The sequence below is a fragment of the Puma concolor genome, chromosome B2 (genome assembly GCF_028749965.1).
Source record: "Puma concolor isolate L17-30 chromosome B2, mPumCon1.1.hap2, whole genome shotgun sequence".
Classification (NCBI taxonomy): Eukaryota; Metazoa; Chordata; class Mammalia; order Carnivora; family Felidae; genus Puma; species Puma concolor.
The window spans coordinates 123,672,232-123,734,846 of NC_141671.1; the positions used below are offsets into that span (position 1 = coordinate 123,672,232).

Consider the following 62,615-nt stretch of genomic DNA (forward strand, 5'->3'; position numbering starts at 1 on the left):
GTTAATGCTTCCCCTCCATGCCTAGAGATCCCAAAGGGAAAGAAAGAGAGGTGGGGGGAAGGGAGAGAGGGGAGAAGGGAAGAAAGTGAGGAAGAAAGAAAGAAAAAGAGAGAGGGAGGAAGGAAGGAAAGATAGAGAGGAGGAGGGGGGAGAGGAGCTTTTTCTTCCTGAGTTTAATTATATCTTTACAGAAAATTACATGCCTATCTCATTTCTATGTGTTCTCTTTAAAGACTGGTACTAATTAGCCTTTGAGCAAACATTTGGGAAACAATCTCATGCAAATTGCTAAGTGCCCTTGATCTGGCCTGTCATAGGCCTTCAGATTCTCTTCTTACCAGTGCCGGCACCATTTCCTTTTGCTTGGTGTGGCAATTGCCAAACACCGTGGCAAATTCTCTGGCACTCCTACTGAGAGGTGTGGTCCACACCCCTCTCCTTGATTCTGGGCAGGCCCATGACTGCTGCAGCCAACCCAGTATGGGGGAAATGTTGCTATATGATTTCTGAGGCAAGACCAGAAAAGGCCATGAAGCTGCTTCTTGGTTCTCAGGATTTGGTTTTTTGTTTGTTTGGTTGGTTGGTATTTTTTGGGGGGGGGTGGGGGTGGGGGTAGACAACCATTAGGTAAGAAGTTCGACTGCTCTCAGACCACCACACTTAGGTGCTCTGGTCAACAGCCCAGCCGAGCTCCTAGCTGACAGCCAGCCTCAACTGCCAGCATGTGAGTGAGCCATCTTAGACATTCAGCCCTGACTAGCTATTATGGGGTAAATAATAGACCCCAAAAAAGATTTGTTTAAGTCCTCCTGTCTGGAACCCATGAGCGTGACCTTTTTGGGAAATACGGACTTCGCAGGTATAACCAAGTTGAGATGAAGTCATACAATGTTTGTGTGGTCCCTAATCTAATGACCAGCGTCCTTGCAAGAAGAGGGAAATTTGGACACCGTGACATACACAAAGAGAAGACGACCCTGCAAAGAGACGGAGAGAGCGCCATGTGACAACTAGGCAGAGATGGATGGGCTCCATCTACAAGCCAAGGATTGCCGGCATCCAACAGAAGCTGGGAAGAGGCAAGAAATAACCCTACCCTGGACTCTTCAGAGAAAGCACGGTCTTGCCTACACCTTGATGTTGGACTTCTAGCCCCCGAGATCTGTGAGAAGATATGTGTCTGTTGTTTCAAACCACAGAGTTTGTGCTACTTCATGATGGCAGCCCTCATAAGGCACTACGCTAGTCCTCGAATTTTTGCAGCCTGGTCAGCATCTAGCTGCAAACAGGAGAGACTCCAAGAACTGCCCATCAACCCTCCGATTTCCTGCCCCCCCCCCCAACTGTGAGCAAAAGGAATTGGTTATTTTGAGACTCCAAGGTTTGAGATAATTTGTTCCATAGCAGCAGTAACTGGGGCACCTGGATACTCCCATTCACCCTTCGGGTTTCCATTTAGCCATCGTCCTAGGACGCCTTCTCTGACCCACTCAAACCCCCCTCTGAACTCCCACAGTGTCTCTTTTTACTTGCTCTGCTTTTCACTCTGCGTTGTATGAACCCATACTGTCCCCCAAAACAAGCCTTTCCTTTCACCATATTCCGGCGATGATGCATGTTCACCTCAAGACATTAGCCCACCCGCTTTGCCTCAAAGAATTCTGGTGCATTGTTGATTTTACTAAAGCTTCTGTGCAGGAGATAAAAGAGAAAGATGGCAATATACACTCACAGAGCAGATAACTAACACACTCGCCCATAGATTTTTTTTTTTTTTTTTTTAATTTAGCCTGAAGTCCTCCAGGGGCATCTTTACCACATACATTCTTAGGACCCTTCGATGACCTATTAGGAAGAAGAGGTTCTGAGGGTTTCCCAAACTTACAAAATGGCTGAAGTCTTTTTTATGGAGTAGTTTCAATGGCTTGGGATTTTCCTGAATTTGATTTAACTACCAAAACTCATCATCATTATAAATCCCGTTTTTTAATTAAAATTTTTAATGTTTATTTATTTTTGAGAGACACAGAGACAGAGCATGAGTGGGGGCAGGGCAAAGAGAGAGGGAGACACAGAATCTGAAGAAGGCTCCAGGCTCTGAGCTGTCAGCACAGAGCCCAATGCGGGGGCTTGAACTCATGAACTGAGTGACCTGAGCCAAAGTCTGGCGCTTAACCAACTGAGCCACCCAGGCGCCCCTAAATCCATTCTAAGGTACTGCAATCTTTCCCCCAAAGCTTTGGACTCTCTGAAAAAAAGAGCAGGACCCTGGGCATTTCACCCTGGCTTCTTTATCATCATTAATAAGTCCTAGAGAGAGTTTCCAGACAGAGCCTTGAAGAGTCTTTACCCCTATGACTCATGTTGATGTTCCTCATCCCAAGCACATCACAGAACGACTGAAAAGTTCCCGCAAACTTTCCGACTGCCCAAAGCCAAATACAACACCATTTGGAGCGCACCAAATACTCAATGTTTCTTTTTTTTTTATTTTTTTTTTAACATTTATTTATTTTTGAGACAGAGAGAGACAGAGCATGAACGGGGGAGGGGCAGAGAGAGAGGGAGACACAGAATCGGAAGCAGGCTCCAGGCTCTGAGCCATCAGCCCAGAGCCTGACACGGGGCTCAAACTCACGGACCGCGAGATCGTGACCTGAGCCGAAGTCGGACGCTCAACCGACTGAGCCACCCAGGCGTCCCAATACTCAATGTTTCTGCTCACTAATTTCATTTCTTAGTTTCAGGCATAGTACTTGTAGACTATTAAAAAGTTGACGACTCCTGTACGTGTGGCACAGAGAAGGTGTAATGGAGCCAGAAGGAAGCCCCGATGGAGCCTCAGACGCCTTCACGCACAGTTCTGTCTACCTCCCAAACGACTACCAGACCTGAGCAACTGCCAGGAATGCCATACGGTCTGCCAACGCGTTTTGTTTGTAGATGATAAAGCAAGTGAGGGTCATTCTCTAGCCCCTGGGAAGTGTGAGGGAACCACTGGTGCAGGACACGAACCCATTTAGGAGCCCTGCTCCAGTGCTGGGCGAAGCCCACCGCAGAGGAGGGCTCCCTCAGTTCTCCATCGCGTTTCCTGTTCCTGTGCGTTGGGGCTCTGTGTGTGCTCAGCTGACCTGTGGTCCTTACCGGTACGGTCCTCCTTACCCATAGAGCTTCACTTGCAAGGACTGCAGATTTAACCTCCTCTAGGGTGAAGAGAAAATCAAGCATGGTCTTTTAATAATTGAAATATTATAACTATGATACAGATTGTGATGTTGCACTGTAATCCTGGTTGGTAACAGTGAGGTCTCTCGATGCTTGTATTTCTTTAGGCTCAAAGTCATTCATCCCTAAGCTGAAAATATACCATCCTCACTTGCCAGCACACTCACATTTTCTTGTACACACACACACACACACACACACACACACACACCTCGTGTAACTCTGACTCCCCTTAGGACTACACTCCCTAGCACCCTTTATTCTACCTGCCTGGTTTCCAAAATAAAACAGGAAGTCACCTTGGATTCATTCCTCCCCCTCTCCATCAGCACTGGGCAGTTACCATGAGCTCCAGTCTACCCCTTTCCAACCCTGAACTCCATCCACTTCTCTCCCTACCTGCCGCACCCAGCACTATGCAGTTTAATCACCAAAATCCTTGGCTGTCTTTTCCTTAAAGGTACAGACCTACCTTCACATAATCTTTGTGCCTTAGGCCCTGACAACATAGTGCCTGGCACCTAGCAGCTCTTCAATCATGTTTGCTAAATGGATGATTTTCTCATACAACCTCTTCATGCATTTGCTAGAACATATGGCCGCCCAGGTGGTAGGACTGGCAGGCAACCAAATGGAGTCCAGGAGCGGTTTGAACCTACCTCCCTCCCAACATGATATAATGCCAGAAATCTCCCCTGGCAGAATAGACATAACTCCTGATCTGATGCATTATGTTTCCAGGAGGCCTGTGTTTAAAAATCAAACATGGCTCCCCTAAGACAAGAATTATCAAGTCATATCAACGTATTTGGTCAATCGGCAAGGTTCTGGATGGGACATGAGACAAATGAGTTTTGACAGCCGATTAGGTCAAGTGAGATCCATGGCATAAGATGTTACCCCTTGGAAGGACAGGATCTGAAAGAAAAATCACAGAAATAAAACCCAGCATTTAGGCGTTGCCTCTAGAATTAGATGGATCAAAAGAGAGAAAAGCCGATCATTCATGTTTGAGTCAGAGATGGGAAAGCTGTACTTCCTGTCTCGGTTCATCGCCTAGATGCTCTGGTTCCACTTACAACGGTAATTCTCTCTCTAGACATGAATCTAATAAGGCCATGTGTCTGGATTTCCCGGAATTTTTCTGACTCTGAATATGGACTTGTTCCCAAAAACGTCCATGTCCCATCTGCCCTCATGAGTGGGTCATTTCCATGATGTCAGCCGAGGGAAGGCAGGGAGATGCCTGAAGCCTGCTCACTGCTGCCACATTTGACAACAATGGCGGATGGAGACTTATCCTCACCAAGAGAAGTGAAGGCTGAATTCACCTTTTAATGTACTGCCTGAGTCAACAAAGCATGAAATGAGAGCTAATAAAATAACCCAGTTGGCTTGGAAGTGTTATCTAATTTCTAAGAGTTCTCTAAACCAGGTTGAATCATCTCAAGATCTACCAGATGTCACTGGTCATTAGAGTTCCTGCGAGTTCACTGGGCTTCTACCCCCTTCACTCTCCTCCCTCTCCTTCCCCTTTCCTTCCCTTTTCTTCTCCCTCCCTCTGCTCCTCCTCCTCCCTCAGCTCTTCCCCCTTGTCCCACTTCCTCACTCCCTCCACACCTCCTCCCTCTCTCCCTCCATCTCTACCTCCTTCTCTCTCTTCCTCCTTCCCTGTCCTCCTCCCTTTCTGTTTTCTTTCTCTTCCTCCCTTCCCTTCCTTTCCTCCTTTCCTCCCTTCCTTGCTTCTGTTCCTCCTTCCCTCTCTTCCTTCTTACTTTCTTTGCTTTCTTCATTTCCTCCCATCCCTCGTTTATTCAACAAATACTTGTTGAGGGCTTACCTCAGGTCAGATGCTACAAAAAAGAATGAGATAATTGCACAAAATCCCTGTTACACACACTCACACACTCACTCACACTCAGTAGCACACTCCTATTTGGGGACTGCCCTTGGCAGTTTCTCCGATGGAAACCGGTGTTGACAGTTGGTGGCCCTGCATGCCCGATGCTAAGAGGCAAGGCGTGCTAAAGATCAGGGCAGGATGGGGAGGCCAGGATGACTGGAGAACACTTGGGTTTGCCTCGTGACTCTGCCTGCAACTTCATGAATGACCTTGACCAGGGATCTGGGCTCTGAGATCCTCACTGAAGAAAGGAGGTGCCTGCTCAAGTTCTCTCAGTTTCAACTGGCTATAAGAACTGACAGATCAGCTCAGTGTGGGAAGGGCTCAAAGATAATGAGGAACCAAGTCTTCCAAGGTCAGAAATGGGAAAATGGAAGCCATGAGAAAAATAAGTAAATAAAGACCTGGTTCTCTGAAACTCTTGTCTATCAAGGAATATATGACAGATGTAAGCAAGTCTTATTTCCCCTAGCATAAAATATTCAAGTCGCTTTTCTGGGTCAGGCCTTTGCAGGAGCCACTTGAATGAGAGAGAGGCTAGAGTGGATCATGAAAAATTTCTGCAGAGAAGCAGCGCCACCTGCTGCTGTTCAGTGGTGCTGCACTTGATAAATATAAATCAGGACCAACCTCCAGTCGGGTGTTCCTGAGTATGGAATCAGGAGCGTCAGTCTCAATCAAAAGCTGAGGTTTTCAATTTTGACAAGACCATCAGACTGTGGAAAGATTTCTCCACAGGTTAATTTTAGCCATGTTTTAGATTTACCTTTGCCTCAAACTGTTCAGCCATGCGACTACATATCTTTCTTTATAAATCAGCTTCAATGGTATGTGCTATTAAAAGCCACTTAGTCAAAATCTGACATTCTAAGTAGGTGGCTAGGTTCAAAGGTCTCAAGTGTCCTTCAGTTCAGACTCCATTAATCAATCAACCAACCAGTCAGATCTCCAAATCTCCCTCCATCTCTAAAATTCAGCCTCCTGGAGAAAATAGTGTTTCTGTTGAGTTCTATTGAACATGGGGCATTTTGTATACTGAGGGGTAGAGGCATAGGATGCATTCCTGACCTGTCACTGTAGAGAACTGTTATGAAAATATACAAACATAAGTAGCAATTATAAAAAGTAAATAAGGATTCTGATCAACCCCCGTCCCAGGGTAGGATGGACCATAACTACTTTGAGAACAAATGCTTCAGGCAGACAGCCAGTGGGGCTTTTATAGAGGAAGAGTTTCCTGATCCACAGATGCAGAATTACTAGGATTTGGATAACATTCAGGGATGATGGAAAAAATGGAGCCAAGCACAAAACAGGGAGGCAGAAAACATGTTTCGAAGTTTGGGGCTAAAAATAAATAAATAAAATAAAATAAAATAAAATAAAATAAAATAAAATGTGCTTGAGAAATACCAGAAAGATTAACTGAACCTGAGTAAGACTTTTTAGAATAGTATGAGATAAGACAGGAAAGGGAAATTGAGACATGATGAGATATTTCGTAAATGAAAGGATACGGAGTTTGAGCTTGTTCCTGTAAGCAATCGAAAAGCACTGGAGATTTCCGGGAAAGAAAATGAAATGATCAGGAGTATGTGTTAAGACTCACCTGGCAATCAGACACGGAATGAAATGATTTTCAGATGTGAAAAGATGCCCTGAAAGTGTAAAAAAAAAAAAAACCCACAGAGGTGAAAAAGGAAATTTTTCAAGGCCACAAGTGTGAACCTAAACGCAGAAAAGAAATCTGGCTTTGTGATATTTTTCTGTCTCAAAGAATAACTTAAAATTATTCTGAATATCAAACCCAGTGGGTGCCCAGTATGCAATAAGGAAGAAGAAAAGGAGGGACACACACACACACACACACACGCACACACACAAGCCAGAAAGGAACTACTATAGAAGGAAAAGGATCCTGACCCACAGCTTGAGAGAAGCAGTTACGATGTTAAGGCCGCAGAAACATCTAGAAGGCTAAGAACTGGAAAAGCATTGGTTAGACATGGTTACACATTGTAGATAATGCATAAATAATGAATGAATTACCTGATCGGTTAACTGTTTAATATTTTTTCATTAGACAGGTTTGGGCAAGAAGGAAACTTGGAAATTATCTGCCTCTCGACAGCAGTAACAATTTGTGGTACATCCTCCCAAACAGCTTTCCAGTATCCGTGTTGTGTCCGGTGACGTGCGCATCCTCCCGCACTAGGTGGGTCAGCCGGAGACTTCTGCCAACACTCAAAGGCAGGCATCAGATCTTACTCCCACACCTCCCAACACCTGTTCTTTTCCCTAGATCACCGCGATCAGTCTGGACTATTTTGCCAATGTCTTTCTGGAGCACTGAGCACACTGGTGTAGAAATGCCCTAGAAATCAGAGCGCTGAACGGGACAGCGGCATCACCCAGAGCCTGCGGTACACTCAGTTTGGGTCTGAGCTGGACTCATGGCTAGGATTGTTCATTAGCTACTCCTGGTGAGCAAGCTCACTTCAGTCCTGTACGTGAGCACTTGATTGTGCTAAACCTATGGCATACATCATGTCATTTCGTATAAAGTTGTTTTCTTTAAAAAAATTTTTTTTAATGTTTATTTATTTTTGAGAGAGAGAGAGAGAGGGATGGAGGGAGGGGCAGAGAGAGGGGAGACCAGGCTCCAGGCTCTGAGTTGTCAGCACAGAGCCCAATGCAGGGCTCGAACCCACAAACTGTGAGATCATGACCTGAGCTGATGGACGCTCAACCGACTGAGCCACCCGAGGGACCCCTTTATTTTCATTTTTTTAATGAAGTTTTTTTTTTTTCCTTTTAGACAATATTTCAGCTCAGTTCTAGCACTAGAATTGGTACCTGGTAAGTATTTAATAAATATTTAATGTTCCAATTTAGAATTTTAAGTTTGGCTGGGTTGCTACTCCACCAACAGCAAAACTTTTTCATTTCTTCCCCTTAGGTTCTAGCTCTATCTCCCCATAAAAATCTGAGTATGTTCGGGGCAATGATTATGTCTTATTATGCCCATTTCACCAAAACCTGGCGTAGCAATTGGCATGAGCTAATGAATTAATTTGAAAAGTGTTAGTGCACATTATAGATGGATTAGATAATGTATTATAAAATGAATGTTCTATTCCCGTTGGAAATAGTACCTCAGAAAGATATTCGTACAGTGCTACTAAAATTTCAGCAGGTAGATTTTCTTCTTGTTTGTATCATTTATTGAAACTATACGTGTGCTGAAGAGACAATCTGCTGGTACATCCACACAATGGAATATAATTCAGCAGTTCAAGAAAAAAGAAAAACAAACTACAGATATGTGCTGTGTCATGAATGAACTCCAAAAATACTGTGCTCACTAAAAAGCCAGACAAAAGAGACCACGTATTATGTGATTCCTGTATATACAAAATATCCACAAAAGGCAAAAAGTAGATTCATCGTGGCTGGGGAGGTTGGGGGGGGTGGGATGCTGGACAATGAAGATGAGCAGTAAATGTACATATTGGGGGTGATGAAAATGTGCTAAAACAGATTGATGTTGAGGGCTGCACAACTTGGTAAATTTACTAAAAAAAACACATACACACAAAACTTGAAGGGGGTGAATATTTGATATGCAAAATATGCCTTGATAATTTTTTTTAAGCCAGTTTAGGTCTCTGAAAGTTTTTCAACATTCTTAAGAAGGCTGCGTCAAGTTCCAAGCACACGGGAAATTCTTTCACGGGCAAGGTAGTTTGCCCTTGAAACCATCAGTGGACCCTCCATTATACCTAGACTGAAATTTCCAACCAGCATCTGTAAAACTATAGACACATTGTCTCCACAAGACCCACATAAAATGTGCTCTGGGTTTCTGCGTGCCCCCCAACACCCACCCCCTGCCCCGCAGACCTTCATGTGAGCACATCAGACGGATTCCCGTGTCAGATTTGCTAGTTAATGCGGTGGGTCCTGAGGAATGAGAGACAGCGTTCTAATTTTGATGAAAGGTAAGTGCAACATTTACCAAAAAAAACCCTAAAAACAGATCTTTCCCTCTGCCCAATGTCACTATTTCTTAGCATAATTCTTATTTGTTCCCCCTTAGCATGCTTGAAAGACTCCCTCTTCCCGCTTTGAGCTCCATTAGGAGGACTCCCTTCTATTATGCGTTGTTATGTGTCCTGCCTATCCGGGGAGACAGACATGCTTCAGGAAGGGAAAACTGGGGAGGAAAACCCCAAATCATCGTGGCACTGGTGAAGAAAACTTACGGTGTTCGCAGTGCTTTGTTGCTTTTTTCTTTTTTTCTCATCACATCACAAACATCTTTCCTTGGATGAAGACTCATGTTTTGTGTTGCCGGTAGCTCTCCCGTCTGGAACTCACATCATGTTGCTATTCTGGCTGGAGAGGGGTGTGAGGTGCTTGGAGCCCCCCACCCTCAGCCTGCCGAGATCAAAGCCTGAGACCCCTGGGCTCTGAGGAACACGGTTGAAAGGGTGATCGTCACAACATCCACATTCGTGGCTAAGCAGCATTCTGTTTATGGATGAACCGTGCCTTTTCAAACATATTTCCTCTGTGGGACCTAGAGTTCATGTCCAGTTTTCCTTATTTAAAAAATTTTTTTAACGTTTATTTAGTTTTGAGAGACAGAGAGACAGAACCCGAGTGGGGGTGGGGGGAGGGTGGGGGCAGAGAGAGAGGGGGACACAGAATCTGAAGCAGGCTCCAGGCTCTGTGCTGTCAGCTCAGAGCCCAACGCGGGGCTCGAACTCACAAACTGTGAGATCATGACCTGAGCCCAAGTTGGATGTTCAACCGACTGAGCCACCCAGGCGCCTCCAGTTTTCCTTATTTTAAATAAGACTGTAGTATGGGGCACCTGGGTGGCTCAGTCGGTTAAGCGTCCAACTTCAGCTCAGGTCACGATCTCGCGGTCCGTGGGTTCGAGCCCCGCGTCGGTCTCTGTGCTGACAGCTCGGCGCCTGGAGCCTGTTTCAGATTCTGTGTCTCCCTCTTTCTCTGACCCTCCCCTGTTCATGCTCTCTCTCTGTCTCAAAAATAAATAAATGTTAAATAAATAAATAAATAAGACTGTCGTAGGCAGCGTGTAACTAAACCATTATGCTCATTTAGGATATTTTCTGAAATAAACTCCTAAAAGTGTTCCTGGTGGCTCACATAGATGCACTTATGTATACAGACGGAAAAAACACACTCTTAAAAATTTTGTTCTGATGAACTCTTAGCAGAAGAATATGAGAGTGTTTGCTTCCTTAGTCATTGGATCATGCCCTTTTTAAAATTTTTGTGAAAAAATAAAATAAACATACAATAAAATCCCTGTCAATTTGAAAGGTGGAGAATTATATTCATTGTTCAAACTTACAGTTATTTGAATACTCATGGGGCTGGATAATTTTTCCATATTGACTGGCCACGTGTGTTGTTATGTTGCTCCGTCTTTAACTCTTGGGTTTTTTTGTTTTGTTTTGTTTTTTTCTCAAAATCTTTGAGAAGAAAGCTTTAGCTCGCTTTCTGCTCTTGGAGTTCAGGCTCAAAGTAGAGTTCGGAACCCAAGGACCAGCGAGGAAAGCAAACTGGAGGGTTGTGTTTCAGGTCAGAGGCAGTTCTGGATCATTCTCCCTCACTTTCAAGCACTCGACCAGCTCTTGAAGCACAGTCAAATTTCTTGGGTACAGATAGCCCTTGGACACATAATTTAATAGAAAACTTCAAATAGTTCTCTGTGTCATTTCTGAGGAGAAAGACCAGCTCGGAGGTCTTGGAGGCCATAATCAGACAAGTACCTCTCTACTGAACGAAACATCAGGCTTGCAATAGAATCTTTGCAAGATAAATTTAAGCCACGAAGAAGTCTTGTGTAGCCTTAAAGAGGAGTCTTGAGAATGCGACAGGGTGGCTCACCTCTGAACAGTCCTCAGGACTCTTTTATCATTGATTAGTCAATTTCCTTCCCTCCTTCCTTCCTTGCTTCCTCGCTTCCTTCCTTCCTTTCTTCGTTCCCTCTTTACCTCTCCCCCACCCCTTCCCTCCCTTTCCTCTTCCTTTCTGCCTTCAGCCTCCTATTTAGGAATACTTATACAAGGTATTGTGGGATTTCAAAACAAGAAATAGAACAAGCTGTGTTCCCAAGGGGTGCACAGGACATGCATTCAGAAAATAATTTTAAAAGTAGACCTTTTCTGGGGCGCCTGGGTGGCCCAGTGGGTTAAGCGTCCGACTGACTCAGGTCATGATCTCACCGTCTGTGAGTCTGAGCCCCGCGTTGGGCTCTGGGAGCCTGGAACTGCTTTGGATTCTGTGTCTCCCTCTCTCTCTGCCCCTCACCTGTTCATGCTCTGTCTCTCGCTCTCTCTCAAAAATAAATATTTTTTTTAAAAGCTTAAACAAGTAGACCTTTCTTCTTGAAAGAAAAATCTTTCAATGTTTTCATACCTGTACTTTCTACAACCTAGTAAAAAGATACCCGACGGTGAATTATTAATGTTTAAGTTTTTGTATACACAAAAGTAACAAACATTTGCTTTAAAAACTTAAGCAATATGGGACGCCTGGGTGGCTCAGTCGGTTAAGCATCCGACTTCGGCTCAGGTCACGATCTCACAGTCCATGAGTTCAGGCCCCACGTCAGGCTCTGTGCCGACAGCTCAGAGCCTGGAGCCTGTTTCAGATTCTGTCTCCCTCTCTCTCTGGCCCTCCCCTGCTCACGCTCTGTCTTTCTGTTTCTGAAAAAATGAATAAAGCTTAAAAAAAAAGTAAAAAAAAAAAAAAACTTAAGCAATATAAAACCATATTAAGCAGAGTAAAGGTGGCCCCATGCATGGACAGTAACATGGAAAAAAAAGTCACAGGTGTTCCATTCCCCCCAGAGTAACAGCATGAGTGTGCCCTTGCAGACGTGTTTCCGTGCACACACACAACGGTAACATATCCGTCACAAAATGCTGCATGAGTCTTCTCCTTTAGTCTTGAAATCTTGGCTAAAGCTACACAGCTAAGGCTCGTCATCTCAACAAAGCCACGCCTCGTAAATAGGAGCTTCCCCAATTCCCTTCAGCCTCATAGAGTTAACCAGACTGGTGCTTCTACCCTCATCCCACCACTCCACCCATCCTCCAGAAGCACAAGGTCAGGCTCAGGGAAGGGAAAAGGGAATCACCCAGAAAGTGAGCTGCAAGCCTGGGGAAAGGTGCTTTGGCAGGATCGGGGATGCTGGGCTCCAGTCCCCAACCCAATCCATATAGGGAGGGTTCGGTGAGCACCTGTCATAAGGAAAGAGAGTGCCAACCTGCATGTTTACTCAGCCACAGGACCGCATGAAAGAGCCTGCTCTGTGTCCCTCAGCCTACGAGCACACAAAGATGTGAATCTGCTTTTCACTGCTCACCTACTGCTGCTCAGGGCCCACGGAGGCTGAGCAAGGAGAGAGGGCTGTGCCAGGGAACGGGCCCACCCACCGTCAGCACAGCAGCAGTATGTGAGCTGAGTCGCCAGCGATTAGGAAAATACGGCCGCAAATACTGAGACACCGTCATCGGATGGGTTGGCAAAACAATTTTGTAATTCAGAAAATCTTGTGTCGACAAGAGTAGGTTGGAAAAGGGCACTCGCAGATGTTATATCTAGAGCCGCAAGCGTAAATATCTTCCTTAGAGAAAAATTAGTAGGACCTATCAAAACGGGAGACATAATGCTTTTTTACCTAGTAATCCCACATTTAGCACTGCATCTTATAAAACAATGACAAAATTATCCTTCCAAGGTTGTCGGGAGACTTTGAATCCATCCAGATGAGGACTTGGAACAAAGCATGGTGGTGGGAATGAAGGGGAGGAGAAGGACGTGAGAGACAGTTAATAGGATTTAGAGGCTGCCGCAGAGTGAATTTTTTTTTCATGTTGATTTATTTATTTTGAGAGAGAAGCAGGGGAGGGGCAGAGAGAGAGGGAGAGAGAATCCCAAGCAGGTTCCACACTGTCAGTAGTACAGAGCCCCACACAGGCCTTCATCTCGCGAACCATGAGATCATTGACCTGAGCCGAACTCAAGAGTCAAATGCTTAACAGACTGAGTCACCCAGGCGCCCAGGAATTTTGTCCCTCAAAAAGATATATGAAATTCCCCCAGTACCCAGGAAAGTGACCTTATTTGGAAATAGTCTTATGGTAGATACAGTCAAGTTTAGGTAAGGTCACACTAATTTCGGTGAGTCCCAGATCCGGTATGACTGGTGTCCTCATAAGAAGAGAAGAGACACAGAAGCAGAGGAGAACATCATGTGATGCCAGAGACAGAGATTGGAGCATTTTATCTACAAACCAAGAAATGTCAAGATTATCAGAAACTCAGAGAAAGGCATGGAACAGATCCTTCCCTAGAGCCTTCAGACAGAGCATGCCTCTGATGACCTCTTGATTCTGGACTTCTTCAGATCTGTAAGAGAATAAATCCTGTTAGTTTAAGGCACAAGTCTGTGGCGATTTAAGACAGCCCTAGGAAGCTAATACAGAGACCAATCAGTGTAGACATCAAGAAGAGGAAGAAATCAAATAATATGATTGGAGAAGATAGGATTCAGTAGGCAGAGAGGGAAAGATTAGGGCCTGAGGTCCTTGGGTGGGTAGAACACCTATTTGAGAACAATGCTGGGAGTGTCTGAGCACAGCAAACCCCCTCAGGCATGAGGTTCCTCTCAAGAATGTAACAGACCCCACCTTTGCCCCCTCAGGTTTCTATTCAGGAATTTGACAAAAGACCTAAGTACAGCCATAGACCCCCCTCGTGCAATGGAAAAGAGCCCATCAGGAATGGACAACCCAGCACCCAGAGCTATCAAGCCAATAAGGGCAGACCCTGAGAAGAAACTGGGGGAAGGGATGGGGGAGGGCTCGCCAGAACCTTATAAAACAAGGACCCTTATGTATAGCCCTCAGGCGTTCACTTTCCAATGTCCCCTGTCTGTAAGGAGAGCTTTCCTACTGTTCTTCCTTTCTAATCTTATATTCTAATAAACTTTGGCCTGCTGCTCATTTTGTGTCCAGCTCTGCATTCTTCAAAGCAGCAAGGCAACGAATCCAGAGTATTGTGGTAAAAAATCCTGCAACATTGACCTAGATGTATCTGGCTTGGGGCACTAGGTAGATGTTAGTGCCATGGACCGTGGGAATGGATATAGAAAACATGCAAAGAGAAGCAGCTGGGGCAGGGTATGGCTTGAGTCATGAGGTCAGTGTCAGTCAAGGCAAGTCATGGCCCCAAGGCCTACCTACTTGGATGCGCCCAGTGTGCATTTATAAAGAGAAGCTGAGGAGATCAAAAATAGCCTGAAGGTATAGGCGAGCGAATCTTGAGAAATATCCATTTGTTTGATAAACATCTGTATTCAGACTGAAAAGGCTTCATTCCCTCTAATGTGACTGGAGCTTTACACTATGGAGCAGATAGTAGGCTCTTGGAAGAAATACAGCCAGAACCAACATGGGGAGTTCTGGAAAACAGGCCCATTTCCCACCCAGCCTTGAGTTGACTTTCTAGAGCTGATGTGGGCCCGCTCTGGCTCTCTGGGCCTGCCTGGAAGCCAGACGGCAGGCACCCCAGAGGGTGCGGAACATCCTGCAGGAAGAGCAGGTGGGGGGATGGGTGTGAGTCTGCCCCTCATTAGGGGACAGCCCCCCCCCCCCCCCCCCCCCCCCCCCCCCGCCCAGGGTGTTTACAACTCAGAACCTCCATTTCTCACCGTGAGCAGCAGCGGGATGGTACACAAAAGAATGTGAGAACCAAGCTGACCTCAGTCAGTTCAAGCAGTTTATTTTATAGAGAAGAAAAAGTGGACACAGAGAAGTTAAGTGATTTATTCAAGGTCACGAACAAATGGGTCTCAGAGCTAGAACTGGAAAGTGCTCTTTTCATTACAGCATTTCTAAGGTCTCTTTCAGCCTTTAGATCCTATGCTTATAAAAGCAATTTATAAATAGAATGGGGTGATAGAAGTTTCTAAGTAGCACCACACAGCAAACATTGCTATTTAAAGAGACAACTAATTAGAATCCATCAATCTCACAATTCCAAGGTCCCATATTAATTTTGTGCATTGGAGCAAAACCTGTGTGGCAGATAATTTGAAACGCAGGAGGTCGGTCAGTCAGATAGATTGCTTCTTCAGATCTTCAAGAACGTTCAAGAACATTGTCAAAATCCTTTCATTACAACTGTTTTGCGTGTTGGATTTTCACTGATGTTCCCTGTCACACAGCAAGTGGGTTGGCTGAAAATTTTCCCCAACATGCCACCGCCCCCCGGCTCAAAAAAGGAAAACAAATGTAGCAATAGCAGCCTTGCCCTAAAGTCAATACCTAGAAATTGTGAAAAAATAGCAATGGATTGTTCTCGCAGGTAATGTATTCCCTGAAAATGAGCTTCCCTCAGGTCAAACTGAAGCAGGCTCCAGAGTCCGAGCTGGACTTTGAGTGTGCCTGACAAAGGAAGACAAGGCACTAGAGAGGACATGTCTGAGGGTGCATGCACCTGTCAGCTGTCACCACCAGATGTGATCACGGCTTGGCTCCTGCTGGAAGCCGCCAGCTGTAGGGCAGGAAGCTCATTTTTTTCCGGAAAGAACAGGACAGAGGAAGGCAGTATTCTCCTTATCCCCGCCCCCACTCCTTTTCCTCTCTTACTCTTTCTCTTAGACCATTCAATTTCCCCCTCCTTTGCCTTTTCTTTGTCTTCATTCTTATTCTTCCCTCTGCTCTTCTTTCTATCTCATTCGTAGTTTTCCCTTTACCATAGGTCTTTCCAGAATCTTCAACCCCAGCTCTGGTCTATTACTGGATGCATGGAAATGAAGTCACTTAAATCAATATCAGTCAAACATTTCAATGCCTTAAAAAGACTAGTCCTGTGGTAATGAGTAGGGTCTGTCCTTTCCTCCTAAAAGGCTGTAGTGAGTCTAAATGGTCATAAGCTGTCTGTCAGGAGATTACCAGAGGAAGGAGATACCTGCTTCCATAAAGGCAGCACCGTCTGGCTTCCCTGGTCCATGGATGTCCAAGTATCAAAATCATCAGATTTTGATACTTCCAACTCCTTTCTCAGTTGAGGTGGAAAACTGAGCATGCGTAGGAAGTACCCCTTCGACTTCCAACACATAGAAAAAAAAAAAAAAAAATATATATATATATATATATATATATATTCAAATTCAAAATTCAAAAAAAGGAAATTCTTGAGAATGAGACCTTCAAGGACATAGCTGTGAAAAGGCATTGAAGCCAGATAACACTCAGGTGTGCTGGGAGGAGATATGTTCCTCAGGACTGAAGTTCTAGAGGTAAATCCCCAAGCTCCCTACTCAACAGGTGGTTGGAAGGAGCCTCCTTGCATACAGCCAAGGGTGAAGAAGCCAAGTGCCTGTGGAGTGACCAAGACACTCTACCCAAAACTTGTCAAGCTACCACCATTCCTTCCAATAACCTTTGAAGTTGATCAAGTTATAACTCCACTGGACTCCCTCTGAAGGTTTTGATCTAGAGAAACAACAAAACCAGAGGAATCTTGCAGTCAAACCTGTTTAATCCTGTTTTTTGCATCTCACGTTAGCAAGTAAGTGGTTGGCATAGAAATTGACGATTGTCTTCTAAAGCCAAATCTTTGGAATTTTGCCTGAAATCAATCATTCTTTTATTTGCCCAAACCCTCTACCAGAAATAGGTCATAAGTATCCAACAGGCACCCCTTCCTGGTTTTTATGGACATCAATTAACAGCTCCACCGTGGTCAAGCCATTTAGAGACTCTCCACTGGAAATACCAGCTGCTTCATTGGTTAATATGTCTGTTGGGGCGCCTGGGTGGCGCAGTCAGTTAAGCGTCCGACTTCAGCCAGGTCACGATCTCGCGGTCCGGGAGTTCGAGCCCCGCGTCGGGCTCTGGGCTGATGGCTCAGAGCCTGGAGCCTGTTTCTGATTCTGTGTCTCCCTCTCTCTCTGCCCCTCCCCCGTTCATGCTCTGTCTCTCTCTGTCCCAAAAAAATAAATAAACGTTAAAAAAAAAAAAAATTAAAAAAAAAATATGTCTGAGACTTCCACGGAGGGCTGGGAAATCTTGATGGAGCAGCAACACAGAAGGATAATTCAGACGCATTTCGATCCTGTAGCCCCTATACATATTTTTATTCTAACCTATCCTGCTCATATTTTTATCCTAACCCTTGCCTTCTGCCTGGGAATGCTGTCTCCAGAACACTTACTAACCTAAGAAAGTGACGGTCTCCACTCCTCCTCCAGGCCACTGAAATCTGGATTTACAAAGGGTTTTTTTCATCCCTTCCGATAGTAATGCTGTCCTCTGGGTAGAGTTTTATAAGTTCACAGAAATACTTTCACAAGATAACACGGTTCCTATGTGATAGATGATGGGACCAGGGTTTTTATCCACAAATGAGAAAAGGAGGCTCAGGGAGGCCTGGTGACTCTCTGAAGGTTACACAGAAGAGCTGGGACTTGAGTCCGGGTTTCTGGTCCAACACCAGGTGCCTCGGTGGCCTTTCCTTCCCATGATCGTGACTTTCCATTCTCCCTGTCTTGACACTGCTTGATGTTGACTATCCTGCACTCTTTTTATTTTATTGTGGCAAAATCGACAAACCATAAAATTTATCATTTTAACCATTTTAGGTGCACAGTTCAGTAGCATTAACTATATTCACACTGTTGTGCACCTCACCACCATCCACTTCCAGAATTTTTCCCCATCCAGACTGAAACTCTGTCTCCATCAAACAAGAATTCCTCATTCTTCCCCCCCCCCCCCAACCCCCGGGCCCTGGCAACCATTAATCTACTTTCTGTATCTATGAATTAGACATAGTTACCTCATATAAGTAGAATCGCACACTATTTGCCATTCTGCCTCTGACTTATGTCACTTAGCATGTTTTCAAGGTTCATCTGCATTGTATCAGAATTTTAATCACTTTAAAGCTGAATAATATTCCATTGTATGTATACACAACATTTTGTTCACTCGTTCCTCTGTTGACACTTCTCTGAACTCTTACTTCATGCTTTGGGGAAATAGCACTTTGATTTTCCTTTGAGAAATTTCCTCCTCCCTTTGGGTAGAGTCTACTGGAAGCTTTAAAATGTTCTGGGCTGGGACCAACCCAAGCACATGATTCTCCTAGAATTGAAACCTAAGCAACATGATGAATAGAATACAAATGGGATGGCTTTTTAAAACACAGCTATACGGGCGCCTGAGTGGCTCAGTCAGTTAAGCATCCGACTCTTGATTTCGATTTGGGTCATGATCTCGTGTTTCATGAGATGGAGCCCTGCACTGAGCTCTGCACTGACAACATAGATCTGCTTGGGATTCTCTCTCTCCCTCTCTGTCTTGTTCTCTCTCCCAAAATACATAAATAAACATTTAAAAAATTGAAACACACCTATAACCAAGCAAAACAACTAAGTAGTGGTTTTGACAATTAGAAATGTTTCAATTCATATTTATTCCCAAACCCAGGCTTCCAGCTTTCCCTTTGGTTCTATGATTTGCACAATAGCCAGTATTAGATTCTGCTGCTAGAAATCAAAGAACTCTAACATTCATCAGAACCAAATGAAGGGTATCCCACTTCCACAGCCTCCATTCTGGCTGTGGGCATGAGTTATTTTCCCCTATGCCCTATGTGTTCTATGTGTCTTTTATATGTATATATTATTTATTTACATAGATCTGTGAACACAGGATACAAAGTAAGGGGTAGGGAGAACGAAAACTAGGCTAGGAGTTTGCTGCCATGTATTTGCCCAATAGATGAACTCGAATTTCCTTAAAGAATCTACTGATCTTCATTTTCACTTATTTTTATGTCAAAACCTGGGCCTATGGTATAAGGACTTAATTGTCAGTATCCAGAGGCTTTGCAACTCCCTGCAATCTGGTATCCCCAGATGACTTGAGGGGCATTGATGTGTGTTTACAGAATGGTCTATTTTCATCAGTGCTCTCCAATACCAAATACGACAGTCATACTTCTGTTATTGCCTACCTACAAAAGAAAAAATTCTTATTTCTCTCAAAATGTTCATTCATTCAACAAATAATCGTTCAATCCCTGAAATATACCTAGCACTGGGCTGGGTTCTAGGCATCCAGCAGCTAACAGGACATATTCTCTATTCTCGTAAAACTCACCTTCTAGTGGGAGACAGATCAAAGGTAATTAACTAATGAAGCAAAACTCTGTAAAATTCTAACTCAGCTAAGTGCTCTGAGAAACTTAGAAGGAGGATGTCACCTAGTCTGGGTTGCAGATAAGATTTCCCCAGGGAAAGGGTGACGGAAATGAATTTCAGAAGATAAATAGAATAAATAGGCGTTGCCTAAGTGGAACAGCAGTGGGCTGAGGGCTTGCGCAGAGATGCTTGGAAACATCCTGGCATCTCTGTCTCAGGAAATTTCAGTTCTTTCATTCTCATTTTACCTAATAGTTTTCACATGGATTTCTGTTTCAGCGCTTTAATGCACCATATCTAACGTTGAATTCACAACAGCCATGTTAGACTGGTTTGGACTGGGTCCCAGCTTCTGCAGCCCATTTCTCCATCCACTTCCTTCCCTTCTTCCACGCACGCACAGACCATCCACTGGAACTTAATAAACAGGCACAGCCCAGCGGGGCTGAGCATCCTCTGCGCTGAAAAATAAGAGATTAAAGAGCTCCAGGCTCAAGTCCCTGTGCTGGCTCATTTAGCCCTGACCTTGTGCCTCAGTGCTGATAACCAGGTCACTGAGATAAGACTATTTTGTCTGCAGGCCTAGTGACAGCTCCCGCTCTGGGTAACCTTCCTGATGCTCCCAGCACCGGCTAGCATTAGGGTTCTGTCTTGCTTTTCCCTATCTTCCTGTTGGGAATCAGAGCCCCACTTGTGAATGCCAGCAGGCACTCACTCTCTTCAACCACCTGTCCAGAGGCCACCCCCAGCTTGCCAACATTCGGGAACTTCTACTATTTCCAAGTATAACTTCAGCCCCTGGTAGGACAGGAGCTCTTTGGCTTCCAGCTGTTTGCAGTGACTGCCCCCTGGTGGTTATTGTCACAGTGGCGCTCTCACTTCCCAGCCCAGCTCTCCTGGGCATCCTGGCCCTGCAGCACCTGCCCTACTCCTTTTGAGGGCATGTAGTGCAGGGGCCTGGCTCTTTCTAATCTTCTGCAATTAACCAGGCCCTGCCCCAGTCATACCAGAGCCCAGACTGAACCACAGCAGGGCCACCAGCCTACCCTCTAATCCAGAACTCTTCGTGCTCCATCCACATCCCATAACTAGTAAATAAAACGAGTTATGTTGACGAGGATTTGTGAACTCTGACTCATGTAAAAAAAAATTTGTGATTAGAGAAGGATTTTATTTTCATTACTTGAGGAGCACTATTATCATCAGATGCATTTCCTTGGCTGGTCAAGAAGCATCCGTAATGAAGCCATCTTCAACCTGATGTCATTCACACTGTCTGCACATTGACGGACACCATGGGCCATAAACCAAGAGGCCAGGATCCCTGATGATTAGGATCAGCGTATATAGATAGATCCAGATCTCATGCACTTCCCTTCCCTGAAGTCTACCAGGATTCCAGCGGGGAGGGTTATAGATGGCTTCAGTTCTCTGCTCCGCACTCAGGGCACCTGTCTCCTGCCCCAGGCTCCCCCACCCCACGCACGGCACTGAGGGTAGCACGGAGGGAAACAGCATCAATTGTTCCCAGTACAGAGCAACGCTGCGGAAGGAAACACCTAGCCCAAGAGGAGTCCGTATTTTCCCAGCCATCTTTGCGATCATTGTACCAGGAGAGCATTTCAGTGTTGGTTAGCTCACACACCAGGTCAGTGCTAAGGGTGACTAGCCAAGCTGGACTTTTCCTCTGTTCCTGCTCCATGGCACGATTTGGATGGAAGACGAGTGTTTCCTAACATGTCCCCATTCCCTGCCACCTGACCAGAACGAAACCACTCAGCCATTTCCTTGAAATCTGCACAGGTGGCAGAGGCCAAGCCCAGAAAATGTGTCAGGGAACATTAGTCGTCACCCCACCTCACATGATGTCTCAGAATCTGTAACCTAATACAATCCCTGTAATCTTAACACTTCATCTAACTTAGCAGTACTCAGTGACAGAGATGCCTGTACAGATCGCCAGGGAGCCCATGATATGAACTCTGAGTACGGGCTGTTCTGACCGTATCTGGGAAATACTTAAGGGTGGGGGAGACGGAGGGAGGCGGAAAATGTTTGATGATGCAGCTATTTTAAAAAAAATCCGGAGTTGGCACATTAATAATACATACCAAAAAATAAAAAGAAGAAGGAGAGGGAAGGAAAAGGAGGAGGGAAAGGAATGCAAATTAGACAAAGCAAGGAGCACCCCCCCCATCCCTCCTCTGGGGTGAAGTGCCCACATGGGCGCTACACTCACCATGACAGTTGTCACCGCAAGCCATCTGGTCCCAAAGAGTTTAATAATGTTTTGTTTTTAAATAATCAACCCCCACCTGCTCAACTTTGGCAAGCAGATGTCACTGGGACGGGAAAAGCTCTGGATGCAAAGATGGGAGCTGTGGTTTCTATTTCGCCCCATGGTTGGCCAGTGCAGCTCATTGATGTCCTTCCGACTGGGGAGGATTTGGGGCTGAGGATAGCTAATCCAGCTCGGGTTTGCATTTTCTCTTAAGCTTAAAGCTGCTTGCCAGTTGCTTCAGCAGTGCCCAGACCTTGGTAAAGGAACTCCCTCTGAGCCACCATGGGTAGTCCCAGGAAGCCTCAGTGGCAGCCCTTCCCATCCACCAGAAGGCAGCCAGCAGAGAACCCACTGTGTCTGCAAGGCCTGATTAAGATCAGATAGGATTTAGGCATGGCATGTGCGCCCCCAAATCTGGCCAGTTCAGATATGTGCATCGTTTCACAGCTCAAATCGTGGGTGGTAGCTTTAGAAATATTTGCATTTTAAAATCTCATGCTGACATTTTTAAAGTAAACCCTGCTGGAGAAATGTAACAGTTTGCAAACGTAGGCTATAAAGGATTTAAGAAGTTGTTAAAAGAAACTTTCTCTTATAAAATATATGCTTTCAGGGATGTGATTATTTCAACCAGGAAAGCTACACTCAATCAAAAATCAGGTCCAGAATAATATAGCTGAGTGGGGAAAGTCCATGCTATAAAATACATATCTAATAGGGAATCTAAAGGTTAACAGGAGATCAGAAATTCCTGGAAAAAAGAAAATAGGGCTGTGAAATTCATCGTGAACTGTAGCTCCACAGGAGAGAGTGAGTGTTCCCAAATTAAACAGAGACTCACAGGACCAGAATGAATTGCCTCAGTTATCCAATCTCAATGCACTTGGCCCCTGGACACAGTTCGTTCACAGCAACCTCGGATTCCACAAAGAGACACAAGATGTATCTGTTTAGGAGTAATTCTCTTCTGCAAGTGCTCGGAAAGTCACCTATTCCTGAAGGATGGAATCATCCTCCAGAAAAGGGTGACACAACCACAATAATGTTTTCATTAAAACTCTTTCCATGCTCAGAAATACATTTCCTTTTCTAGAATTCCAGTCTGCCTCTTTCCCACCAGTCCACTGAACCCTGTGCTTTTTCGGACCTTCCCGACATTTTCCCATGAAGGAAATAACAACTCATGATAATTCTCACCTTGTTTTATATGTTATTTGCTTATATGAGTGTGTGTTACTTAATTTTGCCTCCTTTCTTTGGGTGTTCTTCTCATTCTCCCTCACTTAGAAGCTCTGTGAAGCCACATGCACTCAGAATCTGCTTTTTTGTTCTCCATCGTATGATCCTACAAATACATGGGCATTGAAAATGCTCTCGTTGAATATTCTACGTATGACACATTAAAAATGAAATGTTTGAGATCTTGGCTCTAAGTTATTATTGTAAAGATTCCTTCCAGATAACAAACTTTGAGAAAAATATGAAGACTGTCCATTCTGTTCTACACTCATGACCTGAACTTCCTGTCCATTGGATCTGGATAGACCAATCGAAGAGTTGATAGACTCCTGGTGGGTTAGATCAACCCTTTTTCTACAGACCTTCTTAAAATGATAACCATGCCCACTGGAACATAGCTTTTTCATTTCTTTTCTAGACTAATCCTGGGGCCCCAAAGTGGGAAATTTATCCTAGGACTTTCATTTATCCTCATTCATGCTGCTCTGTGAGGACATAGAGTCTTGAAGATCGTCCTGGGGTTTAGAAACCCCAATTACTCACAGTATCTCTTTTCCACTGGACGTGTTTTTCTCCCAGAACATACTCACCCAAGCACACCATCCCGATATTTCCTCACTTAGACTCGAGTGGGTTTGTTTGTTTTTTCCTTTAAGTGGTGGGAAACATAGGCAGTGGAGGGTATCAGGATATGTCACCCAAAAAACACGACTTTGGAAGCCACGCAGTGTCCCTTTGGCTGCAGTCACGGGCATGCTGGGATTCAAGGAAGGAAGCACAGACCTCACAGTGGGCAGGACTCTAAGATGATTCCAATTATTCAATCAAACAGGATCCTAGGTACTGCTGTGAAGGGATTTTGGAGAAGTAATTAAAGTCTCTAATGTGTTGGCCTTAAGGCAGGGAGATTAGCCAAGGATAATCCAGAGTTTTCTCTGGCTGGTTATAGGAGAGCTACCCAGAGATCTGAAGCACAAGAAGATTTTGATGCGCCTTCACTGTCTTGAAGAGGGAAGAGGGTATGTGGCAGCCGCTAGTTGCTGAGAGCCACCAAGGAAAGGGTGAAGTCAGTCCTCCAGCTGCAAAGAACTGAATTTTTCCAAGAACAAAAAAGAGTTTGGAGACATGTTCCCTGTCCCCACACCAGAGTCTCCAGAGGAGAACTCAGCTGGGCTGACACCTCGATTTCAGCCTTGCCCTACCCTTCAAAGAGAACACAGTCACACTTGTAGAGCTGTGAACCAATAAAGGGGTGCTGTTTTAAGCTTCCAAAAAAAAAAATAGCACTTTGGTATAATGATTATTTTGAACTGAAAGCAACTGAGAAAAACCAGACACAGGAAGAGCTCTCTGGCCTCCTCCTATCTATCTAAAAGCAGAACATGAATTCCCCTTTTGTAGGTGTCCCCTGCCCTCTCCCATACCAGGAAAAGAGCAGCCCTTATCACCGGAAACGGAGACAGCACCTAAGTGAGTCTCCAAAAACAAACTTTACTAAATAACCCTTATCTAGCATTAGTTTTTCCAGAATGTGTACCCTCCCGTAATTTCTCACCCCTAGAAGCTCAAACCCCCTTTCCTTCATTTAGACACTTCTCCACAATCTATTGCCCTTTATTTGAATGGTATATAATTTCCCCAACCCCAGTCTAACTGCTACTTTGGGTTTTCATTTGTGGGGAGGGAAACCACCCCCATGCATGTAAAATTAAAAATAAAATGTTTGTGCTTTTTCTCTTCTTAATCTGTCCTTTGTCAGTTTAATTTACAGGCCCCAGGAACAGAACAGAAGAAGGCAGAAGAAACATTTTCCTCCCTAACAGAAATAAGATGGAAAACATGTTCACCTAATTTTTATTTCTTGGGCGCGGATCAAATTGAAAATTTTACATTTGCCATAATAGAACCAATGTAGGAAAAAAGAAAAAAAAAGTGAGGGACGGCTTCAGAGGCTTTAAGAACTAAAGGTAGAAGTTGTAGATGACATGGTCCAAGCACTGGCCCCAGAGACTTTCCTGGCACATCATGTCACCACCCCCTCATTAACTGGCCAGCTCCTCCTACTAGAAGGCGTCATTTTATAAGATATGAATTTATTGCTTTAGTGGGTTTAATCCAAAACACTTGAGTCAGTACATTTCTGATTTTAAACTCCTATAAAAATGTCAGTTCATGTTCCCCACTGACTTGTTTCTTTTTAGATTGCTTTATGGGCACCTACTGTCTCTCTCAAGTTTTCAGCTGTGAAGTATTTTCTACTCCTGCAGATCCCAGGCATGCAATTTGGAGAGCATGACAAAAATTCTAGAAGATATTCTAGCAGTTATAAGGTTATGAGTGACCCAGTCGTGGCCTTCCAGTCACACAGTGTGGTCTAGTTTTCTGGGGAGTGATGTTCAAGGGGGTCACATATAATGAGCTCTGAATACACTGGAACAGTGGACTGGCCCAGGTCGCATCTGTCTGGGTAGTAGGCTGAGCCCTGAGCCCTCACCACTCGGGCTATAACCCTCAGCCAAGAAACAAGAACCTGACCTCAGACTTTGTACGTCTGACGAGCCAGGACACCTGGCTTTTGTGTTCTGTTTTTTGGTTTTGGGGGGGTTTTTTGTTTGTTTTAGTTTTTAAGTTCTTCTTTAAATTCCAGTTAGTTAACATACAGTATAATATTAGATTCAGGTATACATTGTATTCTTGATTACGGGATGAATGTGCCTACTCAGAGATCAGTAGAGTAGCATAATTAATACCACTTGGTTTGGGCGTCCTCATAAATAAGCATGCCATTTCCCCAGGACACAAGACTATTCAAATTATCGTATAGTGATTTTTATATTTTTTAAGCTCAGAAGAGCAAACTTGTATTCAGTCTCCACTCTGTCTAAGGCACTGATCTGCCCTAGGGATAAAAGAAATGTTGGCATGACTAATATGAAAAACCAATCCCTAACTTCAAGGACCTGGAACTCTGGAGAACGGAAGGGTGTTGGAACTTATTTTCAGAGCGCTTTATGTGAAGCATAGAGACGATGCTTACACATGCATCAAAGTATGTCAATCACTAAAAAAGAAAAAGAAGACTGGGACACCTAATACCCTTCAGAGCTTAAAAATTAAATGTTGCTTACTGTATGGTTGACCTCTAAGGCAATCAAAATAGGATGTGAAAAGCTATCTATTTGTGCCAAGATTTAAATCACTTTTCCGAAATGGATTTGCCAAAACAAAGAGAGGTGTTTTCTGTAGCAACATGCCAAACAGTCCCAAGTAATCATTTTTTTTAGGTTTTTTTTTTAAGGTTTCGGTATCTATCTGCCCCTTTGCTTATGATAGCAAAGCATAACGAACAGCCAAAAGGCAGAAATAGCAACACTCACCTTATCATGCCAAGGGATGTCACATTCTTTCTATAAACAATACGGTGCAAAGGTTCAGGAAGAGTGAGAGATCTGACCTCCAGTGATTTTTCCACTACTCATCATTTTGGATAGTTACAAGAAACCAAGAGAAGGGATTTTCTTGTCTAATTATTTCTAACCTTAAGTTCAGGGAGTTAGTCTTTAGAAAGGTTAGAACGCACTAAACACATCCTGAGGAAAGGGTGCAGTACATTTTCTGCAAATACTGTCCGGGAGATGTGAACTCTCTCCCTTCATTTAGGATATCAGAGGAGGGAGCAGGGGAGGGGAGCAGGTTCAGCGAGCTCAGCTCAGGGTAAATGCTTCAGTAAGCGCTTTATGTTGCTTCCCGGGGAACAGGGCAATATCCATTCTGAGGATGGAGCTCAGTCTGACTGCGGACCACTAACAGCCCAAGTCCGAGCCGGTGGCCTCAGGATCCCAGAGAGTTACAAATCACCCCTCAGAACTGCTTTCTGGTGAGTTATTACTGCAAACTGAGAGAGTGCATTTCCCCGAAGATACCTCAAATTCAGGCAAAAAGGACTCAAGAAGCACGTATTGCGGGTGCACTTCAAACATCAGAGAAATAGTTCCAAAGCCCCCCAAAGGGATAAATAATGCTGATCTTCAAGGTTTTACCTATCTTGATGCTTCTCACGTGCTTTCCTTTCTCAAGGAGGTTACATGAAAGTCTGATTTCTCCTATTTAGGAATTTGTGCCCTCCTGAGGCTTATTTACCCGCGGCCGACCTCGTGATCTGACACGTGGACACCCTGATGATATGCTCAATGACAACATTTGATGCGGGCACTGAAGTCCCACTTGGGCTATTGGCATGGGATGCAGCGACGCCCCCCAACGAAGGCGACACAGAACCGGGGGCTGTTCCCCTACCTCATTCCTCACACCCCCTCACGGGGGGCCCCACCTGGGCTTGGAGCCCTCCGGAAAAGGGGTTTCCACCCTCCTCCACCATTCACTATTTCTGAGCTCAAAACATCAAAATAAAGCACTTCTAATTTTACATATGAACTCAAACTGTAATTAAGAACCTTTTTTCCCCCTTTATCTTGTCCTCGGTGGATATAGAGGCCAGCTGCTTACTATCTGTGGGAAGGAAGTCCAAAATAGTTACTAGAATTTGCAATTATCTTTCATTGTCCTCAGAATACCCCTATCTCTTTGATGCTTGTATATTTCTGTACCTCCTGTTCCACTTGGAGGAACTATTTGCTGTAAGATTTTTGGCAAGTCAGTTAATCTCTTTGTGCCTCAACTGTCCATCGGGAATTGGGGAGCGACACAGGGTGACCTCAAGATCCCTGGCAATTCTGCCTCACTGTGATTCAATGACCCCCGGGGTCCGTAAGATTCCGAGGAGGAGTTTTCAGCGCGTCGTTGGAAACTGAGTCACACTGGCATGGGAATTGTAAGACAAGGCTGGAGTAGAATGACTCCTCCTGAGGTAAGATTGGATGAGGAATGCCATGAGGTGTAGCGTGGGAAAGTGTAACTGGAGTGAGGCAGCGACATATCCTCCGCTAACAGGCAAGATCAGGCAAATTCCTGATGCTTGATGGGTGGCCGGCCGCAATCGGAAACTGGGCTCTTCCCAGAAGGCTGCTTATCATTTCTTTGGCAGAAGCCTCAGAGAAGTGACTCTGATGCTTTGCACAGGCCCTGGGGTGAGTCAGCAGTGATTGGGGTGCTGACTAACGTGGCAGCAGATACGGACGATGTGAATGCTCGGATCTGGTGGGCTAATGACCACGAGGACACCTTCCAGAAGGCTTGCTTTAGACACCCGCGAACAAAACGTTTTCCTAAAGCTATGTTTGAAACCCTCATCTGAAAAGCCCCAGTCTTGTCCCTGGGATATCCTAGGGATGTCCCCCTTCAATGTAGGTCACAGGCAGCCTCAGTAACCTCCAAAAAAAAGGACATGGGAAATTCCCAGCAGAGAAGCAAATCCAAAGCCAAGAAGGACCATAGGCTGTGGAGTTTTCTTTTTAAAGTCCCAGCTCAGGCTTAGGGGAAATCCAGCATGGATGGCCGGAGGCTGATGAGTTATCCTGCACTGCCTCTCACCCTCCAAGTGCAGGCAGAAGGGAAAGAACAGGTGCAACGGGAAGGAGGTTCTTCTGGGCGGTGACTCTCTGGAGCCCCCTGCTGAGCAGACCGGCCAGGCTAGGGACTGGGCACAGGAGGCCAGAAGGTGTCTTCCTCCCCTCACCTGATCCAGGGCAGGCTTCCCAGATGCTCTGCAATCAGGCTGTGTCTCCCAGATACCCGGGGATCTCAGCTCTCTTATGGCAACCAGAGGTCAGAGGGCCGGAGGGTTAAGATACCCTGGAGCATAGAGTTCATTCTTCCCAATTACCACATGCATAAAAAAGCATCACTGGGAGAGCTTTGAAATATATACGCTATTATTTATAAGACTGTTCATAGCACGTTAAAAAACATAAACTCAAAGGGTACCTAATGATTCACATGAAACTCTCTCCATTATGCTAAACAACCCCTCGCCTGTCCTTGTTCAACTGAGAAGCAACCATGTTTAAACAGTTCTGGTTTTAGGTCTGTCTATACCACAGAACTAATCGGTATGTGTGTGCCTGTGTTTTTGGCCTTATCAACTTCGAATAATACATAATCTTCCCACGAGGAAAGGTGTGTGCACTTAATACGCTTTGTACTCTGAGTTCACCTGCATTGCACCTTCCAACTTTTATTGATCCCATTAACATTTTGAGATCTTGAATGGTTGCGTGCGTCCCTTTAAATAAGCTGCCTCAGTGTTTGCTTCTTGATTCATCAACTTGTGGCATCTTCAACCCACGCTCCGTTCTGTAAGAGGAAGAAAGTAGATCCCCGCGGCCTAGCCTTGGCCACACCCTTTCCTCTGTGCGACTCGTCAGCTGATTAATATGATCCAGGCTGGAACCTTTGTACTCTGTTCTGTCATTTTAAGTTAGTTTTCTGTACTTTGTCTACAGCTTGACTTTAAAAATTGAAAACCAGCGAGAGACATTCATAACATTAAGATCATATAAACACTCATTGCAGAACCCAGCAATATGTAAGGCCCATGAAGATGTAAATGCAATTTTATATTTACAAAAATGTCCATCCAAAAAATAAGGGAAAAATGGATTCCCTTTCTTTACACCCTTTCTATTTTTCCAGGTCATGTCACACTTCGGTTCACTTCGTCTTGTCATCACTTCTGAAAAGTTGTTATTTCCTTTATTCTAATGGAGAGAAGAGACATACGTGGACATTTTTACATATCTAAGATCTTCCAGCTTGTTACACATGTTTTGTAATCAGTGCTCGTCAGTTACCACCTCCGGTCTACTCTGTTCTAATTTGGGCCAATTACTTTCTAGGCCTGTTTTACTGCTGATAATTTGACATTTCTTTTCATTTTGTTCCTCAGCAGTTCTTCTGTTTGTTGGATTTGTTTTTCTTTCTCCTAAGTTACATCCCAGGTCACACCCAGAAGAGTAAACAGGAGAAACACTCTGAGTCATTAGCTTATTTTGCTTGGATTCTTGAGTAACGGGTTAGCTGGCTATAACATGTAGGCTCAAAATAATGTTTCCTCAGAACTTTGAAATCTTGCTCTACTGTCTTCCAAAATCAGTATTTTATTTTTTTGAGAGAGAGAGAGAGAGAGAGAGAGAGAGCACAAGTGGGAGAGGGGCAGACGGGGGGCGGGGTGGGAATAGAGGATCTGAACCAGGCTCTGTGCTGACAGCAGTGAGTCTGATGTGGGGCTCAAACTCATCAACTACGAGATTATGACCTGAGCTGAAGTCGGTGCTGACAGCAGAGAGCCCCTTGCAGTGCCTGAACTCACGAACTATGAGATCAGGACCTGAGCCGAAGTCTGACATTCAACTCACTGAGCCACCCAGGTATGCCCAAAGTCAGTATTATTAATGAAAAGCACATGATGACAATCCTATGCTTGTATTTTTGTTTTTGGGTTTTTTTTGTGTGTGCCTGTTTGTTTGTTGTGTTGTTGTTTGTTTTTTTTTTGGGGGGGGGAGGTTTGTAGGTATCCTGGCAGGTCTCTCTGCAAGCCTTATGCTAAGAATTTTTAAATTTCAACAGAATAGTCCTTGGCACATGGTGAGTGTTTTTCATCGGAAAGTTATTTTTTAATTGTTTATTTGCTTCTCCACCTTTGTTCTCTCATCTTGGACTAATTACATTGACAGCTTTCTAGATCTCTGCTCCATCTTCTATTTTTCCCTTGCTGTCATGCCCTGTATTCTGAGCAATTTTCTCAACTTTATCTTCCAGATCGGTACGTAGTTTTCAGCCAAACCAATGATTCAACTCTATTGATTTTTCGTTTTACTTCATTTTATCGCCAACGTTTAATTCTTCGAGGCCTCTTCACGTCCGTCGCTCGCTCCTTGTCCATAGTAGCCCACTGCTGTGGACAAATGTGCTGTGCCCTCAGATCTCTCTGAGACGAATTCGGTGTTTCCCATCTTCTTTCTTGTATCTGTTTCTCCCACGGTTAATTGTTCTTTCGCACACCTTAGTATTTCTCTTTAACCAGATATCTGACGATCCTTGATTGACTGGTGATAGCTCTTAATAAAAAGCATGCTGGTTGATTATTATAGGTAGTCGGCAAAGTTATTTTTTACGGTTTGGCGGAACATTTACCCCTAACACCTGTCACTGAATGGTGTTAACTAATTGGTGTTAATTAACTAACTCTACATTTCTGTGTAAGCGGGTCAGAGACAGGCTTCTTTTCAGGCTGTGAGGTCAGTTCAGTGTGTGCCCTCCTATCAAAGGGAGGAGAACGGTACCCGGGTGGTGAAATTCTTTGGTGGGTTTCTCTCTAGGTGTTGCCTTTCCTGTACCTCCTCTGGGCTGCGTGTGAAGGTCCTGAGTTGTCTCAGGCTCGGTGCCAACAAGCATGCTGGAGGCCTTCTCCAGGAAGGTCTACACTGGCGTTTGAGCACCTCCTTTGTGTCTGGGAGGGGCCAGATCCAGGAGGCAGCTGCTCCTGAGACCTGGGAAGGAGACCTGGGAGGAGGCTCAGAGTGGGAGCTTTTCTGAAGTGCCCTCTGATTCTTTGACACTCAAAGTGCAATCGGGCCCCACCCCGGACCATCTGAATCTGAATCTGCCTGTGAACCAGAGACTTCAGTGACTCAAAGGCACAGCTAGGCACACTCAGAAGTGCGGCTCCTCGAAGTCCTTGCTCCTGCCCCCTCATGTCCTGCTGTCATCCAGGCCACCTCCACGAGCAGGAGCCTCTGGGGCCGTGCCAGAAGGAGTGGCCCTACGTCCCCTCAGCTTCCTCCGTGCGTGCTCCACTCTGTCCTTCACCACGATCCACTTTCCCTTTTCGGTATGTATTTCCTGTGTGTGCAATAGTGTAGCAAATACCCAAGCACCCGTCACCCAGCTCAGAAATAAAACTCAACAGATATCATTGAAACCCCTCTGCCTCCCCTTCCGGTGTTTTCATTATCAGTTCTGAACACAGCACACAGGGGAGCCGGCAGTCACACAGCTGCAGAGTCATCCCTCTGGTGGGATTCTGTTGTGGTGCCAGCACAGACCCAAAGGGCGCCCTTAACCAATGTGGGGCATGAGACAGTATAGGATGGTCTGGGAGGGGAAGGTCTGGGAGCTAAACTGACCCATGGTAGGCTAGAACGAATGAAAAAAGGCCCATCGGGTGCTAAGACATCATAGCCACTGGCGTTCGCAACGGAGAACTGGGCCCGTGTTGGAGTGACAGAGAATAGCATCTGGTCAAATATGCATTAATGAGACTGCCTCATGAGCCCAGAAGCAGCTTCTAGAGATCCAAAGAGACCCAGAAGCTGGGAAATGACATCCAGAATGTCTGTCAGCAAGAGGCAGTCCCCTGAACAATACAGGACCCAGAGCCCTGACAAGATTTGGAATCAAGATGTGGCTTAGGTCTCAGAAATAAGGATGAGCTTGGGCTAGACCAGGTATAAGAACAAAACTGTGGGTTCTTCGAGACTGGAGCTGCTGAAATTCTTCCTGTTGATTCATGGGATTGGTCCTAGACTTAACTAATGAAGACGCCGGGGCCTGAGCTGGAGAACAGGGCAGGTGAGAAAAGGGGAGGCGAGGGGAGGTGGAAGCTGGGAACCAGATATGATCCCACACCATCGCTTGACCTCAAAGGCGTTTATGTTTTCCAGCATTTGTGAACACGCTGACATATCCAAAAAACTACACAAAACGGTAAAGACTATTCTGTCCCCCGGCCCTGACCCAACCCCCACCCCCATACACGATGAAACAAACACCCCAGAGTATCAGGAAGACCTCCACTGCATTCCTGGAAACTGTTTCGAGCACCTTCTGTGTGCCAGGCACTGTGTTGGGATCGAGACTTCCGTGGAGAGTAGCACCTGCAGTGGCACCTGCCTGGGCTTTCAGCAATTATCTGGGCGGTCAGATATGCAAACAAGTGGTTTCAGTCAGTGCAGGAAGGGCTGTGCTGGAGGAGTTCCTGGGTCACATGGCCTAGTGGGGCCAGGGAGGGGCAGGGGGAGGGAGACATGGAAAGGAGACACAACGCGATGTTTTCCATGAGCCATAAGTATGTGGCTGTTTCCAAAGCAAAACCCAAGACAAGTGTGAGATGGTCAAAGATCATGGCTTTGGAGACTGACAGCCCTGGGTTCGAATCCTTCCTCTGCCCCTTACCATGTGTATGACCTTGAGCATGCTACTTTAATCTCTGTAAAGCTCGGTTTTCCCCTCTGATCATTAGGGGATCCAGAAAAAAAGGCACTAGAAATACTTTTATTACTTTGTATAAAGTCCATACCCCTAAGAGGATGAGGATAAGGAAGAATAAAGGACAATTCAAGAAAAAGGTATATGTCATACTGTCTACTAAAATTGCTTAACATTTATTCTTTTAGGATTAGTAAGTTGTAAATCTAATGAGATGCATACATGAAGAGCTGTAATTGATTAGACACTACAGTAGAAATGGATCAAACTATTTCCTCTTCTTGTTCCAAATTCCCTCCAAAAGTAGTCATTATGTTATTTTTCTTTGTCCTTATATAGATGTATTTAGTGGGACCTACCATATAGGCCTGCTCTGAAAAATTCCATATTATGCTTATCATCAACGTTGGCTTCATCGATATTGATGTTGGTGCCTGGGTGGTTCAGTTGCCTGAGCATCTATCTGACTCTTGATTTCAGCTCAGGTCATGATTCCAGGGTCATGGGATTGAGCCCTGCATCAGGCTCCATGCTAAGCATGGAACCAGTTTAAGATTCTCTCTTTCTCTCTCTCCCTCTGGCCCTCTCCCCCACTTGTGCTCATCCTCTCTCTCTCTCTCTCTCTGTCTCTCTCTCTCCCTCTCAAATTAAAAAAAAAGAAGCAAAAAAAAAAAAAAGATTGTCTTTAAATTACCAAGAATTCAATCAAAACAATGAAAAAAAAAAAGTGAAGACACAACATAGAGGAAACCTGACAATCCCTTGGCTCCCTTTTAGTGCCTTCCTATTCAGAAGTCTTCTCTTCTTTGACTCCACAGTGAAAATAGCATCTCTTTGACAGCAGACAAAAATACTAACTACCGAGGATAAGGTAGAGAAAACCCGCTAAGTCAAGATGTGGCTAGAATTTATGCTGGTGAGTCTGCTCACCACGTTGGATGACTGATTCTCTACAGCCGAGCATTGACCATAACAGCTTCTCTGCTGGCCGAGGTCAGTGCTTAATGGTGATTGTTTTGACTTCAGTGAAAAATTCATAAGAGTCTTTGGCTCCCTCTCTGCCTATCCCGGAACTCTTCATCCCCCCAAAAGGGAGGTTCAGCTCTCTGATGAGCCAGCAGTTGGTCCAGACCAAGCCCGACTGCAGCTTCTTAGCCACTCGGTGGACACGGCCCACGTTGCTTGACCACACAGTTGCTGCCAACCCGTATTTAACACTGTTCGCTCTTTGAATCACTTCCTCCTCACTATCGAAGGGGACGACACATGTCACTGGACCAAATATCTCTTCCTTCATGCAGCAGGATTCATCCTTAATGTCTGTTATGACTGTGGGAAGCATAAAATATCCTGCTTGATTCTTGGGGGGGAGACTCAACGTATCCACCCCTTCACCACACAGAATTCGGGCCCCTTCGGCGCGGGCTTTCTTGACGTAACTTCTGACCTAAGTGGGTAGAAACCATGATTAGCAGCACCTTACCATTTGGTTTTACACAAAGCAGCAGAAAATTCAATATTTTTGAATCATCTACATAAAACGTGTAAGGTCATTGCTAAGAACTCTAAAGCTGAGGGGCACCTGGGTGGCTCAGTCGGTTAAGCGTCCGACTTCGGCTCAGGTCACAATCTCACGGTTTGTGAATTCGAGCCCCACATCGAGCTCTGTGCCGATAGCTAGGAGCCTGAAGCCTGCTTCAATTCTGTGTCTCCTTCTCTCTCTGCCCCTCCCCCACTTGTGCTCTGTCTCTATCAAAAATAAATAAATGTATAAAAAAATTTTTAAAAAAAGAACTCCAAAGTTGACTACCGTATTGCTCAGCTGCTAAGCCTGAGGGCAGAAGTGCTCTGACCATCATTTGGGCATCCAGCCCTCATACGTTAGAGGAGAGGAGTCATTTATTTAATGTCTACGTGCTGGGCACATGGATAAACGCTTTTCAGACATTCTCACTTAATTCTCTCAAAACTCTATTAGCTATGTATTATTATCCCCTCTTTGCTGACAAAATTGAGCGTCAAAAAGGGTAGATGGTCCATACAACAAATAAACAGGAAAGCCAGAATCCACACTCCGGTATAATCGGTAGTTAAATACACAAAAGAATAGTTGCTCACTTTTGGGAGGGACTGTGTCCACTGCAGAATATGGGAAGTTGAAGGGTGTATAAGATTTCATTAATGGCCAAGATAGCTAGGCTTCCAGAACAAATAATTTCTAACTTCTAGTCTCATTACCAATTATATTCTAAAAATATATCTAGGCAATAAAGTATAGCTAACTATAATGGGAAATAAATTATGTAATAAGTAAACCCAGTGACTCGGGGACAATGACAGATGTTTACTAATAATGGTTGTAGAAATGACTCGTTATAAAATGATACATATGGTTATGTCTGGAAGGGTTGTTGCGGTCACAACATTATCCTGCCCCTGAAGGGTATGATAAGCATAGAAGCCATAGAAAAGTAATCCCCCAACTTAAAAGCGTAGAACAGCAGTGAGGCGGTCCATCAAAGGCTGGGTACATTGAAATCATACTTTGGCTTCTTACTTATCACCTATCTATCTGAGCATTCTGCCCCAGTATCAGATTAATATTTCATCGTAGAACTGTTTTCAACATAGAGCTATGTGTTCACTCTGTAAAAATAAAAAGGTAATGTTATTTTATGGTTCGTTTTGCTCTAGTTTATGGAACACTTAATAAGCCATGAAGTCAAACACTTTCAAAAAATAGAACATTTGGAACAGCTCTGCATTCCAAGCTGCTACACCGTTCCTCCCCAACCCGTGCAGGGATCTCAGTGTTCTTCCTGAAAAGCCCTAGTCTAGTTTGTGGGTGGAGACTAAATGAGGTCTGGACTTCTCCTTTCTCCTTCCCATATTCTCTTATTCCTCTTGAAGCAACCCCCCCAGATTAAAACATGCCAAAGGTCGTATCCTGCGTGAACAGGAGAAGTTGAGGCAAAGGTCCCCAGGGGCCCCTGCTGGTCACAGGACCAGAACTTTCTTCAGTGATTCAAACTCAGAGCGTTCTGGCTTTAGTTTGTCTCCTCTACCCAGAATTTCATGATTATCTATCTCTTAGAGGTTCTTGGCTCTAAAACGTGAAAGCGTCGGTTTTCAAACTGTGAACTTTTCAAGATATTTAATGTATAAGATGACTCACACTAAACTGAATTTCTTTTCTGGGGAAAGTATTACTGGATGATAGACTATCTACACTAGAAGCTCAGGAACTGAGATTTTCAGTAAAATCTGAAAAAAGAAAACAACATTGTGACTGGTAATATGCCATAAAATGTAATAGACTATTATTACGAAACTTTTTTGAGAATAGAGAGTAGTTACTACTTCGTAGCTTTGCACGTAAATCAGAGCACAGAGGGCAGATGGGTGTGCTGGGGAGCCCAAGTGTTCAAATCCCAGGGCCTCCACCTACTCGCGGAGAGATTTCAAATGCTCTGTGCCTCAGTTTCCCTCTGAAAAATAAGATTAACATTCCCACCCATTCCTAGGATTCGAGAAAATCATGCATGTGAAATATTTAGCGTGACGCCCGGTACGCAGTAAGTCTTATGGATGCCAGCTGCTCTCGGTGCTGTTGGTGAAGAAGGAGATGGTGTAACACACAATCTGATGCTTACTGGCTACGAGACTTCAGAGATGCTCCCACCCTGCAGGTCGGGTTTTTTTAACCTGACAAAAGAAGACAGGAAACTGCCAAAGTGGACCTTTGTTAGGCCTGAAGCCTGGCCCTGTCGGGGGATGCACCAGCCAGGATCCCCTGCGCTTCCCCCAGCCTCACTGTCAACACTCAACAATTCCGTCTCCAATTGCCCGCATCTTTGGGGAGGCTGGCATATAGCCAGATTCTCCAGACAGTCAAGTGGAAAAGAATTCAAGGGGGTAAAAAGAAAAACAAAAGTGAAAACAAACAGCAACGCCGTGCAATAGGCGAAGAGCCTTTTCTTCACTCCTGGAGGACAGAGTCTCCTGCAGCTACCTATGCATCCCCTGGGTCTCTGGGAACCTGAAAAGTCACAGGTCCTCTTAGGAGCATGCTGTGTCTCTGTGGGTTCTGAGTCCTTTGCCATTACAGGACAACCTCGACATATTCTAATGGGATTCTTCTGTCCCTGAATCGCCACCTATCGCGACAGCCACATAGAAGTAAGATGGGCACAGACGCTGCAGGGCTAATTTGCAGGGGACAAAGACCCCAGACGCTGCAGGGCTAATTTGATTCGGAGAAGATATAGACAAACTGCAGAAGAAAACAAAGAGGGCAGCCAGACCTTCCTTAGCACGCAGCCCCCCAAGCTTTCCAGTGACAGGCGAGGAAAGATGCCCACCAGTGGAATGTGTCCGCTGCCTCCTCCGTCCCGGAGGGTTTGGCATACTGGACTGAAAAGAGTCCCACCGGAAAGGCCACATTTACACTTCCCTAGCTGCTCCCATGAGCTCCCCGTCAAGGGCAGAGGTACCCAGGGCCTTCGCACAAGAAGTGATCTGAAAGCACCCGTCAGGGGTCCACCTGGTGGGAGAGTCAGAGAGGGACGCTGTGATTCCTTGCATCTGGGCACACTTGCTCCACGTGGAGCAGCGACGATGGCAGACATCCAGGAACCCTCTGAGCCCCCGCAGGATTGCCCTAAGGCTTCACAAGGGGAGGAAACGTAAGTCCACCTGAGGGGCGCTCTACACGAGGAAGGAGGGACCACAAACAAGAGAGACTCCATAGACAGCAGCAGGTCGATACGTGGTGGGGTAATGGGAATAACATCTTTAGTGTGCTTCCCTAGAGAAATCAAAATAAAATAAATTGGCCAACGATAAAAAACTATTTTTTTTAATTTTTTAAATGTTTATTTTTGAGAGAGAGAGAGAGAGAGAGAGAGCACAGGAGGGGCAGAGAGAATCTGAAGCAAGCTCCAGGCTCTGGGCTGTCAACACAGTCCGACATGGGGCTCAAACTCACAGACTGCGAGATCATGACCTGAGCCGAAGTTGGGCGCTTTAACTGAGACACCCAGGGACCCCTTTTTAAAAACTTTTTAACTGTGTATACAAAATCTTTCTCCTTAAAAGCAGTAGGGTCATGGAACTTTCTAAAATGAGTGCAAAATAATTAATTTTATTTTATTTTAATAAGGAAAGTAGCTGAGAAATTATTTTCTCTAAGGATCGAGGAGAAAATTAAGAGACGTTGGCTGAAAAGTCTGCAGTTTGGCTATCAGTAATGTGCTAACGTCAGTTTCTTGGTGTGGACAGTTGCACCGTGGACATGTAAGACGGTAACAAAGGGAAAGCTGTGTGAGTGGATATAGAAACCATCTGCCTTCTCTTTGAGATTTTTCTATAAATCTTAAGTTATTCCAAAATAGAAAGTTTATTTTTTTCTTAGTTATTTGACGGAGATAGAAAACATTCATGATGGTAAAAATATTCGGGAGTGTTCGAAAACTTCTGTTTGAAAGATAAATACGTGCTTATGTTTGAATGCGGTCAGGAAAAAACTGGTAACTGTACCCATCACCATTTTCAGGGTTATTCATGGAACCTCAGTAACTACCTTGAAATGATAGTAAGAAAACAAAATCCAACTGCCACGTTAAATAAATACCCGTCTTGCCAGCATAATTTGGTTTCACAGAAGATGGCATTTCTGGGCGGCCATACTGGGCCTAAAACCTTGTCAGTGGCTCAAGTCTTGAAAACAAACTAAAGATCACGCATGGTTTAGGTTAGGATTCTTGCCCTTTGTCCACAGCTTCTGTGGCTACGCTAGAAGCCATGGGGATCTCTCCCGCAGAACCATTTCACACATTCTCCCCTCCTCACCCTGCTTCCTGCTTCACTGGAGAAAATAGAAGAAATAAGAAGAGACCCTCAAGCTACTACACCCTCCATTATGTGCATCTCTGCTTCACAATATTGTAAAAGTCAAAGTTAAAATGCAGTTAATCTGCCACATCTGTGCAATGTCAAAGATTTCCAGAAACTTAGGTAAAGGCCCTGTCCCTCAGAGGCTAACTGACGGGAGCGTATCTTCCTTGGTGGCCCTCAGTCACCACAGCTGAAAACAAGGTCCCCTAGCCCCCAAATTCTATGACTTCTTTTGGGAGTCACATCAGGTAATAAGTTAAAATGACCTTAAAGACCTAAATGCCACCAACCACCCAAAGACCATCGATGGCTTCTCCCACATGGACCACCACTCACCTTACCAATTATGAACCACCTAATTAGGATCATGCATGCTGGCCCTTCCAGAATTCCATCTGCTGTAAGCCAGAGGCAGAGTCCTTTCCACTGGGAACTTTTATCTATGGAAACTCCTGCCTCCCTTACTCCGCATCATTCTTTTTTTTTTTTTTTTTTAATTTTTTTTTTTTTAACGTTTATTTATTTTTTTGGGACAGAGAGAGACAGAGCATGAACGGGGGAGGGGCAGAGAGAGAGGGAGACACAGAATCGGAAACAGGCTCCAGGCTCTGAGCCATCAGCCCAGAGCCTGACGCGGGGCTCGAACTCACGGACGGCGAGATCGTGACCTGGCTGAAGTCGGACGCTTAACCGACTGCGCCACCCAGGCGCCCCCGCATCATTCTTATTAGTGACCTTTATGTTTTGAAATTTGACTTCCTCGCTCTTGATTCTATCCCCGTGCTGACCTCCTAGATTCATTCATTCTGTGTAGATGCTGCTTTAACTTGGACTACATTTGTGTATTCATATCTAGTATTTCAGAGACCATTTCCTATACAGGTCCGAATGCTTTAGGAATAAGGCAGTAATTAATAACATTTCAAACCATGGATGTGTGCTGTGTCCTACACTGAGCTTATGCCCAAACTCACATTGCACAGATGTACTTACTTTTTCCAAATGAGCTTTACTTATCAGAGCTCCCATGCTGGCCGATGGATCGGAGGGAATGCCAACTTTCCACATTCTGGTAGCTGCTACAAACTTCTTCAAAAATTCACTATAGATGCTCTTCTGGACAAAGATTCTGCTGGTACAGAGGCAGATTTCACCCTGCCGAGAATGACATGTGAGGACAATGACAAGACACCCTCCCTCGTGGATAGGTCAACGCGGCAATTGTGAGCACCTGGCAGTGGCCAGGCACTGGTCTAGGCAGTGGGAGACGGTGACAAACCAGACAAAGTCCCACCATGAGGACCACAGCGGCGTGCGAGGCAAGGCAAGACAGCGTGAGCAGGGCTGAGCGGGAGTGTAGGCAGGAATGGGGTCGGGGAGGGTAGGAAATGAGGGCAGGAGGTGAGGAGCAAGGCAGTATCATGCAGTCTCACAGGCTCACAAGGAGCTTGCACCTTGCTCCTGGCATCATGAAAAGACCGTGGAAGCCTTTAAGCTTTAAGCAGCAGGATGATGTGATGGGGTTCACGTTGTGAAAGGATCCTCCCAGCAGCTGTGTGGAGAATAGAACGGAAGGGAATGCGAGCAGGATCAGAGTAGAATTAAGAGAGTATTCCAGAAGTCCAGATAAGTGGACGTAGCTCGGACCAGGGCAGGCCCAGTGGACATGAGAGAAGTGGTAGGGGTCCGCTGATGTTCCCAGACTCGAAAAGGGACATGGGACCCCAAAAGTGCAAGGAAACTGGTATAGATGCTCCGCAGAACAGACGGGTTTCAGGATGTATCCTAATAATTGCGGGGCGCCTGGGTGGCTCAGTCGGTTAAGTGTCCAGCCTCAGCTCAGGTCATGATCTCTCGGTTCACGAGTTTGAGCCCCATGCCTGGAGCTCAGAGCCTGGACAGCTGTGCTGACAGCTCAGAGCCTGGAGCCTGCTTTTATTCTGTGTCTCTGCCTCCCTCTGTCTCCCTCCCTCCGTCTCTGCCTCTCCCTCATTTATGCTCTGTCTCTCCCTCAAAAACCAAAACCAAAACCAAACAAAAACATTAAAAAAAAAAAAAAAACTGAACCGACAAGACTGGTTGATGGGTTATTGAGACAGAAGGAAAAGAAAGGGTAAGAATCAGGATGGCTCCCAGGTTTTTGATGGAGCCGCAGAGCAGATGATAGTGCTCTTCCCTGGGAAGGCGAGCCCACGGCAGGGAGAAGATCAGCACTGCAGGGAAAGGAGAGGGAGGGAAACCGGAAGTTCTGCTTCGCACAGGTAAGGCTCAGACGCCTAATCGTCACCCAAGCAGAGGCACTGAGTGTCCTGGGCTGAGGTGCTAACAGGTGCCTGAATGAAAAGTCATCCTTACTCTCATTTGGCTACACCATGCAATCGTTCACAAACACCATTCTAGACACATCAAAGCATTATATAGGTTTGACAAGTACACATACGCATGAACAACTATTTTTGTCACATTTATATTTGCTTGACCTTCACAACCATCCTAACAATAGAACGTTTCTAATTATCTTGCTAGTTGTGCAAAGATGCACTGTCCAAATTAAACACTCACTGTTTGGGAGCAATAAATTCTCTCTGCCAGCCAGGATCACGGTTAGAACCATCTGCCTACCTGGCTTGGGAAATCTCCCAACACGAGTGCCCTCCGCCACGTGCGGGAGACAGGGGAGAGAGTGGTAAAGAGATCCGAGGGGTTAACCAGTCAGGGTTTTCCTGACTACTTAGTGCCGGGAAAGCATAGGTGAGACTAGCGTCCCTAGTGGCATGACTTGAGAGGAAATAAGAGAAGGGAAATCTTATTGATTGAGTGCCCATTGTGCGCCAGGCACAGCGCGGGATGCTTTCCTCATAATACTCCTGTGGTGTACCAGCTTTTCCAGTTCAGAATTAGGAAGTGAAGTTTGAGCAAACACAGGCCCAAGGCCCCCAGGCACAGGAAGTTTCAACTTCAGTCTGAGTGATGTTGAAGTCCGAGTTCGTTTCTTCCGAGTCCCACGGCGTGTCTTAAGTATGAGTGTGCCCCACTCCAAAGGAGAGTACACACGGTGGAGATGTTTCGAAGGAGCCCGTTGTGTCCAGTTGAGGAGGAAGTGCTCACTATGTGGGACTCATCTCTCGGCCGAGGAAAAAGAAATCAGCCCCTCTATTTTGCCTAAAGTCTATTTGTTGTCTCGAATTAGCCAGTTGGGCTCATGTCCTTTCCCACCGGCATTTAAAATACACGCCTCCCCCTCCCCCCAAGAGGAAGGCTGTCTGAGCATTTCAAGTTCTTGCACAGTCCTTCTGTGCACTCGGAGTGCATTTGCCACCATGCAGAGGCCACTGAACACCCCCTCAACTATGTCTCAGGCCACGGTTTGTCCCCCCACCGCACTGTTGTCACTAAGCCACCCAAATGCTCGATTTCATTGTTCGTTTCGATCCTTGTTTATTTTAATGATTAAAATAGCTGTATCATAAAATTGCAAGTCTATTTTCTCAAATCTGAAATTGAAGTCTATTGATTCAGAAACACTCTATACACACGGATATATCTGTATATAGAGGTGCGGACAGAGATACGTAATCAAACCACTTTCTCTAAGAATTACTGCGAGAGAAATCATTACAATTGTAATGATCCTGAAAAACCACCGTCAAGAATGTTTTTCATTCGACACTCATGAAAACCCTACTGGAAGGCATCATTCTTGCTTCTGTGATTTTACAAGTAAAGAAACAAAGGTTCAAAAGGCTTTGCAGTTTATTCAAGTTAAATAAAGATCTATCTCATTCTACTCATCCTTCTATGACAGTTCTCTTTCATTAATTCTTTGCCCTCTGCTAATTTTTTTTTTTTTTTAAACAGACCCTTTGGAGAGGGGCGCCTGGGTGGCTCAGTCGGTTGAGCGTCCGACTTCGGCTCAGGTCGTGATCTCACAGCTCGTGAGTTCGAGCCCCGCGTCGGGCTCTGTGCTGACACCTCAGAGCCTGGAGCCTGCTTCTGCTTCTGTGTCTCCCTCTCTCTCTGCCCCTAACCCACTCGCATTCTGTCTCTGTCTCTCTCAAAAATAAATAAACATTAAAAAAAATAATAAAAATAAAAATAAAATAAAAACAGACCCTTTGGAGAAAATCATTCAGTATTTTCGTATACCTGTTGAAGGTCAAGTGTGCCCCCAAAGCAGGTACAGGTGTCCTCTTTGTGATGCTTCCAGTCTGGTCTATCTGGGCTGGTTTTCCTAACCCTTTGGGATGCCATTGAAGAATTTGCTAAAAACTGTCGCCTCCAGAAAAACAACTGTTTACACAATTTCAGGAGATGAAAAGTTGCCATGACTCCATGACACCCATGACTCCAACATAAGAAAGGTGCTCTAGGCTGGTTTAGGCATTTATTTCTAAGTGTGTGGTGCATTTAGGATGCTTTGGGGGAGCAAAGGTTCACTGGAGATAGGACATTGAGACAGCGAGAAGAGAATGAGAGTGACTCTATGAATTAAGGGAGAGAAAAGCTTGGAGTAACAAAAAATCAATCATTTTGCCCATGGCCAGTACCTGACAAAAAGCTGTGACTCAGAAAGAGGAACTTGCTAAACAGAAGCTGTGACTCTACAAGACCACAGATGGACATTGAGATAACACAGACAGTCAGCGGAATAACACAATGTAACAACCTCTTCTCACTGAAATAGCACCAGATTGACCGGCTCACTCTTGGCTTTGTACTGTGATGAAAGAGATCCAGTCTGACAGGGTCACAGAGTTTAAAAATAAACAAACCAAAAATGAAACGAAACAAAATAAAAACAAACAGAGCAACCCAGAGGACATACCTGGTTGGCAAAGCTGGACCTGACGGTCGTGGGAATGCACTCCTCCAGGTTGGCATCCTCAAAGATGATGGCAGGGTTCTTGCCCCCCAGCTCCAGGGACAGCTTCTTGCAATGGGGAGCACTCAGCTGAGCGATCCGCTCGGCGGTGGGCTGGCTCCCCGTGAAGGAAATCAGGGGTACCTCTGGATGGGACACCAGGGCCTCGCCTACCTTGGGCCCCGTTCCAAACACAATATTTACCACACCTGGTGGAACACCTGGATGGGACACAGTGACAGTTACACTAATTCTTCTCGGTATGTTGAGAACTTCCGTTACACAGACATTCTCTTGGAAAGTCCAATAGCTTGAATGGGTGGGAGGAAATGTCTATGGCCGCCTCTAGTTTAATAACAAAGCTCCATGAGCTTTGCCTTAGAAAAACGAAGAGTAGAACATTCTCTCTCTTTCTTTGCTTTAATGTTTATTTATTTATTTTGAGAGAGAGAGAGAGAGCCAGCCAGTATAGGGAGAGGCAGAGAGAGAACCCCAAGCAGTCTCTGCACTGTCAGCGCAGAACCCCATGCAAGGCTTGACTTCCCAAACCGTGAGATCTTGACCGGAGCCGAAATCAAGAGCGGGACGCTTAACTGACTGAGCCACCCAGGCGCCCCGAAGATTAGAACATTCTAATTAATTCATTCCATAATACTGACTAGGCATCAGGGGCTGAGGACGCAGAGATATCCTCAGGCAGGTCAGGCCCTCTAAGGTAGAGAAGCCCTGCTCTTAGCTGGCATCCAGAAGTCACAACGCAATGTGAACACGTTAAGTAGAGGGAAGAAGAGATTAGACTATCCTGGCCCAGGGACGTGAGGGAGGCTCCTTTGGGAAGGTGAGTATTGAGTTAAAGGTCCTGTGTCTCATAATATGGACATACCATTACACTCCTGGACTGACGTAAAATACCAAGGACACCCGAACACGGGTGCCCCAATCTTTCTATCATGAGACCCTACCTTCCTACATTTGCGTGTATTTTTTTTTTTTTATGTGTTTATGGCTTTCCTTGTTTATTACCTATCCAACCCTGGAAGGCACACTAAGGGCAGAAATGGTGTCTGTGTTTTGCTCCCCACTCTGTTCCCCTTGCCATGGCCTAGTTTGCCATGTAGATTAACACTGCTAAACGCTCACATTCACTGCGGGTCAGTTATCGCTGCAAGTGATTTACACCCTTCCCATCTCCCAACAACTGATGATGCAGGTAGGATTTAATATCCTCACCTCACCCAAACTGAGGCAAAGTGAGGTTAAACGGCAACCATTACGAGGCAAAACCGGGTGCGGAAGATTAATAAGCAATTAAGTGAATGAATGAACAAATACTTAGCATACATTATCCAAATCAGAAATGGTTCTTGACTTTGTTTGAAAGCTTTAAGTGTCCAGAAAGAAAATCTGTGTGCAATTGTGATGTGTCCAGGAAGCTCTTAGGTTTGCTTGGAGGTAGCTGAATGTATTGCCTGTATTTCTTCAGCCTTGAAATGCAACAGAGGCAGAAAACCTCCAATGTGTAAGGTTCTTGAACTACCCTGCTGCTAGGATCTTTTTCCGTCCAGGTTGGCCATTCTCTCCTTCATAGAAACATACTCCATGGGATTACAACCATCTCTTCAAGAATATGCTTTTAAAGTATAAATAATAAGTTCTCATCAATGATCCATTATCATCGCGAACACCTTCCTGTAGAGCCAGTCTTAGCCTGATCACTTGAGGGGACAAACGAGGCCCCCTTCAGGTGAGCCTCAGGGACAGGTGTGAAGAATCAACGTGGCATCTGACAAAGCATCACCTCTAATGGCCCCACTGTTACAGTCACGTGCACACTTATGGAAACCTAGTCTGGCTCGATCCTGGATCACAGGTCACTGCCACAGAGGGCAGACCCAGGGCCAGACACCATGTGAATGCAGGTGAGCCCTGCGTTGGGACAAAGAGGAGGTTCAGGAGGGGGGGCCCCATGGAGGCTGATGGGAGAGAAACAAGGACAGGTTCCCCATCGTTTGCAGGAAGGGGTCTTAATCTCCATCAATTATTACTGGGCATGTGAATATTTGCCCAATATTTTCTTTCTTTTTTCTTTTGAAATGTTTATTTAATTTGAGTGACAGACAAGACAGCATGAGCCGAGGAGAGACACAGAGAGAGGGACACAGAATGCAAAGCGGGCTCCAGGCTCTGAGCTGTCAACACAGAGCCCGACATGGGGCTCGAAGCCAGAAACCCACAAGATCATGACCTGAATCGAAGTCAGACACTTAACTGACGTATCCACCCAGGCGCCCCTGCCCGATGTTTTCTGATTGGAGTTTGGGGGCAAGAGAAGGTGGGCTATTGGTCAGGCTTTATAAATCCTGAAGGCAAAAATGGATCAAATCCCTTCTAACGTTTACGATAGCATTTTAACGAAGAGTGAAGAAAACTTAGAAACACCACACATTTATAACCCAGGAAAGTGGGCTCATTTCTTCCAGGCCAATTGCCTTCTACACAATGGTGCAAACACTTTACATTTCCTTGAGCTCTGGTGTTAATATGTTAAGAGCTACGTACTGGCCGTTATTTCTCAGTACCAATTTGCCATTCGATGGAGGCAGTAATGAAATTTTTCTAGAGACACCCGCCCTCTACCCTTAAGATATTCTGGTTATCAAAGGAAGAAGGCAGCCAAGTCGGCAAATACCAATTCGAGAAACCTGAGAGTAGGTGGCTAACGGACAAGAAAGGGCACAAGATCCCTCCCATGCTAGGATGCGGCAGGGTGGCAACAAGCTTAAATTGGGCAGAACAAAAATAGGAAGACCAGGGGCGCCTGGGTGGCTCAGTTGGTTGAGTGACCGACTTCAGCTCAGGTCATGATCTCACAGTCTGTGAGTTTGAGCCCCGAGTCGGGCTCTGTGCTGACAGCTCAGAGCCTGGAGCCTGCTTTGGATTCTGTGTCTCCCTCTCTCTCTGCCCCTCCCCCGCTCATGCTCTGTCTCTCTCTGTCTCAGAGATAAATAAACATTAAAAAATTTAAAAAAAAAAAAATAGGAAGGCCAGAAATCTGCTTTCAGTAGACACTCCAAGAATGAGGGCAAACATTTGGTGCCCCCAAGAAGAAGCGAATACTCTAGGACTTGCAAAGAGTTACTCACTGCGTGCTTTTTTAAATGATTGCACTTCACAGGAAGGTCATCTGCCAAGTCTGTTTGAAGGCTCAGGACTAGAGGACTGGCTCTTTAAATACCCAGAACGCACCAGCAGGTCATTTTAGCTTTCTTTTTCTTACACCATTAAAAGTGTCTCTTACATAGTCTCAGTGGAGAAACTGAGGGCTTAAGGCAGGTGCAATTTGAGGGGTGCCTGTGTGGCTCAGTTGGTTAAGCATCCAACTCTTGGTTTAGGCTCAGGTCATGATCCCAGGGTCATGGGATCGAGCCCCGCATCGGGCTCCGCACTGCACATGAAGCCTGCTTAAGATTCTCTTTTTCCCTCCCTCTTCCCATCTCCCCTGCTTGTGCCCTCTCTTTCTCTCTAAAATAATTTTTTTTAAGGTGATATTTGAGCCTTATGCTCTCAGTGGGCCAGAGGAGGGAAGTTCAGCAAAACCAGCCCAGCCTGGGAAGGAGAGAAGGACCACCTTGGTATAGACAGCTTATTTGTTCACAAGAAAGTAGATCACTGCTGTGCAAATACATTGATACATAAACCTCTCATGAAGACCAGGTTCTGGGTGTATGGAAGGGGAGAATACTGAGGGAAAGGAATCATCCTAGATCAAGACATAGTTGACTTCAAGAGAGCACGGTTCTGGGAACACAGCTCTGTGGCCCATGCCCCCTCCATGCGTTCCCTCCCCAACATGGGTCACAGCAGAGCCTAGGTCCCACTTCTGTTCACCCGGGGGACCTACAGTCAACAGGCAGGGAAGAACTGCCTTGGACCCCCGCAGACACTAGGCACTTAGTTTTGCAAAGAAGGGCATTAGAATGTGATCTCTCGTGGAAGGAAGGAATGACAGACAGGTGGGGCGTGGGAGAGGTCGCCATCTTTCTATCACACACCCTCCAGGAGCCTAGGGCATCCGTAAATGTCACCTCAAAGACTGAGGATGGAGGGCCTCATTCCTCTGTACAATACAAGGGAAATGGGCAGCTAGACTAGGGTCATAAGGCCACCGTTCAACCTGCCATCTAAACCTTGGAGTCAAGAACTGGCTCAACTTCTTTAGAAGCCAATATGTATATTTTTGCTTGGAGAGATGAGATATCCAGAAGGGGGAGGGATGGGCTCTTTCCAACCACCTACTTTACAGATATGGGTGAGCCCAGCTACCTTCTCTGTGGGCTTGAAGGACGTATGCACAGCGGAGACTGACAGAAAGACAGCCTGTTTCCCACCATCACCCATCATCCCAGCCCAGAGTATGTATGGAGACCTGAGCTGAGGGACCTAATAGCGAGGGGCTTTCCTGTGGGTTATAAGCTGGGCCTCCCGATGGTTCCCCTCTAACCCTGTGCCCATGCTGAGTTATACCCCAGAATGTAACCAGGAACATACCTTGAATGTGACCATTATACTATTCACAAAAAGAGGGCAAGGAGAGGCACCTGGGTGGCTCAGTTGGTTGAGTGTCAGATTTCAGCTCAGGTCATGATCTCACAGTTCATGGGTCTGAGCCCCGCATCGGGCTCTGTGCTGACAGCTCAGAGCCTGAAGCCTGCTTCGGATTCTGTGTCTCCCTCTCTCTGTGTGTCCCTCCCCCACTTGTGTCCTCTCTCTCTCTTTCTCTCTCTAAAATAAATAAACATTAAAAAAAAAAAAAAAAGGACAAGGAACCATATTGCATCAGCTTCCACATAGTGGCTCCAAATGCTGGGGAAACTAAGGGATATATATTCAAATCTCTTGAAAATGGGCTATTTTGAGCAGTTACTCTATAACCATACAGAAAAGTGCCTAACAGTAGCCTTATTTTCATCAAGGTTAACACGAAGTCCAAACAGAAGATTTAAATTGACCATTGAAGACACTCTCTGGGGCCCGCTGCTGTCGGGCTTGAGGCTCCCCGATTGTACAAGTCTCTGTACTGCCTGCCCCCTGCTGGCGGAAGGGTTCCTGCAGCAGCTCGGTACACGGGCGAAGAGAGGAAGCAGTGTGATGAAAGGGGTTTCTCGGGAAAAGCTCAGGGAGACAACAAGCAAAGATGTCGATGGACTCGATCTTGCTCTGAGCGGATTTCCATCCAAAATAACTTTTCAAACGTCAGCGACGCGGAGGTGGCCGCAGCCCGCAAAACTCGCAACCCCAAAGCCGATCCCGTGCCTCTCGGGACCCGCAGCTAAATCACCTGCTGTCTCCAGGAGTTTGCACATCATCCAGGCCGTCACTGACGTCAGCTCGCTGGGCTTGGCTATGACGGTGTTGCCGGCAGCAATGGCCGGAGCCACCTTCCAGGTCAGCAAGTAGAGTGGCAAATTCCAGGGGCTGATCAGACCAGCTGCAAGAGGACAGAAGCACCTTCAGCAATGGCATGCCCCTCAAAGCAGGCTGGCCACACTGGGTTTCTTCACGTGGAGCTCCTCCCTCCTGCATCAAAGTGAAGCTTACTCTTCTAAAAATCCCCAATTCTGCTATTGGTAGCCACCTTCAGGAAAAGAATTCTGAAACGTATCATATGCCATTGTGCCTCTTCAAACTATAAACCCATACAATTTACTCTTTTCTTGATGTCATAACAATTGTATTGATGAACAAACAGCAATATAAGTTCTAGGACCAAGAGGCTGTCACTTGTCACTAAACAGTTCCAGCTGTGATGAGTTTTGAGATTTATAGTCCGATGTTCACATTTTTTTAAACCTCTCTCTCCCTCGTCATCAAACTGTGTAGCTCCTACTTAAGGTTTTCCATCACTGTTTCTAATCTGTTGTGGATTAAGACATAAAGTCTCAAGCTTTTTAGAATTATTTGTAAAATAAGAGTAAATCAGTAATGAGCGTGCCCTGTGGGGGCTTCCTACTAGTAAGGCCGATGAATTCTGATGCATAGACTGAGAAATCCATTTTGGAGAGCCAGGGGATTTTTTAATAAAAAATTCTCTCTAGGTTCTCACCTGTATCATGAGCAGATAGGATTGCTAAACAAGTGATAGAACCAGCATCTAGAATTTGTTCCCATGCGAGACTAAAACCATGTGTAGGCTTCCATCCATAACACACACACACACACACACACACACACACACACACACAAAATACCTTATGAATAAGTAAATGGATTCATTTTATTTTATACTCTTCCCTCAAACCTGTGCTGTGAAAGTAAACATACACTCTATATTATTATATTTCTCGTTGGAAAATCTTTTCTTTAGGGGATAACAGTATTTTTTCAGCATTGTATATCATCATGCTTCTTAGAGGAAGGTTTGAGCTTCTCCTAAATGCCTTCAAAATGTGATTTCCAAAGGGTTCAAATAATCAAAGTGGTAAAATGTCCCATTTTCTTTCCTTTTAATTTATTTTATCCTGTCATAAAATGTAATAAATATGGGAGGTTGGTGGGTTTTTTCCTCGGAGGAACAGTGACATCTAGTGGATATTTTGAGACATTGCTCATATTTATATGTCCTCCAAAAGGAAGCAAGAAGCGGCCCATTCAGTCAAGGCTCACTTATCTGGCACTGTTCTAAGTGCCCTACACTTACTAATTCATTTAATCCATGTTAAAATATATAAGTATAAAATTAAACTATTCTCTCAGTTTTTCAGATAAGAATCGTGAAATATACAAATGTTAACGAAACTGACCCTGCACATATCCAAATCCATGCTGTTAACTACAAGCCTCTCTGGAAAGAAACTTTTTTTTTTTTTTTAGTTGTATGGGGGGAAAATCTTTGTATGTGAATTTCCTCTCGGTATTATTCTTTTCCTGGTAATTTCCCAGGAACGATGTTTTCGGAGTAAGCGGGGAATTTGACACAAAGAAAAATAACCTCGAAATAGATTTTTGAGGCCCATTAATTTTCAGTCCAAGTAGAAGAAATCATCTCTTTCCTTTTTCTGGGTCTGTTCCCTTAGATCGGTGCTGCAGGACCGACGGGGCGTCCCTCGGCACCAACCCAGTGCAGGCTTTCACCCAGCAGCACCTACCGATCCCCACGGGGGCCCGCAGGGTGTAGTGCAGACAGCCTACGTGGTCCATGTGTGTGCACTCTGATGTGTGGTGCAGGATGGAGGAGGCGAAGAACCGGAAGTTCTGCACAGACCGGGGGATGTCCATGGTTCTTGCCAACGTTATGGTTTTCCCTGTAACAAGTCAGCAACAGGAGGTACTGTCAGTGTAGTGGAGACACTACCGCACCTGCATCCTAACTCACGCTCACGTAGCCTTGGTGCCTTCCAGCCCCGGACCCCAGCCCTTGACTAACGGACAGCTGATCGTGGTTTCATAAAGCTGTGAAATAATTAGGTATGACGTTATAAGATGGGGGGGGGGGTTCTTAAAACGGAGTCAAATAATCTTTGTTTGTGGGTGGGGGAGGGGTTGAACAATTGATAGCGATCATGAATTCGCCAGACGCTACCACTCCGCTCACATCAGCTCTTTCAGTTCAAAATCACCATGCCTTGTGCAGGCTACAAAGGGGTTGGAGTAATGGGTGTTAGGACAGCTGTATCTGCACGACACCATAAAACCCCTCGGACAGACATACGCTGTACATGAAATGTCCCCCAGCACGTGGCGGAGACCTTCAGATGGGCACGTGACAGAGCGACCAATGGCATCTGGAGGTTGGCATGTGACGCTCGCTCACCATGTGCCCCATGCACGACCTAGCTCCTGGACGGAACAAAAAGAGACTCCGGACTTTTCCTTTATTCTCTTTGGCAATTCCGGGGGACTCCCCGCAGCAGGAGCACCAGCAGGAAACATCTCCTTCTTAAGGGCTTAGACTCAAGCTGCTTCCTAAGTTTAAGCTGATATATAGCACACATACCATTTTAAAAGATCTTGGGTTTTCCTAACAGACATCCCTGCAAGGATTTATGGGCATTTACTCCATTATCCACACCTCTGGGACGGTAGCTGCTTTGGGAGCGGAACGCTGACCTGTCGCACTCTTTCTGAACAACTTGACTGTAACTGCTCTTCAATTACCCGCGCTTAGAACCCCTCTGCCTAGGATTGGAGAATTGCAGGATCAGCCCTCCTCTTCCTCTCTCCCCATATCCGTGCCCTTTGCCAAGCATCTCCGCCATGCCTTCCGCCAAATGGACAAAATGTATTTGCTTTCCTGCCCTGGAACCTGGGCTCAGCTCTGACTTGCTGTGGCCATCAGAATGGGGCAGACGTGGGCCAGATGCCAAACTCCCAGGTGGTTCTGCTTTCCACCTCTACCTCTGCCATGAGAAGCGTCGTGCAGGCTAGCCTGATGGGAAGAAGGTGCCCTGAGTCCCATCCATTGTGGTTAAGAGGCAAGAGGTCCCCTGCCCAACTGGAACGAGGGTGTGAATCTCCAGCGTCTGAGTAGTTGTACTGCACTTGCCATAAAGCACTGCTAACAGGCGGCTGCACTCACCTTGGTCTCTGGATTCCGCCTGGGCCAAGTCCTCCAGGGATTTCTCGAGCAGATCTGCCAGCCGGTGCAGCACCTGTGAGCGCTCCTGGGGGCTCCTGGCCGACCAGCCGGGAAACGCTGCCCTGGCGGCCTCCACTGCAGCTTCGATCTTTGAGGAGCATCAGGAAGACAATCACCTTAGGACTGTTGCTCCTGAGGTTCGAGGAACCCAGAAACCACAGCTCCACGCATGCCTAATTTTTTTCAGCCTAGTTTCAAATATGCAACACTTGCTAGTGCTGAGTTACCTGCAAAGTGGTGTTTTCGTGACCGGTGAATCGGGGCACCACAAAAACAAAGAAGAGGGATCCGTTTTGACCAAGGTGTGCAGATGTGGCCATCAGATTATTAAAAAGAAGTTGTTTGAGGGGCGCCTGGGTGGCTCAGACGGTTAAGCACCCGACTTCGGCTCAGGTCATGATCTCGTGGTTCGCGAGTTCGAGCCCCACATCAGGCACTGTGCTGACGGCTCGGAGGCTGGAGCCTGCTTCAGATTCTATGTCTCCCTCTCTCTCTCTGTCCCTCCCCTGCTCATGCTCGCTCTCTCTCCCTCTCTCTCTCTCAAAATTAAATAAACATTAAAAATAAAAGCCATTTTAATTTTAACAGATGCACGTTTTCAATCATGTCAAAATACACATTTTTTTAATATCATAGGGAGGGGAAACTCATCTAGACATGTAGAATCTCTAAACTTTTAATCCAGCTCCAACACATCTGAGAAAGTCTAAAATTTTGCTTGAAATCATATCTGCAGGCTGTCTTTCCCCTCTGAATGACTAATTATAATAGCCATTTACTAATTTTTCTATATAAAGGGATGTTAGACACACAAATTATTTCATCTAACCTGTTCTAAAATTCTAAACCATGCCTATTGCTATGCCCATTATGCAGATGAGGAAACTGAGGCACAGAGCGCTCAAGTCACTTAGCAGAGGTCACACAGCCAAAAAGTGGCAGTATCAGGATTCAAACCCAGATCTTTGTGGCCCCCGAGACCATGGCTGGCCTTCTGTGGCACAGCCTCAGTCCCTGCCCCTGCCGGGCTCTGCCCAGTAAAAGAGGCCTGTTGGGGAGGAGGATATGTGTTTGAACAGATAGTTTGGAGACCTGGTTTTGGAGCCAAATCCAAAAATATACAGGGGAAGGTACAGGCAAGACCAATTCATGCAAGGTGAAACGGGTCTTCAGGTCATGGGCTGACTTTGTCTGCCCCTTAGCAAAGTCTAAGCAGTATCTTCCAGAGAAAGCAAATCCATAGCCTGTGTCTCACCCCTCTCCCCTCTCACACACATGACAAGACTATAATAACTCACAGCTTGCTTCTACCCCTGGGCTCAGACCCAGCCTCAGAATCCTTTTCCACAGGCTTCAGGTCACCACGAGCATCTTTCTCATGTCACATGATCTGACAATTCTGCTGCCCTCTCCCCCCAAACCTGACGTACATTCCTCCTTTGCTTTCTTTATAGAAAACAGAGTCCCTCTCAGCGGGGCTGAATAAAGGATACAATGAGTCTCATTTCAATTACACATTTCTGGGAAAAAAATGGTGTTTTCATTTCAAAAGCTGAATCTCTAATGTGGACCCACAGAAACGATGAAGGAAGAATGTGGGCTTTCCACCAGAAGCTGCCACCCGGCCGAGGCCTGGGTGCCCGCCAACAAGAGGAGGGTTCATTCCTGCTGTGGTCAGTACAAAACGTCCTCTTCCTGAGGTTGTCAGTGTAAAAGCTAAGCTTTTCGCTACGCAGAGAACTCAAGTACAGTCATGTTTTCCAAGTTGTCTTAGAATACATGTGAATGTAACATGAGCATACGCTAAGACTTAGGAAGCATTTACTATTTGCCAAACACTAAGGGCTTTACACATACCAGTCTGTTTAATCCTTAGAACAACACTATAAGGTGTTATTATTATCCCCATTTTACAGGTAAGGCGACTGAGGAACACAGAAGTTCAGCTCTAAGTCAAGACCATACACACTAAGTTGTGCAGCTGGTCTCTGAAGCTAGGTGGTCCGACCCCAGTCTGTGCTGATGACTTCAAGCTATCATGTAAATGCCACCATACGTGTGTGTGTGTGGTCACTGATCTAAGCATCAGAGATGAGAACGTTAGCTCGCTGTCTGTCGTCTGTGGAATAAAGGACGATGATAAAGTCTTATTTGTAGGCTGTTACGACTCATATTGGGGATAATTCCGCTGTTAGCAAAACCAGCAGCACTTTCTGTGAGTGACTTTCTGTAAAATCGGGCATGTAGTTTGTACGTGGACCGTAGTTTTCAAGCCAGAAAAAGCTGGGACTTATGGGGATCAGAGAGAATATTTGCAGGGAAATCCAAAATGTTTATTTCTCTACCAGCAGGTGCTTCCATAGTACATTCTGTCTTCTGAAAAGGCATGAGCCATTAGCTGCAGAAAATATTTCAACTGAATTTGTCATATTTGTCGTTTTTAACTTCAGTTTAGAAAACACCCTGAGACCAGGAGGACTGGAAAACACAAAGCTGGATTTCCCACATCTATCCCAGGTCATTGGAAACAAACAAAATTGTGGGTTACAGTTTAACCAATAGATTAGCCAGTATTTGCTAACTTTAATCCATAAGTCTAAAGGTTTTTTTAATGCAAGACAGATTGAAAACATTATTAACAAATGAGAAATAATAGCTTAGTATAGATGAAGGCTTGTTTATATATCTTTATTAATATATGAAGGTTACAATTATCCTTTAAATAATCTAGTTCTTTGTGCCTTAAAAAATAAAATGCATTAGGCATTAGATGAGCATATGTCCATCAGCCACATTTATCACCCCAGACACATTTACATTGTCAATACAATAAGTGATAACTAATCAAATGTGTCTCCACCATTTTATAAAATTTCTCAAAATTAATTCAACATCAATAAAAAAATTTTAATGTGTGTGCCATTAAGCACTTTAAGAAAAAGGATGGTATTAAATTTAAACACAAAACTATATGGGAATTTGATTTTGCATTTCATCATTCAAATGATCAGTTTTACTTTACCAGATATTTTAAACACATAAGGAATTATTAAAGGATAACCTAAAATAAATCCCTGGGTTTTTACTTTTGCTTGTTTTTAGAGAAATAACAAGTTTTTCAGAAAACCATGAATATAGTGGCAAGTTTAGGCAACACTTGGTAGAGAAAAGGAAACAGTAATACTGATCATTCTTAACAACTAATAGTTTTTAGTAGACACCTATTAAGGAATGTCTGAGAAATGCAGCTGTGTGTTAAGCTGCCTAGACTAATAACTTGCTTCTGCACAGTCACCTGGGCTTTGTTCCTTTCTTTTAAGAATATTGTTTAAGTTGGGGCGCCTGGGTGGCGCAGTCGGTTAAGCGTCCGACTTCAGCCAGGTCACGATCTCGCGGTCCGTGGGTTCGAGCCCCGCGTCAGGCTCTGGGCTGATGGCTCGGAGCCTGGAGCCTGTTTCCGATTCTGTGTCTCCCTCTCTGTCCCTCCCCCCGTTCATGCTCTGTCTCTCTCTGTCCCAAAAATAAATAAACGTTGAAAAAAAAATTAAAAAAAAAGAATATTGTTTAAGTTTATTTATTTATTTATTGGGGGGAGGGGCTGAGAGAGAGAATCCCAGGCCGGCTCCACGCTGTCAGCGCAGAGCCCGATGCAGGGCTCGAACCCGCGCACCGTGAGACCACCCTGAGCTAAAATCGGAAGCTTAGCCGACTCAACCACCCAGGCGTCCCAGGTAGCCCCTTTTGAAAGGTCACATGACACTGCTTCACTTTTTACCTTAGCACCTGTTTTCGCTAACCAAAAGAAACCCGAAGAGGATTTTCACTTTTATGAAAAGAGCCATTACCATAGTATGTACTTCTTTCCCAAAAGCAAAGTTGCATGACACGAACTTTCAGTAAGTGGAGGAAACTCTGCACTTTATGCCATTTCCACGGGTGTCATAGGAAGGCTCTCTTTTCAGATTGCGGGGGAAACCTACATCCTAGGAGTCCGATTACAAAGCAAACCTTCCCAGAACTACAATCTTCCTGCCCGCCGATGTTTAACAACTGGGCGCCTTTTCCCAATTCCCTCTGCTCCTAGAAAAGTAAGTGACGTGTAACCATCAAGACACCAAGTACGTTTCAGTCTCCCTAAGTGAACTACTCACCTCTTCGTTTCCACTGTCTGGCACCCTGCAGTGTACTTCCCCCGTGGACGGATCATAAGAATCGATATATGAGCTGCAAGGTACAAACTTTCCATTAATGAAGTTCTCCAGCGTCAGAAGTGCCTTTGTTCCGGCCATGGTGGAGACAACTCCTGTCTTTGTCCCCACTGGTGAGGGAGTCTCCCCACCCTGAGTTTGCCTTGTCCTCACCTCCAGCCCCGACGTCCTCATTTACCAATCAGGGAATGTGGGAGGTGTCCTGACACTCAGGAGCCTTCCAGTCTCCCAACTCTAAGTGAAGAGAGTTCTGGAATATTTCACAGACTTCCGGTACATTTTGAGAAAGGGATAATAACCTGGTAAAGTAACATCAGCTTATGTGTTCATGGCCCTTTGAAGTGTCAGAAGGTATCTGTGTATCTCCTTTTATTGCATTCACACTATAAGCTTTATTGCTCAAACACTGAGGGCCAGACCCTGAAGCAAGTCCTTGACACGAATGTACTCATTCATTCCGCACAGCAACCCTATATAAAGTAAGTGTCATTAAATCCCTTCTATTGTAGAAGAAACTGAGCCTCAAAGAAGTCAATTTGTCCAAAATCGCAGTTAGTAAGGAATGACCATTAATCCGTTTTTCTCCTAATCATGTTTTTCCTCCACACATCGCTGCCCTCACCCCACAGAGGTAACTGAAGACAGACTCCCTCTCTCCATCACTCATCTGTGTTTCTCTTTACCTTGCCTGCCTTCTCTCTGACCGGTCCCTCCATCCCGAAACCAGCAGCTTACCAGCCAGATGTGCCATGGCAATAAAGACGCAAGCCAAATATATGCATGGTGTGTATAACACACAAAGGATTCATATCTGTGATGTCTGTAAGAATTTCTATAAATTGGTGAGGGAAACGAACAGCCCGATTGAAAAAAATAAGCAAAGGCTAAAAAAAAAACCAAATAGCAACAATTCATAGCAAAAGGGATGCGATACACGATTGGCTAATGAAGGTATGAGAGGTGCTCGGTCACACTGTTAATCAAAGGATGTGAAGGACACAGAGATGCCCTGTCTCCCCAGTGAGAGACGGTACACATCCCCCGTGGGCAGCATGTACTCTTCGTGGGCTCCCACGGTGGGAGGGCTTACAACACAACACCTGGGAAGGCAACCAGGCAGTTGTCAACATTTTTTTTTATATTTATTTATTTTGGGGAGACAGAGAGACAGAGCGCAAGCAAGGGAGGGGCAGAGAGAGAGGGAGACACAGAATCTGCAGCAGGCTCCAGGCTCTGAGCGGTCAGCCCAGAGCCTGAGGGGCTTGAACTCATGGACCGCAGGATCATGACCTGAGCGGAAGTCTGACGCCTAACCCGCTGAGCCCCCAGGTGCCCCGGAAGTGTCAACATTTTAAATGTGCCCACTTGGAGTCTGGTAAGCCTAGGAATCTCTCTCACAGAATTTCTTGCTCTGGTGCAAGTAGCTAAGTCACAGGACATCTGTTTGCATGGTAATTTAAAAACTGTGAAAACCGTAGAAATGTCTACCAACCGATGAATATGGTAATTAGTTGTGACACCCACAATAAGGAATGTTATGGAGCCATTGAAAGGATGTGCTATTAGGTGAAGAAAGAGAGCTAGTGGATAATACGTCCTATATAATCTCCTTGGATGCCTATTTGAGTGAGGGGATGGAAAGGGGAGGGGGAGTGAGGGTTTTTTCCTCTTTTTACTCCATACAGTTTTAAATTTCATGAATACTTTGTGATGAACCTTTATCAATATGCCACTTCTGTAGTTAAAATTTTGTCAAATGTGAGATGTCAATATTAGAAATTCATTGGTCATTTGGGATGTTTCCTGGCTGTGCACGACCTTAGATCCTTAGGGCTTCCCTGCTCCCCCCTTGTTGGTCTCTAAATAATCTCCAAAATTCTTGCTAATCAGTGATGCAAAGCGAGAGGCTCTTCTTTCCCTAAGCTTCAGGCCTCTCTGCAGATCTAAAGGTGACCTCTGATGATGGTCTGGTGAACAAAGGACCAAGATCCTGGTGTTCTCTCATTTGCAGCTCAAAGCCTCTGCAGAAACTTGGGAATTACAACTCATCTTATTTAATTTAGCCACGTTCTCGAGGCTCCTTCTCCTCACCCAGTAAGAAGCAGGGAAGAAGTTTAAAGGCAAACATTTTTCTTCTCCGCCTAAAATTCTTAACGTTCCTTTTCCAGGTGACTTTTCTTTTATCTTGTGTTATTGACGTGGGGTCATTTCGAGGTGCTTCTGTTGGATACCTGGTTACATATAAATAGAAACATACATGCAGGGACAAATACAACACGACATGCAGCCAGCGTCCATTCCGGAACCCAGAAACCAGGGTGGGTATTTCGAAGTCTAATGCAGGGTAATGGTTACATTGTGTTGGAAGGCCGAGAGAGGGGCCAGTCCGGCTGAAGCGCCCAGACAATAGTTAACATCAAAGAGCAGATGTCATGTCTGAGCCCCGGGAACACAAGAAGAGGTGGGTAGAGGGAGCTCCTGCAGGGCTGTGGCGTGGCCACAGCGGGCTGGGCCAAGGGCAGCTGGGGGCTGCAGCTCGGGCTGTCGCTGGAGAGATGCTGACAGGGCCTGGATACAGGGAGCGTCTCTTCCCTCCCCCTCCTTCCAGGCTCTTCCTAGTGCCTCCCGTTGGCAAAAAGCCACTTGGCAAGGGATCTGAGCGATAGGGTCTGCAGACCCCAGCTGTGGCCCCACAGTTCAAAGTACCAGGGAGGGAGCCTGGAGCAGAGAGCTGGCAGGGAAATACCCAGCCCAGACTGACTTTTCTTTTTTTTTAACTATTTTTTTTAATGTTTATTTTTATTTTTATGTATTTATGTATTTACTTTTTTGAGAGAGACAGAGTAGACAGACTTTTCTTAGCTTGTGTCCCTGATTCTCCCACTCAGCTTCCAGTGTCTTGTTTGCTCCTTCCGAACCTTCTAGAAGCCCACCCTTCTTTCTCCTAAGCACGTCATGCTCAAAAATATGCATCACCCTCCCTTCCCCTCCCCCACTTCACTGAGGTATCTCTCACCCAAGCTATTGAGAAAAAGATCTGATTGTGTGACAGAAACAACGGAGACTAATGTGGATTGCTTAATCAAGGTTTTTGTCTTTTTGTATAGTTTGCAATAATCCAAAAGATTCTAATTAGAGGACTACCTAAGGGAGATCTTTTAAACAGAAGGGACTTTCCAAGGACACCGGGGTGGGGGGGTGGAATTTTCTGACACAGAGGAGCAGAATAGTGCGAGAAGCTGGCCCCAGTACTTGTAACGTGCACTTGGTGCTTCTCAGAACTTCTCACAGAAATCGGCCCAGCTTCAGAGCAGACATGAAGTCAGCTTTAGCTGGTGCATCTTTGTGCCACTTGTCATTCAAGCTTGATTGACCTGGTCCATTTGGGCATAGTGCCCTGGCCCTTCACTTCCCTTCTCCCTCTGTCCTAGCAGCCCCTTCCTGTCTACACGGCAAGCATTGATCCCCACGTGCCGCTCAGCCACAGGCCTGACTCTGGAACCAGAGCGCAGGTGAAGCGGGAGACACTTCCTGAGGACACGGCATTCAGCCTCACTTCGGCCTGAGCCCTAATGGGTCTTCATGCCGTTCCCTTGAAACTCAGGACCAATCGTCTCTTGCCTGTTTCCCTTAAGGAGACTAAAATCCGATACCCAAGCCTAGGAGTAGAGACTCTACTCCCTTGTGGTTCCACCTGCCTCACTGTACCTCTGCATGTGACCTGCTCCCGAATCCTGCGGACTGGTCCACCTGCTCTGCAGTGCTCGTCCTGCTGAGCCCAGACCCCTGGATTGCATCCAAGTGTACTCCCACTGGCAGCAACTGCCCCCGCCGCACCCCAGCGGTTGCTCTAGCGCCAGGGCCTGCACCGTGAGAATAGAGGGCTCAAGGCTTTAAGTTCCACTGACAAAATTATGAACACGAGGTGTGCAATATTCTGAACATCAGTAGTTCTAGAATACTTCAGAAGGCGACAGGGTAATTCTCACCTCATAGGCAACAAATTGTTCTTTTTGGAATTATTCCCTGATTTTCCACGATCCTCTCGAGTGCTTTTGGAACTCTGAACCACCCAGGTGGGCCGCAGTACCAAGAAGTACACGGTGTGTTTGTTACGTAAGCATCTCCAGATGCCATAGGGGAAGATACGGGTACCTTCCAGTTCTCTCTCTCACCTTCGTCTAGGGGAGACAGAGCACGAAGCAAGTCACAATGGAGTAGCGCGTGGGTACCCCGAAGGCGGGCACTATGCTTGGCAGAAACCCAGGGCGGGGAATGGAGAGCTCCACCTGAGTTCAGTGAAGGGACCAGAGGACTGGACTTTGGAGGTGGATAAGGAAGGAAGGGGAGGAAGTTAACAGGCAGACAAGAAGTGGGTAATTCCAGGCAGAGGCAATACCTGTTGAGGACCCCACCATCCTTCTGTCTCCACAAGAACCTTGACCAGAAGACACTCTCCTCTCTGCCCCCTCCTTCTCCCCTCTCCTGGTTCTGCAGCCTTTTAATGGGCTCAAGTCTCTCTACTATAATATTGTATCCTGTGACTATATGCAGGAAAATAGAAGCCTGATAAAGTGAAAATGTGTCTCTTCTCCAGCACGAGAACACTGCTCTGAGAATCACAAAATTAAACCCAGTTAATGGGGTACCGAATTGATATTACAAAGGCCACACGCTACCTCCTGCCCCTATATTGGAGGCATAATTTAATTGACTTGTTTGTTCTGTCTTACACCATTATTTCTACCTATTTAAGTGGTTTCCAAGTAAGGAAAAAGCTGCGTCTGAGAGCTGAAAGCTGGCTTGGCCATCTTGGGTAGGCCATGGTGTTCTTCTATCAAACATTAACAATTCCTAAATCTCTGACATCAGACAAGGTCACTGTGATCCTGAAGTGAGATCCTATAACCGCTGAGCGAAAAGCACTGTGCAAACCGTAAAAACGACTCAACGACTCCCTCCTGTGGCTAACTTGAGTGACTGCTGTTGCTTTACTTGCAGCCATTGCCCCTCCCTCAAAGGGTACCCAGTTGCAGAATTACTTCCACTTTCTGACAGCCACCAAGTCCAGAAGAAACCCTTGCTCACTCGAGCCCTCCCCAAAATTACCTAGGTGTGCCCAACTCTCTAACAAGCCCCTCTGTACCCCTTCTTACTAAGACGCACCTAGTCTCCATAGTGGATGGCCTCTCTTGCTGCAGCCAGCATCGGTCATTTTGACTAGTCGTGTCCTGGTGGTCTTTGACTGATGACATCAACAAATGATGGGCACCAACATATGCTTGATGCAGATTCTTCTACTATGACTTCCCGCAAGTTTTGAACTACATCTATGACCTGAGTATTGTATATCCTGCCTCCCTACTTCTCCACCCCCTCCCACAAGGACTCCTTACCTTCACCTCTGAACACCACTGCCTGGGTGGCTCAGTCGGTTGAGTGTCCGACTTCGGCTCAGGTCATGATCTCACGGTCCGTGAGCTCGAGCCCCGCATCGGGCTCTGTGCTGACAGCTCAGAGCCTGGAGCCTGTTTCGGATTCTGTGTCTCCTTCTCTCTCTGACCCTCCCCCGTTCATGCTCTGTCTCTCTCTGTCTCAAAAATAAATAAACGTTAAAAATTTTTTTTTTTTTTTAATGAATAATGAAATTAGTGGCCTACACCCCCTCTAAAAGTTTTACACATTTGGCACCTGTGTCCCTTTGTCTTCTAAAATGTGGTGCTCGGGGCGCCTGGGTGGCGCAGTCGGTTAAGCGTCCGACTTCAGCCAGGTCACGATCTCGCGGTCCGGGAGTTCGAGCCCCGCGTCGGGCTCTGGGCTGATGGCTCAGAGCCTGGAGCCTGTTTCCGATTCTGTGTCTCCCTCTCTCTCTGCCCCTCCCCCGTTCATGCTCTGTCTCTCTCTGTCCCAAAAATAAATAAACGTTGAAAAAAAAAAATTTAAA

At 45.5% G+C, this 62,615-nt stretch overlaps 1 protein-coding gene and 2 long non-coding RNA genes across 3 annotated transcripts; 2 read left to right on the forward strand and 1 right to left on the reverse strand.

Moving 5' to 3' along the window:
* Window positions 1–26,408: 26,408 nt before the first annotated feature.
* LOC147581228 (uncharacterized) lies at window positions 26,409–27,342 on the forward strand. The gene is made up of 2 exons (XR_015251559.1): window positions 26,409–26,785; window positions 27,020–27,342. It is a non-coding gene; the product is annotated as an uncharacterized LOC147581228 (long non-coding RNA).
* Window positions 27,343–30,053: 2,711 nt separating this feature from the next.
* LOC112862091 (uncharacterized) lies at window positions 30,054–43,019 on the forward strand. Its single transcript, XR_003223790.2, has 3 exons — window positions 30,054–30,233; window positions 31,431–31,696; window positions 42,826–43,019. It is a non-coding gene; the product is annotated as an uncharacterized LOC112862091 (long non-coding RNA).
* ALDH8A1 (aldehyde dehydrogenase 8 family member A1) lies at window positions 33,223–56,820 on the reverse strand. Its single transcript, XM_025925318.2, has 7 exons — window positions 56,615–56,820; window positions 52,404–52,551; window positions 50,974–51,129; window positions 49,167–49,316; window positions 43,793–44,049; window positions 39,961–40,122; window positions 33,223–34,519 (listed from the first exon to the last, which is right to left on the reverse strand). Exons 1-7 carry the CDS (start codon window positions 56,750–56,752, stop codon window positions 34,067–34,069), a joined length of 1,464 nt encoding a protein of 487 aa, XP_025781103.1. The 5' UTR covers window positions 56,753–56,820; the 3' UTR covers window positions 33,223–34,066.
* Between the last annotated feature and the right edge of the window lie 5,795 nt (window positions 56,821–62,615).

Coding starts and splice junctions, on each gene's coding strand:
- ALDH8A1 (XM_025925318.2), bottom strand. CDS start 56,752: ATGGCCGGAACAAAGGCACTTCTGACGCTGGAGAACTTCATTAATGGA. Junction 49,317..50,973: donor GCGGGCCCCCGTGGGGATCG/GTAGGTGCTGCT, acceptor GTCCTCTTGCAG/CTGGTCTGATCAGCCCCTGG. Junction 44,050..49,166: donor CAAACTCCTGGAGACAGCAG/GTGATTTAGCTG, acceptor TGTCCCATCCAG/GTGTTCCACCAGGTGTGGTA.